The sequence below is a fragment of the Anabrus simplex genome, chromosome 1 (assembly GCF_040414725.1).
Source record: "Anabrus simplex isolate iqAnaSimp1 chromosome 1, ASM4041472v1, whole genome shotgun sequence".
Lineage (NCBI taxonomy): Eukaryota > Metazoa > Arthropoda > Insecta > Orthoptera > Tettigoniidae > Anabrus > Anabrus simplex.
In genome coordinates this window covers 859,485,022-859,557,110 of record NC_090265.1, presented here as the reverse complement: position 1 = coordinate 859,557,110, position 72,089 = coordinate 859,485,022, and positions in this window count along the sequence as shown.

Sequence of the window (72,089 nt, the reverse complement as noted above, 5' to 3'; positions counted from 1 at the left end):
TTTTGGAAACTGAAGACGTATCCGGGGACATAAATGTTGAATGTTATTGAGTTGAAGGAGACAGCTAAAATTTTATGAGGCTTTCGGTACCTCTAATTTAATTAGAGTTGTTATATGGTTGTAGTTTGTACGGAACTGTCGTAGTTTTACTTGTGTGTCTGTACCGCACTTGTAAAGAAATCTGGAAATGTTCATACTTTCTGTTCTGAATGTACTATGTATCTATAAAGGTGTTGGTTGGTCGAGATTGTAAAGGCTTGTTCGGTTCACCAGAAGGACGTGGGTTCGTTTCCCTATTAGGAAGTCGAACAAAATTAAGAAACGAGATTTCCACTTCCGGAGGTGAATATGGTCCTGAGGTTCACTAAGCCTACATAAAAAATGAGTAACGGATTAATTCTGGGGGCAAAGGCGGCCGGGCGTAGAGCTAACCACTCTACCACATTAAGTGCCGAGGTTACGGATTTGCTATTATTATTATTATTATTATTATTATTATTATTATTATTATTATTATTATTATTATTATTATTATTATTATTATTATTAAGACATACATTGAAATTAGGAAATATCCCGGTGGCAATGTCACTAATAGTAATGTGATAATAAAGAAAATTTAAAATATAATTACATTACAACAACAACAACAACAACAAGAGTACAACAAGCAATTCCATGCAAAGAAAATATCACAAGAAATATTACTACCGGTACTTTAACATTCTAAATGCAGCATCATGATATACAAATTCACACACAACTTAAGATTTCCAGTGGTTAACACTACGGCTTTTTTTTTTTTTTTTTTTTTTTTTTTTGTTATGATTGTCTTAAGGTGGGAAACCGTGTGGTTGAGCTTACTACTAGCTTAACATTACAACACTGTCATATACAAATTCATACGTAGGCCTCTACCTTACCTATTCCAAAATGTTACACTATGACTTACAACAACAACAACAATAGCTGTCTGTGGAAGCCTTTACCTTCCACCTCTACAAGGAGCTTCATGGCCTGTACGGAAATGACTTTCGCTTTATGTATATATAATAAAAGAAGAGTTTTTTTTTCCTGTAGCCCACATTGCTCATAATTTAAAAAGAATGGTAGTTCTGTATCGGTCATGTCCACAGTAACAAGAAAATGCACTTTTTACTTTTCCGTCATGTCTGTCTGTCTATCTGTATGTATGTACACAAATCACAAGAAAATGGCTCAAGAGAATTTAATGAATAGGCCTATCATTTAAAGTCTGGGAATAAGGCACTGAAATCTAGGCTAAGTGCGGTTAGGGTCGCGCAGCTGTGAGCTTGCATCCGGGAGATAGTGGGTTCGAACCCCACTGTAGGCAGCCCTGAAGGTGGTTTTCCGTAGTTTCCCATTTTTACACCAGGCAAATGTTGGGGCTGTACCTTAATTAAGGCCACGGCCGCTTCCTTCCCATTCCTAAGCTTTTCTCATCCCATCGTCGCCATAAGACCTATCTGTGTCGGTGCGGTGTAAAGCAACTTGGAAAAAAAAAAAAAATTAATTCACGCTGAGTGAAATGGTAGCTTAGGGAAGGCCTAACATTTAATTCTCAGATATCCGTGTTATTAGTTGTTCTATCGATAAATGACTATGATGATACAGTAGAATCATCCATACCAGCGTCGAGCATTGTTAACATGTAAATAATGTCCAATCATGATACCTGGCGATGTTTTTCTCATGATTGTCTTAAGGTGTAAACCGCGTGGTCATCGGTCCATACCGACAAGGAAAATTGTGAAGATGGTTTAAAATATCGTACAGGAACGATAGATTGAAAAATAAGACACGAGAGAGTCATGAAAGAAGGACTCCCTTTACGTTAGATGCCCTTTTATCACAGAGTCGGAAGAAAACTAAATGTGAATGCCTACAGTATAGAAAACTCATAAAACTGATCAAAAATAACATTACAATGACCATTTTGTGATGTGATTTGTCTCTTCTGCTGCCACTCATCTCCGAGAGATGGGATTACTGCCGCGCCCCGAATTAAACAGTCTGCCTGAATATTGGCGGAGAGTAGGCTAGCTGTGGAGTTATAACTTAGCACATGCTATATGATTGTCGTATCAACGATGGGTACTACAGCTAGTAGCCTAGTTTATGTTATAATGTGTTGTAGGACGCGAATTGACTACAGTAAGAAAATGTGATTTGCCTACATGGAGGGTGATTCCGTGGTGAATATACAACTTTCAGGGAAGCTGGAGAAGGGTACACATCACTTTGAGATAGGAAACCCCGGCCTGGAAACGTCTTAACCTAGAAAGTTGCCAATATGATGTAGAGGAAGGGGGATAATGAATTGGACCCACAATGAGTGATGTCCATAAAAAGACCGGTTGAGTTAAGCCCATAGTGAGCTCGGAGTGAGGGTCGAACTGCCCCTATGGAACGGCCACCAGTAGTCCCAACTTTTGGAAATCAGTTAAAACATACAGTAAAGATAAGTTTTGGAAATAAGTTAAAATAAGTTTTAAATGCGGCAATGAAATGGCGTATGGCTTTTAGTGCCGGAAGATCCCAGGACCACCGAGATCGATAGCTGCAGTCGCTTAAGTGCGGCCAGTATCCAGTAATCGGGAGATCGTGGGTTCGAGCCCCACTGTCAGCAGCCCTAAAGATGGTTTTCCGTTGTTTCCCATTTTCACACCAGGCAAATGCCGGAGCTGTACCTTAATTAACGCCACGGCCGCTTCCTTCCACTTCCTAGGCCCTTGCTATCCCATCGTCGCCATAAGACGTATCTGTGTCGGCGCGACGTAAAACAAATAGCAAAAAAAAAAAAATCCCAGGACGGGTTCGGCTGGCCAGGTGTAGGTCTTTTGATTTGACTCCCGTAGGCGACCTACGCGTCGTGATGAGGATGAAATGATGATGAAGACAACACATACACCCAGCCATGGTGCCGGGGAAATTAACCAATGATGGTTAAAATTCCCGACCCTGCCGGGAATCGAACCCGGGACCCCTGTGACCAAAGGCCAGCACCATTTAACCATGGAGCCGGACTTAAATGCGGTGTAGAGTCCGTGCTCATAACTAGGTTAGGTTAGGTCAGGTTGGGTTAGGTTAGGTGATTAAATAACGATTTAAGCATAAATGAAATTTCTTTAACCTTATTTCATGTTTGTTAAACATACGTTTTAATTAAGACGTTATTATGGTAATCATTCTTGAAAGATGTTCACTATTCGATCTGGATACGCCTTCGATGTTTATTTGGCATATTCGTAAAGAAGGTCCTAGTATCTTTGCAGGTTGGTCCTGAGAAGGACCATTTGCAGAAGTTCTCTCTGAGTCCATTTGGCCAGGAGATCAACGTCTGTTGATAGTTTGGCCGCCAATGTGTTGTTGCTCGCTTAGCACCACCCGGGGAACACGTGCAGGGCAATGTGGAGGTAAACCCTGCGGACGTGAGTGGGGCTTCGGGGACTCTCCAGCGTGTGATTGTGGTGCTTTAGTCCAGACCATGCATCATATAATGGACGAATGCCCTCTGCTGGAGACCGGAAAGACTTCACTGATGTCTCAGAATCCCTAGTGCAGTGGATAAACAATTTAGATATCCATGTGTAATTGTTCCCTACTTACCATGTATTCTTTGCAGGTTTTTCTTTTGTATAATATTGTATATACTTGTCCATTCTGTAAATTCCATACGCTTAATAATAATAATAATAATAATAATAATAATAATAATAATGGTAATCATTAATTGGGGATGTAATCATTTCAATAACTGTTATTGATATTAAAATATAATTTTGCTACTTATTAATTAAAGAAGAACATTAACCCCACTGAAAAGGCGCGCAACTAGACCTCGACCCTTCGAGGATCGACGGCAACCCGCAGGGAATGTTTTGACCGTGGCCGCTACTCGAACGTCCGTAGAGGAAGAGCTCAGCAAATAAAAGTGAGGTGATGGAGAGGAGCAGTTGTTGACTTAGAAGAATGGACACCAAAGTTGTGCAAGAAATGGCCTCACTATGAGTGCTGTAGGCTAAACAAGACTAGGAACAGAAGAAGAACAATAATGTTAGAGTCGGGGCTTCATTGCTGACAAATATCGTCGCTGGATGCTCACCAATTTCTAGTCAACGCATGTCGGATTTTGTAAATAAGTCGCATCCTTGATACCGACCTTGCTGTCTAGAGTTAGTGAGCTTTCCTCTTTTTGGAGGTCCAGGATTCGATTCTCGGCCTGCTCACGGATTTTTCCCTTGAGCTGAGAACCCATTCACCCTATATGAGAACAATTGACCGGACGAGTTGACCTTTCGGCTAGGGGCGTTCTGCTGTGAACTTGCATCCGGGAGATAGTGGGTTCGAGCCCCACTCTCGGCAGCCATGAGTGTGGTTTTCCGTGATTTCCCACTTTCACATCAGGCAAATGCTAGGACTCTACCTTAATTAAGGCCAGGCCGCTTCCTTCCCACTCTTAGGCCTTTCTTATCCCATCGTCGCTGCAAGACCTATCTGTGTCGGTGCAACGTAAAGCAAATTATAAAAATAAAAAATAAAATAAAAAAAATACTGAGATGCTATCTGACGGTGAGGATAGCTGCCCCAGTTCAGAACGCCAAGAACAAAATTGGTGAGAGGATAAGTCGCACTGTCCAACGTCGCGTAATCTCCAGGCCTTCGAGCGGAGCAGCGGTCGCTTGGTAGGCCAAGGCCCATCAGATCTGTAGCGCCATGAAATTCGTTTGGTTTGTTGTCACATCCTTATGGTATAGATGTATGCAGATCTTTGATATCCCGTGGCTAGACATGCCTTTAAAATATGTCATACACGAGCTCCTTTATTAAGCAATTTTGTATACAAGTTAGTCATATTCAGGGTTGGGAAGTAATTAAGTAAAAGTAAACCAATTACTTGTAACGATTACATTCTTCGTAATTTTTACTTGTAATCGTTGCTTTTAACCTGTAGTTTACTTCTTGAATTAAAATTATAATCGTTACCTTCTTGTAATTAATATACATCGCACAGAATCAGAAATATTAAAAAATAAATTATGGTGGAGACAAAGTTTACATTTCTACCACAGCAGAGCCAGTAGCTTCAACAGTTCGATGTTTTTCATATTAAACACAGCCTTCAAGTGCCCCTGTAGGACGTCTTTTATAGTAAGTGCAAAGATGTACTCCCTCGCCGTTAAGACGTCGAGAATTAGAGATGCGAATTTTAAGAACAAGCGTCAAAGGACTCAAGCTTTAGTCTTCGAGGAGTTTCCCGGTTCCTGTATTACAGGCAGCACCCGTCGAATTGACAGGATAGCCTCCAAGGACAACCGAAAGGGCTTTATAATAGATCGGACGATCAAATTCGAGATATCCGAAACACAACCCAATGCGGTACACAAGGAAAAGAAAACAACATAGGAACCAACCATCTCATTCAATCAACAAGAATACCAGCTGGATGCTATCGAAGCCAAAGAATTAATGGTTGGCGCTAGAGGAACCATTCCTCTCTGTTTCGTCCTGTTCTGCAAATTTTTTAACCTCAATTAGGTAGCAATAAACCGGGCGAGTTGGCCGTGCGCGTAGAGGCGCGCGGCTGTGAGCTTGCATCCGGGAGATAGTAGGTTCGAATCCCACTATCGGCAGTCCTGAAAATGGTTTTCCGTGGTTTCCCATTTTCACACCAGGCAAATGCTGGGGCTGTACCTTAATTAAGGCCACGGCCGCTTCCTTCCAACTCCTAGGCCTTTCCCATCCCATCGTCGCCATAAGACCTATCTGTGTCGGTGCGACGTAAAGCCCCTAGCAAAAAAAAAAAAAAAAAGGTAGCAATAAACGAAATTGCAGTGACTGTCTAGATATATTCCATCTCCCAAACTTTTTAACGCAACAGCATACAGCAGCTTATGTCAAATGTACTAACCATTACTTTTAATATTCATCTTGTCTTTCTGAATACTACCAGGTGAGCTGGCAGTGCGGTTAGAGTCGCGCATGCATCCGGGAGACAGTGGGTTCGAATCCCACTGCCGGCAGCCCTGAAGATGGTTTTCCGTGATTTCCCATTTTCATACCAGGCAAATGCTGGGGCTGTACCTTAATTAAGGCCACGGCCGCTTCCTTCCCACTCCTAGCCCTTATTTATCCCGTCTTCACCATAAGACCTGTGTCACCGCGACCTAAAGCAAATAGCAAATAATAATAATAATAATAATAATAATAATAATAATAATAATAATAATAATAATAATAATAATAATACTTTGACCTCAGGGGAAATCTCCAGTTGGGGAAAGTTGAACTAAATAAATAAATATTTACAAAGTAAATTAAAAATCACTTGAACCGCTAGTCTCACCTAGAGATGATACCCACTTACCGCCTCTATGCTAAAAAACAAAACCCACACAAAATGAAGTAATTAATATATTCTTTTTCATTGCAAGGTTTTGTATTGTTCCGGCCCTAAGCGAAAAAACAGTGATTTCCTTAAGAATAATATTCCGTAAAGTAATTGTAATTTTAATGATTACTTGATGAGAAAGTAATTTGTAATCATAATTAAGTAAAATATTATTCGAGTCACTGTAGTTTAGTTTTTTCTTGCACTCTTCCCACACCTGGTCGTATTTCATACAACGGACTCAATAATTTGGAACCTTGTACTATTTAAGGGTGGTTTTTACACGTTGCGTCAGATGGAAGCTGAATAGCACTCCTGGAGAGGGGCTATGTAGTGTTGGTTGACTCCATGCGACTTCCATCAGCACTCATGGATCCCGCAGCTTTCTCCACAACGAGCCTACAACAGCAGAAGAGCGGTCAGAATGGCTGTGTTGTCCCGGGTCATAAAAGCAAACAGTATACTGGTAATGTACAGTTAAATACAGTTGTTGGTAGTCCTACAAGCTGACAATTATATATGGCGGTCATAAAGAAAGGGACCTAACGACTGTAAAGGCTGTTAGAGGCCACCAAAACAATACCTGTAGCTATTGCCGTCCTGAAGCATTCAATTGGGCAGGCAGGGAAGAGAAATCGCCCTCGCCATAGGACGTCTCGCCCAGAACAATAGCCAAGAAAGACGCTCTACGAACCAGAGGAGAAAGCAAGACCCAACAATATGAGTTTACAATCGCCGGAACCAAATGTCAATGTTGTAACTCTTTCACTTCCTCGCTCAACACAAAACAAAATCTTCTATTGTTCTTTAGACACACTGACATGTCGCCTTTTTCCCCCTAAAAATTTCGACACGGTTTTAATTCATGTACACAGCAGAGAGCCGTAGATTAGTGGACAGACCGCCGCCCTGCCCATACAAAGACTGGCTTCCTTTTTCTGCCTGGGCCCAGCAAAGCGGTCATTCCGTTAAGACATTATCAGACCGAAACATATCTTCAATTTTCTGACTCCCGATAACAATTAAAAATCAGGCCTCAAATATAACTATAGTTCCTACCAAATTATTATGCAGTATTTGCCACTACTGTGTTGTAGTGGTTAGTGTGATTAGCTGCCACCCCGCCTCCACCCCCGGGAAACCCGGGCTCGATTCCCGGCTCTGCCAAGAAATTTGAAATGTGGTACGAGGTCTGGAACGGGTTCCATTCAGCCTCGGGAGACCACCTGAGTAGAGGGGGTTCCATTCCCTCCTTAGCCCTCCTCAGCCATCCTCGAAGTAGTTTTCTGTGGTTTCACGCTTCTTCTTATTCTCCACGCAAATGCCGGGATGGTACCTAACTTAAGGCCATGGCCACTTCCGTCCCCCTTCCTTTCTTATCATTTCCCACCTTCCCATCCCCCACATTCAGCATAGCAGGTGAGGCAGCCTGGGCAGGTACTGTTCCTTCACCCCAGTTGTATCCCCGACCAGATGTCTCAAGCTCTAGGAGACTGCACTTGAAGTGGTAGAGGTGGGATCCCTCACTTAGTCAGGGAAAAACGAACCCTGGACTGCAAACGGATTAATACTAATACTAATAATAATAATAATAATAATAATAATAATAATAATAATAATAATAATAATAATAATAATGAATTGTACTTGAGTTCGGTGCAGTAAATGTACTCTTGTCTCAAGCGGAGAGATGGTTTGGGAATGAAAATTTCATATTTTGTACTACTATACACAGTTTCCTAAGGTAACATCTATTACTGTACCTGTATATCTTCCCTTGAATTCAAAGTATTCAAATTTTAGATCGATTATCAAATTCATCGGATCCCAATCAAATCAAGAATTCATAGAAAGCTTCAACGAATGTGGGAAGGATTCCTAACGACCAATAGGTAGTTTGATTAGAAAATACAATGAACATGAAGGAACACATGCAAGTATGAATGTGTACGAAACTTCATATGGCTGTCAACAAAAATCAAGGTTGTTATTTCTGCAACAGTTAACCAATGAGAGGGACCAGAACTTGTTGATAGATAAATTTGTATTTCAATTTCATAAAGGTAAAGGTAAAACGATTACAAAAACAGAAAGTAAGCCATTCTGAGTAGCTGAGACGATAGAGCGCAGGCCTTCTGAGCTCAAGTTGTTGGGTTCGATCGCAGGTCAGTCCAGTGGTACTGAATGTGTTCAAATACGGTACGTCAATCTCGTATCAGTAGATATACTGGCACGTAAAGGAACTCTAGCGGGACAAAATTCCGGCATTTGGCGTATTCGTAAACCGTAAAAGAAGTCAGTGGGACATAAAACTAATAACATTATTATTATTAGTATTATTATTATTATTATTAAAATAGTAAATATAATATTTTAAGCATGCATATACGTGTACAAAATTTAGGCAGCGTATGGCTATAATATTTATAGCATTTATTGATTTTTGATATAGAAATGTACTTTCCTTTTAGACTGGTTAAAAAGAATAATTGAAGACTGGACATCAATAACGGGCTAAGTGCCAAAACAATTTAAAAATGTTTAGACCCAAAAATGTGATCTCTGTGCCATTGCCAACAACCTATAAAGCGGGCTAACAGCCATGACCATGATTGTAGTGCATACAAGGCCCGAGATATGGCATGAGAGGTATGTGCCGGGCCGCTGGTGAAGCTATTACGGGCTATGTGCCACCGAGCTTTTACTGTTGATTCTGAGCGTCATGACATCAACATCGCTGTGAATTTTAACCTAATTCTTTTGAGAAAAGCCTGTTGAGAGTTTTAATTTGTGATAGTACATTTTAAGAACGATGGAATTAAACAGTGACACAAGCAAAATAGAAAGAAGGGAGAATCAATGTTTTATTCCCGTCAGCTTTCATGCTACAATCTGTCTCCATGTTGGTGACAACAAGGGGCTCGTCGTACTTGTGGCACGAGGGTATGAGTGGTCGAGGCGGTAATGAAATTGCTTCATGTCTGTTTAAAGCACTCGGTAGTCCTGAATTTATGACGAAACGAAAACTTAATGTCTAGTCTGATAACAGCATTGGCCAGAACAAGAACAAAATGATGATGTTTCTTTGGATTTACGTGACGATTACTGGCAAGTATGATGAGATAAACCATACATTTTTAGTCTCTGGCCAAACATTTTTATCTTGTGACAGACATTTTGCACAGATCGAGAAACGTAAAAGGGTTGAAAATTATCAAGTTCCTGACCTGGTCAAACTTATGGTGAATGCAACACCGAACAATCCATTTACGGTTACTATGCTTCAACCTGATGACTTCTTTGATTTTAAAAAAAGCAGCTAATTCATACATCAATACGACAAAACTAAATATTTCCAAATGCAGCTGGATTAGAGTTCAAAAAGCCGCACCCGGATTCGTCAAGAAGAGAACAATATTTAATGAATTTGAAGCATGGAGCACTTGCAAGGTTCTCAAGAAAAGGGTTACTACTAATACAATCAGGAACTTGGTTTTACCATCACAACCGTCTCAAAACAACTTGTCAGCTGAGAAGAAGAGATTTGAAGGAAGAGAATCGAGTATTCTTTTAAGAATTAATCAATTAAAATTGTTTTGTATTCTTAGAAAAACTATACTAGGACTTTCTAACTAGAAGTAAAAAAAGGTAAACTGTAATTAAATGCATGAAAATGTACTAGGACACTTTTTATTATTGTATAATTCCTGAAATAAACCGTTAAAATTAATAAAAGGTCGAGATTTTTCATTGGCACTTACCCCGTTTTTGCTGACAAAAAAATGTGGCACTTAACACGTTCTACATTTTGCTGAATAAAATTTTATGTTTATTCATACGAGAAAGGAAATTAAGAAAAAATGCAATAGGAATATGAATCTTACCCCAGATATTAAAAAAAAAATATGGTTAAGGTTCTTTATCAAAAGATTTTTGACAAAAACAAAAAAAATTGAATAACTCAAAATCAACTTTTTGGCACTTAGCCCATTATTGATGTCCAGATTTCAATTATCTCCAGTACTTCAAAGGATCAGTCAGTCATCATCGATCTTTATTTAGGGCTGTCGCCCAGGTTGCATATTCCCTGCCAATTGTTTACCTAAGTCTTTTCTTAGACAATGTCAAAGAACTTGGAAATTTATCTTACATTTAAATTATTTTAATTCCTCTTTCTATAAATGAATAGGTTCTTCTTATTCCTTTTCTTTCACCGCTTTTCCCACAGTTGTGGGATCGCGAATGAGAACCGGGTTGCACATGTGGATTTGGCCTTGTTTTACGATCGGTTGCCCTTCCTGACGCCACGTTTATGTGGAGGGATGTAATTACTATTGCGTGTTTGTGTGGTGGTTGGTAGTGTGCTGTGGTGTCTGAAGAGGAGAGTGTTGGGACAAACACAAACAACCAGTCCCCGGACCAGAAGAATTAATCAGACACAATTAAAATCCTCGAGGAATCGGACCCGGGAGCCCCTGAACCAACGGCCTCAACGCTGACCATTCAAGCAAGGAGTCAGACTCTATCTATACATGAATATTTGGCCCAATTTGTCCTCTTGAATTCCAATGTGACCGAGCTCGATAGCTGCAGTCGCTTAAGTGCGGCCAGTATCCAGTAATCGGGAGATAGTGGGTTCGAGCCCCACTGTCGTCAGCCCTGAAAATGGTTTTCCGTGATTTCCCATTTTTACACCAGGCAAATGCCGGGGCTGTACCTTAATTAAGACCACGGCCACTTCCTTCCAATTCCTAGGCCTTTCCTCTCCCATCGTCGCCGTAAGACATATCTGTGTCGGTGCGACGTAAAGCAAAAAAAAAAAAAATGTTCCAATGTTAACTTAATTTTATGAAGCTCCACTTAGGCCTGTTCGCCTACTAATGACATTCCACGCCATCTCTCCACTAATAGCTCGGAACATACCACTTAGTTGAGCAGCTCGTCTCCTTACTCCCAAGTCTTCCCAGTTCAATGCTTGCAACATTTTTGCAACACAACTCCTTTGTTAGAATTCACCCAGAACAAATCGTGCTGCTTTCCTTTGGATCTTTTTCAGTTCATGTATTATGTAATTCTGGTTTGGGTCCCATGCATTAAAACCATACTCTAGTTGGGGTCTTACCAGAGACGTATACGCCCTCTCCTTTACATCCTTACTACAACCCCTAAATACTCTCGTAACTATATGAAGAGATGGTTTTCGGAAAGGAAGGTCACGTGCAGATGGTTACTTTTCTCAAAATTTTAAAAGAGAAGCATTGGGAATTTAACATATCCACACACTTAGCATTCGGAACTATAAAAAGGCCTTCGATAGAGTAAACAGAGCCTAATTAATAAGTACCGTATCCTACATAACGATCAAGTAACACAACAGTTGATCGGAGCAGTATCAAAATTATATGAAAAGAACTTGATTGCAGTCAGGGTTAATGGTACAATTGAACCACAGAAACCAATCAACAGAGGAGTACGCCAAGGTTGCGTCCTCTCCCCACTGCTTTTTATCACACACATTGATGTCCTTATAATAGACTGGAGACGTCTCCCTCACGGTAGTATTACAATCAACAGACACCTGAAATTAGAGACGTTTCTATAAGCTGACGGCCAAGTACTATTTGCCAGGACAGATGATGACTTACAACGCTCCATACATCATCTCAGTAGAACAGCCACTGAATATGGCATGGAAATATCTACAGAAAAAACAAAAAAATACTCGCTTTCAAGGGCAAGGAACTAATTCCGAGTAAGATTTGTCTCAACAAGAAGCTGTTAGGAAGAGTTAATACCTTCGGCTACTGCTTGTCATTCGACAATGATGTAGATATTTCTAATAAGATAGTGAAGTTCAACAAATCCATAGGCACAGTGAATTCAATAATGAGAGTACAGAGAGACACAAGACTCTGAGTCTACAAATCTCTGGCTAGACCAATTCTCACATGTGGAAGCGAGGCATGGACAATCAGGAGACAAGATGAAACCAGGATCACAGCTGCTGAGATAAAATTTATGAGACGCACAGCAGGATACACACGATGGGATCATAAAATGAACGAAGATGTGATGAAAGAACATTACAGCCTGTATCAGATTACACAGGAACCTACAGGAAAAACTGGCAAGACCACATCAAGAGAATGCCTAGGGGATGAGTTCCAAAACAGACAGTAGAGTATCAACCTAGGGGGACACGATCTATTGGACGTCCAGCTAAAAGATGGATTTAGATCGTAACAGGCCACCTGGCCTAATACTTGATTGGCAGATGATGATATGAAGAGATCTGCAACCTTTATTTACGACCTCATTAATGTTATTACCCCAATGAAGATCTTTTCTTATAATTAAACCTAAGTACTTACAGTGATCCCCATAAAATGAAATGTCGTATGGCTTTTAGTGCCGGGATATCCCAGCACGGATTCGGCTCGCCAGGTGCAGGTCTTTCTATTTGACACCTGTAGGCGACCTGCGCGTCGTGATGAGGATGAAATGATGATGAAGACAACACATACACCCAGCCCCTGGGCCATTGGAATTAACCAATTAAGGTTAAAATCCCCGACCCGGCCGGGAATCGAACCCGGGACCCTCTGAACAGAAGGCCAGTACGCTGACCGTTCAGCCAACGAGTCGGACAGTGATCCCCATGATTTACTGTCACACTATCAAGACAGTAATTAAAAATGAGATGACTTCTCCTTACAACCTGACTTTACAACATAGTCTACCATTGTCTGCTGCCCATTTCACAACGTTGTCGAGGTCATTTTGTAATAGCTCACAATCCTGTAACTCATTTACTACGCTATACAGTATAACATCTTCCGCAATGAGCTTTATCTGTGATTCTAGTTCTTTACTCGTATCATTAATATATCGTCGCTGGAAAGGTAAAAGGTTGTATTCCACAAAGCTCTTCCTATCGATTATTCTCCTTAAGACTGGTCACGCCTCCCAGCCACGTATGGATATGCAGTCCATCAGAACAAATTTTGTTGTGTTCATTTTCCTATGCCCATGTGTAAAGGAAAATGAACCTTACAGTACCGTACTGTAGGAATGTACGTTTGCATTACGTATTTACGCACTCCTAGTGTACAATGCATGTAAGGTTCATTTTCGTTCAATCGTCGACATAGGAAAACGAACACAACGGACATTGTTCTGATGGACCGCATATCCATATGTGGCTGGGAGGCGTGACCAGTCTTAAGGAGAATAATTGATAGGAAGAGCTTTGTGGAATACAACCTTTTACCTTTCCAGCGACGATATTATGTAAGAAAATAGTTTAGTCCTTACATTAATTTAAATTAACAAAGTATATTTTAGGTTACATTGAAATATAAAGTTGAAACACACACTTATGCTGTCCATAGTTCATAAGTATAAGCAGCTACACTTTAACGATTTTCAATACTTATTTAGAACACTGATAAACCCGAAAATGTCTTCTTGGAAACAAAACAATTTGCATATCCATAACACCAAAACTCTTCGCGCTATAGCCGTAAATGCGAAACCATGTATGGGTCTATACCACGTATAGAGGTCGGCGCTGAGGGGTTAAGCTGGTTTATATTATGTAATTAATAAAACTATTGTATAGAAATTGATAAGTATTGTAAGGTGGGAACCTACTTATAACTTAACCTTAGTAATAGAAGAAAGTCCTCATCAAGTAAGCCATTGCCTTTATTTTTATAATGCGACCATTTATGATTACATGAGAGAGTATGATATATAGTTCAATGTGTTACTCAATGTTTACTACTGTTTACAGACCAATCGCGTGACACCAGAGCCACTCGGCCAAGCCAGTCCGGAACGAATGCACACGCCAACTCTCAGAAGGTTTTACAACTTCATGGAGGATTTGTTACGCTCTTATATCCTTGACAGTATCACCTCCAGGAAACTTTATCAAACTAGCGTGAACACAGCCGACGTGTAGTTTAAACTGTTGACTCATTGACAGACGGTTTATCACGTCTTTGGTCGTTTATCCAGCTAACAATGAAGAACTGGGGCCAATATTGATTAAGTTCTCCATCATACATCACATTCCTAGCATATCCACATTCAACTCGATTGAATATAATATATTACAATTTTATTTGTAATGGATCACTGAAACTCATTATTTAATAATAATAATATAATTTCGTACGATTATTGCTAGCCTGATGGAGCTTTTGTGAGGCAGACCCAGGACGAATGTGGGGGTGATGTTTGCCGTGTATGGAGAACAAATAGGCTATATGTTAGTGAGGTGGAGGATAATGTTGTGTAAGGTGTGTGAGTTGCAGGAATACTAGGGGCAGCTCAAATACCCATTCCACGAGCTAAGGGGATGAACTGTGTTATTTTTACTTTACGTCCCACTAACTACTTTTAAGATTTTCGGACACGCCGAAGTGCCGGAATTTTGTCCTGCAGGAGATCTTCCAAGTCCCAGTAAATCTACCGACACGAGGCTGACGTATTTGAACACCTTCAAAAACCACCGGGCTAAGCTAGGATCGAACCTGAAAAGTTGGGGTCAGCGCTTCAACCGTCTGTGTCACTCAGGCCGGCAATGAACTGTTTAAAATCCCTCCACCCGGCCGGGAAACGAACCCCGAAGTCCAAAGGCCAAGACACTCACCACTCAGTGATACACACGAGCCTCATATATTAATTATTGCTGAGGATAATTTACTTCATTTCAGTTACGATGAGCCTGTCCCTTTTCGAAATCGGCAAAGCATATTGTTAATCCTTGAAGATTCCAAACAATATCTAGTTGGTACGGTTAAGGCGCTGCCATTCTGACCCCAACCTGGTAGGTTCGATCCTGGCTCAATCCGGTGGTATTTGTAGGTGCTCATATACGTCAGCTTAGTGTCGGAAGATTTACCGGTACGTAAAAGAACTCCTGAGGGACTAAATTCCGGCACATCGGCGTCTCCGAAAACCGTAAATAAGTAGTTAGTGGAACGTAAAGCAAAAACTATTAGGATTTTAGATACCTAAGTAGGAACAAAGCACCTGGAATTGATGACACCCACAGAATTACTGACTGCCTGTCACGCTCCATGGCTGAATGGTTAGCGTGCTGGCCTTTGGTCACAGGTGTACTGGGTTCGATTGCCGGCAGGGTCTGGAATTTTAACCATAATTGGTTAATTTCGCTGGCACGAGGGCTGGGAGTACGTAGTCTCTTCATCATCATTCCATCCTCATCATGCCTACGGGCATCAATTCAAAAGACATTTTCCTGGCAAGCCGAACTCGCCTTTGGACATTCCTGGCATTAAAAGCCTTACGCCATTTTACTTTTACTGACTGCCTTATAAGAAACCAGAATGGCGAGGTTATTCCATTTAGTGCCGTCCGATTTTAGACAGAATGTTGTTCTACCCATTTCCAAGAAAAACAGATGCTGACACGTCTGAAAACTACCACACCATTAGTTTAGTATCTCATGCTTGCAAAGTTATTACACGTATTAGTTACAGAAGAATCGAAAGACAAGCTGAAGATGAGTTGGGAGCAGACAGTTTGGCTTCAGAATAAGTGTAGGAACACAGGAAGCAATCCTGTCTGATCTTAGAGGATCGAATTAAGAAGAACAAGCCGAAGTACACTACATTTGTAGATCTAGAAAAGGCATTCCATACTGTTTATTGGACCAAGCTATTTTAGAATCTGATGGTGTTCGGGATCATATACCGAGAGAGAAGAATTATCTGCAGTATGTACCAAAATCAGACTACAGTGATAAGAATCGAAGCCTATGAAAAGGAAGCAGAAATCCAATAAGGAGTGAAGCAAGGCTGCAGTTTGTCCCCTCTCCTTTAAATGCTTAAATTGAACAGGCGGTAAAGGAAATCAAAGAGGAATTTGGAAATGGAAAGGAGAAGAAATCCAAACTCTAAGTTTTGCCGATGATATTGTTATTTTATCTGAACCTGCAGAAGATCTGAAAAATGAAATGGCGTATGGCTTTCTTTAATGCCGGGAGTGTCCGAGGACATTTTCTGCAAGGCAGGTGCAGGTCTTTCGATTTGACTCCCGAAGGCGACTTGCGCGTCGTGATGAGGATGAAACGATGATGAAAAACGACACATACACCCCGCCCTTCTGCCAGCGAAATTAACCAATGAGGGTTAAAATTCCTGACCCTGCCGGGAATTGAACCCGGGACCCCTGTGACTAAAGGCCAGCACGCTAACTATTTAGCCATGGAGAAGAAGATCTGGATAATTTGCAGAACAGTATGGACACAGTCTTTGAGAAGGAGTACAAGCTGAAAATAAATAAATCAAAATGATAAGTAATGGAGTGCAGTCGAACGAATTCAGATGATGCAGGAAATATTATATTAGGAAATGCAGACTTAAAAGGAAGTTGATGAATATTGCTACTTGGGTAGTATGATGGCAGAAATGAGGAGGCCATAAAATGCCGACTAGCACAAGAAAGGTGGGCCTTTCCTAAGAAAATAAATTTGCTCACTTCGAACATTGATATAATTTTTTTGAAGACTTTCATGAGTAGCGTGGCATTGTATGAAAGTGATACTTGGACAATAACTAACACAGGGAGAAAAAGAACGGAAGCTTTAGAAATGTGGTGTTACAGAAGAATGCTGAAGGTGAGATGGGTAGATCGAATCAGATTAGAGTAGATGTAGGATGTAGTAGTACTTTGAAATGGAAAGGTTGGCACAGGATAGGGTGGTATGGAGCGCTGCATCAACCAATCTCTGGACTTCTGTTTTGGATCTACATTAATATTTTTGTTTACTTCGAATTAATATAAACGTTATTGCCTTAATTTTTCGCTACTTATTCTTAGAATAATACAAAACCTTATTTTTCTAACAGCTAAGAAACATACATTTAATACCTGTTTTTCTCATCCCCTTCCCGTGTGACAGTTTGTTTCTCCAGATGTCGCAACTTACTAACGGTATGTTTGCGTCCTCTTCTTGTAAACCATAAGAATGTATCTAAAGAGGAGCTGCTTGTCAGACATCTACTAACAAACGAAAAACGAAAATATTTCCAATATTTCCAATAAAAATTTGAATAAATACAGCGCTGTAATAGATATTGAAACGTTGAGAGGAGAATATATTTTGTTAAATCATGTTCTTCTTCGGGAAATATTCATGCAATAATATGTATTTCTGAAGGTTAAAAATATGAATTAGTGAGATCTCTCTATAACAAACTCTTATTAAGTTATGCAGTAAACATATCAAAAATTAATTTTCAAAGTTTTGATTATACAAATTGTGACCACGGGGTTTGTAAACTATCGAGTTATTACAACATGTGCTCGTACTATCAAGTCAAAATAGTTTCTTTCATGCGGTACCTGCTATTTTGTTTATAATTAAGCTGTTGGCGAGCTGATGCTGTTACACATTAGTTAAATCAGCCTCGCACTCTTTGTATTTGTGGAGAAATGTTAATTTATATACGTTCCTTGTAAAACTGTGCTGAACATTGCGAAACATACATGCAGTTTGTGAATGTTCCTAGAGCTCAAATGTAGCCATTGAATAAGTAAAGCATGAAGTTCCCTGGCCCAAGTGTGAAGTTTCCTATATACTGTATGTATCACTCGTATTATTTCTTAGGGACTACTCCGTAACCTTTTTTAAAAGTTTTTATACACATACATTCATACAAATAGACGTCATCCCGCTATAACACATCTAAAATGAAATTTAAAAAACAGGCTCTGTAAAGCTTTAACATATGTTAATGGTTCCATTTTACTTTTCATTAATGCCTATGAAATAAAATTTACATGCTTATGGAAGTACCCGAAATGTCGCAAGAGAAAGAGAACGCTTTTAAAATTACCATTTTCAAAAAATCAACAGCATGAATCTAAATTAAGTGAATACAAAATTTATATAGATGTAAAGTCTTACTCAGTCGAAATATTCTCTCGTTTAGTTATTAAATCTACTTACCGCTTACACAAGTTTGGGGGACGATACGAGAAAATATACTAATGTGTATATCCGTACGTCTGAATAACAGCACAACGGAAGGCCGCATGCCGGTACAACACAAAAAACCTGCAATGGTAATTTTTAAAGAACGAGGGTTGATGTTTTTGTGCTTTTGAGCATTGAATTTCGCTAGAAACGAATCGTTCTAACTTTCAATTAGGACGATGATTCTTTAGACTGAGGAAAGATCGCAAGTGTTGAAGCGAGCATTAATACTTCACACTTAGCTTTCAAGGGTTTACTGCGCTTTCAATGTACTTTTGAAGCACACAAAGGCTTCAGCAGTCAGCCATCAATGTGACCTTACACAACACACAAGAAGGAGTTTATTATATTCGTTTTCTCTTTGGATTTCTCTTCTCTTTGGAACCACTTTACGTTGAAAGAATAAACCAGGCTAACTTTTGAATCGAATCTTCTAATTAGCGACTTTCTGTTTTTTTATTTCATTTTAGATGTGTTATTTGTAAAGAGTCAAAAGTATATAATGAATGCACCTTTTCTTTTTCGTTGACCAGTAAGATGCATTGACGTGGAACGCTAAAGAAAGGATGGAGAGAGGTGATGCAATGCTGTAATGTGGGGAGAACTCTGTCCTACAAAAGTCTGGGTTACACGACAACGTTCCTCGCGTACGGTAAACTCCCAGTTAGTTTGGGCTAATGGAGGAGAGATTATGTACGAAGAATCGAATAATCTAACTCAGGGCTACTAAGCCGTTTCAACACTGAGATCTTCTTCATTAGTTGAGTTAACCCTTAAATGCACTGCATTGCATATGGGCAAAATGAAATGTACTCGCTTTTTATATCTGACTGACGAGTCTACAAGTTTGAATTTACTTCTGAAGTGTTGCAACACCTACGGTAATCATACACTTTTGCATATGCCGGTACGTAAAACATTCAAAACTCTTAACATTTTTACTGATCCAAATAAATTTAAAAAAATAATTTTGACATAAATATTTAAAAAAATACTTTTCTTATAATAATTTATTACTTTCGGAATGAAAAACCATACTTGAAAGAAATAATAAATCTCACACTTACGGGTTAAAAGATCGTCTGATATCTATAGCTAACCTAATGAACCCATCTGTCACATATACCTACAACTACAAAAAACTCTGACCAGGCGAATTGGCCGTGCGGTTAGGAGCGCGCAGCTGTGAGCTCGCGTTCGGGAGATAGTGGGTTCGAATCCCACTGTCGGCAGCCCTGAAGATCGTTTTCCGTGGTTCCCCATTTTTCACACCAGGCAAATGCTGGGGCTGTACCTTAATCAAGGCCACAGCCGCTTCCTTCCCATTCCTAGGCCTTTCCTATCCCATCGTCGCCATAAGACCTATCTGTGTCGTTGCGACATAAAGCAACATAACAACAAAAACAGCTAAAAACTCTGTCACACACTAATAATAGAAATACAATTTACATAGTATAAATCTTTCCTTTAGTCCCATTTTGTGATAAGGGGTCAAAGATGAGGTGGTATGGAAGTATATGGCATGTTTTACGGACAGATGCCCTTCTTGACACCAACCTCAGCTGAGGAGTTAATGGAGACGAAATGAATGATGATGAATGATGGGTAAGGAGATGGAAGAAATGGGCTGTAACCAATGAATGGGATCAGTCCCGATACTTTCCTTGAAGAGAAAATGGGAAACCACAGAGAAACATTCTGAGGATAGCCGGCTGGGCGGTTCGAACCCACTCATCTCCCGAAAGCAGAACTTGGCTTGAAAGCCGTAGCGCTTTACCACACACGGCTATTCTACTCGGTAATATTACAAATACAATGGTAATGTTAAAATATCACGTGCTCTTTTTCACATAACAATATAATGTAGCTACATTACACAATTTTTGAAATGAAATGAAAATAATTTAGTGAGATAGTTGGCTTCACGTAACTTATTACTGGCAAGTTTATTATAATCTGGTGAATAATTTGTTAGGGCCAACCTAATGCAGTCTGAAAGATGAGAATCATATAGTTTGTTTCTACACTTAGATTTTGAATTTCACTATGTTTCGATTCGCACAGAAAGGTTGATCCGATAAATGACTGTTGAACAGCGAGGATAATATCGCTTCTACATGTAACTTGCTTTGCAAACTAAGTAAACCTAAACACGGCGAAAACTGACAAAAATTTTTTTGCTAGTTGCTTTACGTCGCACCGACACAGATATTTCTTATGGCGACGATGGGATAGGAAAGGGCTGGAGTGGGAAGGAAGAGGCCGTGGCCTTAATTAAGGTACAGCCCCAGCATTTGCCTGGTGTGAAAATGGGAAACCACGGTAAACCATCTTCAGGGCTGCCGATAGTGGGGTTCGAACTGACAAAAAAAACGAGGTTTAAATTTCCCAGATCGACTCTTGACAACAACAGTACATGTTTTTATGATACCACCTTATTCCCATCCTATTATATATAGAACACTAAAAAGAGATGGCACGATTTATGCATTCACTTCCAGAAAAAGTACTTTCAAATTTCAAGTGTAAAATATTATTTTTTTTTTTTGCTAGGGGCTTTACGTCGCACAGACACAGATAGGACTTATGGCGACGATGGGATAGGAAAGGCCTAGGAGTTGGAAGGAAGCGGCCGTGGCCTTAATTAAGGTACAGCCCCAGCATTTGCCTGGTGTGAAAATGGGAAACCACGGAAAACCATCTTCAGGGCTGCCGATAGTGGGATTCGAACCTACTATCTCCCGGATGCAAGCTCACAGCCGCGCGCCTCTACGAGCACGGCCAACTCGCCCGGTACATATTATTTTTTAATGTAGTTTTCTCTAAAGGTGCATTTTCTCAAAATGATACACATGATTTATAGATGTATACACTGACTGACCAAAAGTCACGGGAAGGGGTGTCCTATTAGAAAATGTGCAATGTATGGCCCCTGAGCGTTGCGGCTAGCTGCGGCGTATACAGCAGTCTGTCACAGACACTACTGTCTTGAAGATGGCAACACGTCGCGAGTTAACCGACTTTGAACGTGAGATGATAATCGCGCACGGCGCATGGGTTATAGATTTGTGGAGATTACACGTGAATTCGGGTTTCCGCGGTCAACAGTGTCGAGGGCGGATCTTCAATATCACAGAGAGAATGTTATCACACGCGTAAACCGCCGCACGGGAAGACCACAGCTGTTTAACAAACGTACATCACATCTCCTTCGCAGAACCACACTGAGCGCTCGACGGACTACTGTGAGTCAGATCACCACCTAGTTAGTCATGAACCAATTTCTACCAGCACGGTAAGGAGGCGACAGCACCAGCCGAAGATCAACTCGTGTCCCTTAGCTGACACCTCGACACAGAGCTCAATGTCGTGCATGGCCCTCGAATATCGGCAATGAACTGGCAGACAGTAGCGGCGTGTGGTATGGTCCGATGAATTCCAGTTCGATTTGTATCGAGCTGATGGGCTCGTGAGAGGGTGGCGTATGCCCCATGAAGCGATAGATCCTGCATGTCAACAAGGGTATCCAGGTGGAAGGTGGCCCAGTTCTGGTCTGGGCGGCGTTCTCGTGGTCGCAATTAGGCCCCGTTGTCCCGTTGCAGGGAGCGCTGATAGGTACACGTTATGTGGAAATTCTTTCAGATCATCTGCATCCCTTTCTGGTCTTAGAGTACCCTGATGGAGACGCCATGTTTCAACAGGACAATGCGCCCTGTCCCAGCTCTGCGGTGGCACGCAGGTGGTTGGAGAAGCACTTCAGTGAAGTTACAACCATGAATTGGCCCTCCAGATCCCCAGATCTTAATCCAATCAAGCATCTATGGGATGATGTCAATGCTGGTGTACGCTCAATGAACACCGCACCAACTACAGAAGACCAATTGTGGGTAGCAGGGCAAATGCGTAGGTCCAGACCCCTCTAAAACGATTCCAACACCTTGTAGAGTCGATGCCTTGCCGTATTGCTGCCGTTTAGATGGCGTTATTAACATAACATCCAGTCTTTCCATGACTTTTGGCCACTCAGTGAATCTTTCATCTGTTATATAACTACTATCGCTCTTGATACCACAGCACATCTTACTTCAAGTGGTTCAACGGTTTCTGAGGAAAGTGTAGGCTACCTTTAGAGAACAATGCATTAGAAAATAACACTTTACACATGAAATTTAACAATACTTTTTCTTCTGGAAATGAATGCATAAATCATGCCATATTTTTTGTTCTGGATTAAAGAACTATAATGCATATATAAAATTTGAGTGTTCTGTGTATAGTAGGATGGGAATAAGGTGCCATCACAAAAACATGAATTGTTGTACTTCTATTCCAAAATTGCCATGTGTCCTTGATGCTGAGGCGATCAATTGATCAGCGAAAGCGAGGTTAAGGATGGTCAAGAAATTCGAAAACTAAAGGTCGACTTGTGAAGTTACGACAATCGACGAGCCGACAGCGATCGATGGGTTTAAACACCGCTGATCTAACGTATTGAAAAATGTATTGGCAAACAAAATAGAGTATGTTAACACTTAAACAGGAAAGAGTCAGTTTTGAAAAATACTACTCCTAAAACCGTCAAAAGTACTTAGTGGGACGTAAAAACAACAACATTATTGAAAAAATACTACAATGTTTGTTTGTTTGTTTGTTTGTTTGTTTGTTTGACCTTCTCACAATACTACGCATTTTTGTAGCTACGTGCCAGCCCCGTGGTAGCCCCTTTTGGTACTTCCAGGAAAGGGGTAGTGACTCAGACGACCTGGGATCTCGCAGTTGGCTTGTGGGGTGGGGCCGGCCTTTCCCTGTATTGTTCTCTACGGCCGGCTTAGCTGCGTGTTTCTTGGAGATTCAACGAGAATGTTCTGCATCTAGCCACCTCGCGAAAATTCTGGCTCAAATCACCCGAGCTATAAAAAGGGAGGCTAGCCGCGGACAGTCAGTCACGGTGTAGGGCTCCGTGGTGGAGCCAGTGTTGGTGTTGGACTCGGAGTCAATGTTGGGCTCCTTGGTGGAGTCAATGTGAGACTCAGTGAGTTGGGTTCGGTGGCTGGGCTGAGGGCGACAGAGGTGTTGCCTGTCACTAGTGTCCCACCGAGATCTGAATGAGGAGCTTCTTGTTGTGGTGTCGGAGAATCCAGTGAATAGGTGGGCTGGAGACGACGGAACGGAAGATGTGTACTACCTGAGAGTAGTGTGTGCTTGTGTATTTCTGTGGACTGAGGATCGCCATGAGTCAGCGAGGAAACCCGCTATCGTGAGTGCGAGGGTAAGTGGACCTGTGCTAGTGTTCGCTGTTGTGAGTATCGTCCTGCTGTTGAATCCTGTTGAGCTGTTTAGTTGTTCACTGCATGTGACTGTGTGAATTACTGGACTGTCTGTGGAGTAGAACCAACGAACAGTCATCGTGTGTCGAGTGACCCGTAGCCCTGTGTTCAGATCCAGCGGTCTACACACAACTGCTACATGAAGTGCCTGGACTTGGGGAAGTGAAATTAAGGATTAACGGTTCGCAGTTATAGCAACAGGCTGGACCACCTGCCGTCCCAGAAGAAAGAGAGACTTGTAAACAGACAGTAATGAGTATGTGTGGCGATTCACGATTAATTATAATTTTGTGTGTGTGTGTGTGTGTGTGTGTGTGTGCATTTATTAGGTCATCCTGAAAGAGTAATGAAATGAAATGGCGTATGGCTTTTAGTGCCGGGAGTGTCCGAGGACATGTTCGGCTCGCCAGGTGCAGGTCTTTTGATTTGACACCCGTAGGCGACCTGCGCGTCGTGATGAGAATGAAATGATGATGAAGACGACACATACACCCAGCCCCAGTGCCAGTGAATTTAACCAAGACTTTATCATACCGACTGACTCTTGTTAGAGCCCTGTTTGTTTAGCACTACTTGGTTGGAATGCAAACTTATTTAAGCGAGTATTAAGCATCTTGTAGCCCTGACAACGGTTCTGCAGTGACATTTGTGTATACTCCAGGGGCTCTGAACTTGGAAGAGTGAGTTGGCGACCATGGGGCCCTTAGCTGAATCCTGGAATTGTTTCCATTTAATTGCGCCAAGCTCCTCACTTTGTCCTATCGGACCTCCCCATGTCATCTCTTGTTCCTTTCCGACCCTGACGGTATTATGTAGAGCACTCAAGACCTACGGTGTTTTTCATTTTCATGCCCTTCGCGGCCCGTGTATTTCTTTGGCGGATACCTTAATTTTTCGAAGTGTCGGAACCCTTCTATTTCTTCTCTCGGATTAGTGTTGTATAGACGATGTTTGCCCAGTTCCTCTCAAAGCAATTATCACTACCACTACCACCACCGAGATTTGCGTAAATCTTAGGGATACGATAGATTAGAACCTATGACATTTATGCAGATTTTTACAGCTGGCTGGAAACCACGCGCTACTTACCAATTATACGTGCATCTATTAGTGCATAAAAATATCAGTTCTACAGGCAATTAGAAACCGAAAACCAAAAATTAACTCAATTTTCACAGAGACGCTAGACGGATAACATTTTCTTTGTCACGCAGCATAAGGTTTATTTCTGTTATAAAAGCTCAACTTGCAGAAGCCTAGTTCAAAAGCAGAAACAAAATAATGTACACTACAGTAACTTTGTTCTTTCTCTCTCTCTTTCTTTATTTATTTCTTTCTTTCTTTCTTTCTTAATCCGTTTATCCTCCAGGGTTGGTTTTTCCCTCGGACTCAGTGAGGGATCCCACCTCTACCGCCTCGATGGCAGTGTGAGACTTTTGGTCGGGGATACAACTGGAGAGGAGGAACAGTACCTCGCCCAGGCGGCGTCACCTGCTATGCTGAACAGTGGCCTTCTGGTGGGGTGGGAGATGGTCGGAAGGGCCAGACAAGGAAGAGAGAAGGAAGCGCATGTGGCCTTAAGTTAGGTAACATCCCGGCATTTACCTGGAGGAGAAGTGGGAAACCACTGAAAACCACTTCGAGGATGGCTAAGATGGGGATCGAACTCCCCCCTCTACTCAGTTGACCTACCGATGCTGAGTGGATCCCGTCCCAGTTCTCGTGGCAGTGTATCTACACCATCATCGAGCTCAGCCGAGTGTTGTATTGCTTTTAATTACTTGTATTAGGTTATAATAATAATAATAATAATAATAATAATAATAATAATAATAATAATAATAATAATAATAATAATAATGGCTTTTCATCCCACTAAATACATTTGAGGCTTTATAAGCCGCCGAGGTGCCGGAATTTAGTCCCGCATGAGTTCTTTTTACGTGCCAGTAAACCTATCGTCACGAGGCTGACGTATTTGAGCACCTTTAAATACCACCAACCTGGCAAGTTGGAGTCAGAAAGCCAGTGCCTCAACCATCTGAGCTACTCGGCCCGACTTAGACCTGTCCATGTCGGAAAACGTGTAGAAGAGTGTGGGCTGACAATTCAGTATACTGGAAGTTGGTGTTTTTCTGGACGGTAGGTATGGGTAATTAATCTGAATGTAGCTGAAGATGTTGAAGATCTACCGCGTAGACTACGTTACGACCGTACCTGGAACAAATTAAAGCTGCCTATTTTGATGACATCTTCAGAAATACATGTTGGTTCAACTGATCATAGAAGGCAAGATAGAAGGGAAAAGAGGATGTTGTGCGTGGGTGGGGGAGAAAAGTATCACGGGTGTGAACCTCCGACAGTAGTTCAATATCCACGATATGAAAGGTGAAAACTAGGAATAATTACTCCATAGTGGTCGCCATCCTTGTGTGAAAAGAATATTGAAGAAGAAGAAGAAGAAGAATAAAAAATAATATAGTATACACACTTAACATGATCAGTATAAAAATAATATTATTTTATTTATTATTTACTCGTGTCAGAAGCATACTTAATCATACAGTTAAAATAAAGTGATAATTAGACTATTTACATAACTTACAAAAAATGGACAAACAAAGGAAAATTGACCAAATTTACTATGCATCTAGATGGTGTTTTTCCAAAACTGAGCCACACCTATGGCATTGCCATCAGCAAGCATTAAATCTTACTCTGAACATTAAAATGGGCAGAGAGGACATTTATACATGTGGATTACTGTTTGTTCTTCACCGCAGTCGCACTTGCTATCCTCTGATGTGAAGCCCCATAACTTAAGTGAGGACTTAGCCCTGCCGACACCAGTTCTTAATCGGTTAAGGGACCTCCAAACACTCCAGTCTTCATTGTAACCAGCCGGAAGATGTTCAGGCGGCTCCATCCATTCTTGCTGCTTAGATTTCCACAAGGAAAGTCTTGCCTTATCTGGTGGTCCTTTCGAAATGATAACACTGCCATTGACGGAGTGAGCAAGTCAAACATATCAGTCTACGTTTATTATTATTATTATTATTATTATTATTATTATTATTATTATTATTATTATTATTGTTGTTGTTGTTGTTGTTGTTGTTGTTGTTGTTGTTGTTGTTGTTGTTGATGTTGATGTTGTTGTTGGCGGTGGTGGTGGTAGTGGTGAAAGCGGTGATGGCCTTTTCAACGGATAAAACAACGATATCACCATTCCTTCTCAGTAACAAATAATACAAAACGAGAAAAGCTGAAGACTGTCCTAGGTCTAGGAAATGAAAAAGTCGAAATGGAAGTATGATAAGAGGAAACTAACACATCCGGGCTGAGTGGCTCAGACAGTTGAAGCGCTGGCCTTCTGACCCCAACTTGGCAGGTTCGATCCTGGCTCAGTCCGGTGGTATTTGAAGGTGCTCAAATACGTCAGCCTCGTATCGGTAGATTTACTGGCACGTAAGAGAACTCCCGTGGGACTGAAATGCGGCACCTCGGCGTCTCCAAAAACCGTAATAAAAGTGGAACGTAAAGCAAATAACATTATTATTATTATAAACTTATACAGGTAATTAAAAGCAATGCAACACTCGACTGAGCTCGAAGATTACTACACGTTTCTCTAGTTGTAGACTCGTCTGGATATATTATTGTCTCACTAACTTGATTTTCAGTCGAGTTATGCCTGTTGCTCACGGTAAAATTTTCTGTCAAATTTATTGTACAATAATTTAATTTTATAAAATTTATGTTGCTCACGGTCAAATTCAGGTTTTATAAAACATTTGATAAAACTTTTCGTAAAATAGGACATGTTCTATTTTGTAAAATTAATTTGACGAAACGAACCAATCAGCGAAGCTGACATCACGATGATGTTGGCGCTACGCCGTGAGAAGATTGTGAAGCTCGATTGTAAACAAACACTTCCTTCTAAAGTGGCAGGATCCGGGTGGACTAAGGAAGCTGTTAGTGTTTTACTGACAAATACCAGAAATTTTCTTGTTTGTACGAAATTAAAACACCACTTGACCACAACAGAAATGCAAGAAGAGAGGCAGAAAACACAATCGCCGAATCCCTATATGAATGCTGGTCTTCTAACCTCAACTAATTTTCGACCAAGGACAGCAATCCTCTACCTTCTTCTCTTCTTTTGATCCAATCCCGAGTCCAGCATTTCCTGGCATTTCTTTTCTTCCTTTTTTACCACTGTACAACATATAAGTGCAGCTAAAGCAGCAAGTTTTGCTTTGTTTGTTGGAACCATACTCTCAAACATACTGTAAGTTGAACAGCTGATTCTTGGTTTAAAAGTTTATCGATAGATGGCAGCACATACAAATCTTAGTTCGGAAGTGAGTTCATAGATGGCCATCCTGATGCTTCGACGGATTTTTAAAAATAATTTTACCGTGAGCAACACAACTTGTTTTTACCAAAATTTTATAAAATTAATTGTACAACAGATTTTACGAAACATTTTACCGTGAGCAATAGGCATTATAATAAACGCCGTGTTGGACAGAAGTCACTAACCTTGTTGAAGTACGACCTGATGGTGTAACCCCGGTTTCAGTGAATCTGGAGAGAAAGAGATCCCCGTATAAATGACAACAAAAGAGCTTGGCTTCTTTTCTATGCCACATGCCACTAGCAGCTCCACTACCACTTTAGATGAAAACAGAAACTTTGAAGACTTTGTACACTTTAACATTACCCCTTCCAACTTCTCTGCATTCGTTGGGCTTTTTAGCTTTTTATTATTAAAAGGAGAGGAAACACAGCGTCGAAAAGAGGAGTTGAAGAAAAGTAAGTGAGAAAAAAGGAAGGAGTGGGGCGAAAGGAATCTGTGACGACGAGCACCAATCCTAACAAACAGCTACTGGATGGACTATTTTTCTTCTAACTTCCCCCTACTCCCCAAAGCCCGGTTCATTCTCTATTATCCTTCTTTTTAAACACATTTCCAACATTAATTAATTACACCACCACTTTTTTAAACTTATTTTTCTTCAGGTTCAAAAACATTCTTTTCATCTCAAATTCAGCAGTCAAAGAAGAAACCAACCCCTTCACCTCGTACGGGGTTGCCACCTTCCCCGAATGCCAATTACAGAACAGACAAACCCTTTTAACTCGCTCGCGCCTTACACTTTGTATAGGAGTTATTATAAAGGACGTAATTTTTCAAATTGCAACGCAGGCGAACAGCATAGCACACGTGCAAAGATGAAAGCGGTAGGTCAGGTCCTGTTTATTTGTTAATAGCCTACGACCCTAATTGCGGCGTAAGTTTAACCATAAAGGTAATTACTGCAATCCTCGTTAGAGGACTTTCAAAGGTTCATGTGGGGTGTTTCCATTTGAATCTCCATAATTGAGAGCTAATAGAAATATTTTAAAAACATCGTCCAGTGTAGATGTCTGTAAATTATTCGGCCTAAAGATGAGAGTGAAACAAAATTCTTGAAATTTGCTTCGCCAGCAATAATGTAAGTACACCGACGACGTATAAGCCGCGAGTATAGAAAATATGCAAAGCAAGGCCCGCCTTTAAGCTGGTAGGTTAATTTTTAGCCTTTGCGATGCAGAGTACAAAGGTAAATGGAAGTGAAAGCACAGAGACATGAAAATTTGTATTCTTTCCAATTGAGATTTAATCTAAGATTTTCAGATGTAGGCCTACATACAATTATATACTGAATTATCTTCACAACAGGATACCTTGAATAGCTTTGGGTTATTAAGTCCATCCATCTTTTAACTACGGTAGCTCCATGTAGCCCCATATTCAAGAAGTTACCAGTCGGGCTGAGTGGCTCGGACCCCAACTTGGCAGTTTCGATCTTGGCACGGTCCAGTGGTATTTGAAGGTGCTCAAATACGTCAGCCTCGTTTCGGTAGATTTACTGGCACGTGAAAGTACTCCTGCGGGACAAACTCCCGCCACCTCAGCGTCTCCGAAAACCGTCAAAAACAGTTCTTCTTCTTCTTCCTCCGCTTTTCCCACATCTGTGGGGTTGCGGGTGCAAACTGTGTCACACATGTGGATTTGGCCACGTTTTAAGGCCGGATGCCCTTCCTGACGCCAACCCTATATGTAATTACTATCGCGTGTTTCTGGGGTGGTTGGTAGTGTAGTGTGTTGTCAGAATATGAAGAGGAGAGTGTAGGGACAGACATTAACACCCAGTCCTCGGGTCAGAAGAATTAATCAGAGGTGATTAAAATCCCCGACTCGACCGGGAATCGAACCCGGGACCCTCTGAACCGAAGGTCTCAACGTGGACCATGTAACATAAACGACAGTAGGCAAGAGGGCCTGACGAAAAGTTAACTCGCCTCTTTACGATGATTCACCAATAGCGCTAAGAACCACGCTATTGAACTTCCAACAAAAACTGACAGTAGGCAAGGGGACGTGCCAAAAATAAAACTCTCCATGAGAAACAATATGCAGTCTTCACAAGGTTCTCGAATAGCCTAGCGTTTATAACCATGCTACTATTAAGCTTAAAATAAAAATTCCTCATTTTCATATAAAAAGTAAATAGGCCTAATGCCTTTATCTTGTGCTTAGATATTTTCCGGTAACATCTCATATGAAAACTGTTAAGCCGTCTTTTCTCTTCAGTCCCTATCATCCATGATTCGGTATTGTGTGCTTTTGTGGTGGTTGGTAGGGTTGTGTATTTTATGGGGATGTAGATGATGAGTACGAGTACCGAGCTCGATAGCTGCAGTCGCTTAAGTGCGGCCAGTATCCAGTAATCGGGAGATAGTGGGTTCAAGCCCCACTGTCGGCAGCTCTGAAAATGGTTTTCCGTGGTTTCCCATTTTCACACCAGGCAAATACCGGGGCTGTACCTTAATTAAGGCCACGGCCGCTTCCTTCCAATTCCTAGGCCTTTCCTATCCCATCGTCGCCGTAAGACATATCTGTGTCGGTGCGACGTAAAGCAAATAGCAAAAAAAAAAAAAAACCGAGTACGAGCACAACTACCCAGTCTCCGAGGTAGAGAAATTTACCATGACCGTTTAGGGAATCGGCATGATCAATATTTTGGTCCTAAATGTGTGGAAATTAGTATTAATAAAACAAAAGTCATGATGTTCATTAGGAACCCACGTCCATTGCACGAGATGATCAATGGTGAACCTGTAAAACAAGTAGCATAATTCAATTACATTGGCCAGATCATAACAGAAAAACTTCAGCCTTTACAGATAAACATTCTCTTCTATGTCAGAAAATAATATCCCTCATCTTACGTAAAAGAATAATGAAATCTTACGTTTAGTCTGTCGCGCTGTATTGTGCTGAGACCTGGACGCTAACCAAGACTGATATTAAGAGGCTAGAAGCCTTTGAGATGTGGTTTTGGCGTCGGCTGCAATGGATAAGTTGGGTGGAGAAGAAGACCAACATTGAAGTATTGAACATTGTCCAAGAAAAGAGACAGCTGTTGAGTCAGAATAGGAAGAGACAGCTTTCTTGGATGGGAAACAGGCTTCGACATAGGAATGTTTTTGGAAGGTAAAATACCAGGAAAACGCCCTCGTGAAAGACAAAGAAAGACATTCATGATGACATTCCTAATCAACTCAGGATGCAGGAGCTATCCAGACGAAAAACGTACTGCACAGGATCGACCCAGTTGGAGAAAACTCGTGGAAGGGGCAAATCAGACATTAGACTTAATTAACTTACTCTAAGAAGAAAGGTATCTACCTAACTGTAATTGCTATTCAGAAACCCTATTTCCCAGAAAGAGATTAATCTCATTTGGTTCAACCATACTATACTCACAATCTACTTCCTTTGTGGTTTTGACGATCGCTGCTCAAGGTAAATGAAGTAATACATGTCTGAACCCGGTGGAACTACGTTTTATACTCAAGAAACCTTTATCCTATTAGACATATACAAGTTCATTTGTCTCCCTGATGCTTTACATCTCATAAAATGCCAAGAGTACGAGGTCAACTTTTAGCACTTCAACTTCTATGACTGTTTATGACTACCGTGGCTTTTAAATGGAGGAGAACGACCATTAACACCAACCCGCTAATATTGTTATCAATGTCAGCGAACTGAGTAGCATACATTTCTATGTACCGTGTCATTAAACCTGAAGAAGATAAAGATAACAAAGACACCAGCTATAATGGAATAGTTTTACAACACTGTAAAGAAAATAAGAAACGAAAATATTCTGTAACGTCGCTAAATTATATGCTTAGAGCCTGAGGCAATGCAGCTCTTGGCGACCAAGATATAGAGAAGGGCCCCTGTAATCGGGGTGATAGACAGATGGTCGTTAAACTCTGGATTGGAAACAGATATTTTCTTATGAACAAAACGCCTTCCTTCATGTTTATTAAGCTACATATCAGCCTTGCTAAGCGTGGACACACACAGACATAAATTACTAACTGTGGAAGTGTCAGAGTTTTCTGGAAATGAATTTGTTTTGTGCTAAGACAGATGGCAGGATCATCTGATCATAATGGAGCTTACAGAACAGCTTTAAAGCTAGATTTCTGTACGCAACACTTGAAATTTGTGCGAATTTGGCTTGTCATGGGGTACCTCTATTATGTCCAGATAAACGAACAGTGCTCCCTGATCACATTCATCCGACTTCTAAAAGATGGCTTTCATTCTTAATTAGTTTACATTCCAGGGTTGGTTTTTCCCTCGAACTCAGAGAGAGATCCAACCTCTACCGCCTCAAGGGCAGTGTCCTGGAGCGTGAGACTTTGGGTCGGAGATACATCTGGGAAGGAGGACCAGTACCTCGCCCAGGTGGCCTTACCTGCTATGCTGAACGGGGGCCATGTGGGAAGATTGGAAGGGATAGACAAGGACGAGGGAAAGAAGCGGCCGTGGCCTTAAGTTAGGTACCATCCCGGCATTTGCCTGGAGGAGAAGTGGAAAACCACTTCGAGGATGGTTGAGGTGGAAATCGAACCCCGTCTATTCAGTTGACCTTCTGAGGCTGAGTGGACCCGTTCCAGCCCTCGTACCACTTTTCAAATTTCGTGGCAGAGCTGAGAATCGAACCCAGATCTCCCTGGGGGGCAGCTAATCACTATAACCACTACACTACAGAGGCGGACCTTCCAAAAGATGCCAACAAAAACTACTGAAACGTGTGGCACCGACCGGAAAAAATCACGTCAAGTAACTCAAGAGTGTTTCATTATAACGTTCGAATGGCAGTGCAGAGTATAGAACACACTTTTTTTTTTTACACAATTTTTATAGTATTTCTTGTGCAAATGCTCTTTTCTCCGCAGTTGAAATGACTACTTTCTAGAGGAACAGTGTAAAAAAGAAATAATTTAAAGTGTAATTTTCAAAGGACTAAAGGACATGTGACAAGTGATCTTTACACTGTAACAAGATACTGAGTGATGGTTGCATTTTTCTTTTTGCAAGTTGCTTTACGTCGCACCGACACAGATAGGTCTTATGACGACGATGGGACAGTAAAGGGCTAGTAGTGGTCAGGAAGCGATCGTGGCCTTAATTAAGGTACAGCCCCAGCATTTGTCTGGTGCGAAAATGGGAAACCACGGAAAACCATCTTCAGGGCTGCCTACAGTGGGATTCGAAACCACTGTGTCCCGAATACTGGATACTGGCCGCACTTAAGCTACTGCAGCTATCGAGCTCGGTAGTGATGGTTGCGGTTTTGCATGTTGTGTTTCTTTTGTTTCTTTTTACCTTGTAATTGTGAGGAATAAAATAAATAAGTTTTTTAAAAGTTACCCGGATGGTAGAGTCCTGATTTTCGAACTAACTCAGTCCGATGCCATTTGAGGTGGCAATTTCTTCTTTTACGTACAGATTTTAGTGCCGGGAGCTGCCTTTTTCCGATGTACCCCATGGGATTGAGCTACATGTACCGCTGTGTGAAGATGTCATCTGTGGGTGTAGGTGTAAATTATACGGGCTAGGAATTACGGTTTGGCACTATGTCCATGTCTCGACACACTGTGCCGGTGCACAGTTATGTTCCCTTGTTCTGGAACACCGAGTGTCAGTTGTTTCGAAACATTCTCAAGCGAGACCTAGACAGAGATTCGCTGTCCCATCAAAAGCGACACTATGCCCTTCGCCTACTAGCTGACTGTGTCACCATGTACTGGAGTGTTCTTTGTTCTGTCAGATCCTCTGTTCTGAGAGTCCCATTGCACCGGGGACTAGCCGTCGGTACATGCGGACCACTTAATGTGTTCTGTTTCGTTTTCGACTGCTCTGTAAGAGTGTTTTCATTGAAGCCTAGTAATATTCTGTATACCGTAAAAAAAACGGTAAACTTTGCAGAATGTCACACCGGACTTCTGTTTGTGACATTTGTTAACACATCTACTGACGGAGGAATTGCGACAGGTGTATTTCAGAATGAATGAAAACATTCTTATTCTAAAAGCAACAGGTAAACATGATTTTTTGGGTACATATTTCAGAGTTCGGATTGATTGTTCACGTGCCGCGAAGCTTTACCCTGGCCCTAATTGCTCATAACACAGGCCTATACATTTTAACTGGTGAAAATATCCCTGGAATAGTTACTGTTAAACACCTGTACGGGCGCTGTAACCGTGGTATGTGTATTTCGTATTGACTCTCTCTCTTAATCTGTTTACCCTCCAGGGTCGGTTTTTCCCTCGGACTCAGTGAGGGACCCCAACCTCTACCGTCTCAAGGGCAGTGTCCTGGAGCTTCAGGCTCTGGGTCGGGGGATACAACTGGGGAGGATGATCAATACCACGCCAGGTGGCCTCACCTGCTATGCTGAACAGGGGCCTCGCGGGGGGATGGGTAGATTGGAAGGGGTAGACAAGGAAGAGGAAAGGAGGCGGCCGTACCTGGAGGAGAAGTAGGAAACCACGAAAAACCACTTCGAGGATGGTTGACCGGGAATTCGAACAGTGTTGATGGTGATTTCATTTTTACAACTTTTTTTTTAGCTATTGGCTTTACGTCGCACCGACACAGATATGTCTTATGGCGACGATGGGACAGGAAAGAGCTAGGACTGGGTAGGAAGCGGCCGTGGCCTTAATTAAGGTACAGCCTCAGCATTTGCCTGGTGTTAAAACCATCTTCAGGGCTGCCGAGAGTGGGGTTCGAACCCACTATCTCCCGAATACTGGATACTGGCCGCACTTAAGAGACTGCAGCTATCGAGCTCGGTTTTTACAATTCTTTACGTCGCACCGACTCAGATAGGTCTTATGACGACGATGGGATGGGAGAGGGGTAGGAGTGGAAAGGAAGCGGCCGTGGCCTTAATTAAGGTACAGCCCCAACATTTGGCCAACGGCCGTAGCCGTGCTGAACCACCGGATCCCATGAGATCTCCGAAGTTAAGCAACATTGGGCGTGGTCAAGATTTGAATGGGTTACCACGCTCTGTTGGTGAGGGGTAAGGGAATGGAGGAGCGGAAAGGAACTGGCCACCCTACCGACGTAAACTCCGGCTCAGGCACACCTCTGCGTAGGTTCGAACCTGCCTTCGGGCAGAATAGCCCCCCCCCCCCACCCAGCATTTGCCTGGTGTGAAAATGGGAACCACGGGAAACTATCTTCAGGGCTGCTGACAGTGGGGTTCGAACCCTCTATCTCCCGGTTGCAAGATCACAACTGCACGCCCCTAACCGCACTGCCAACTCGCTTGGTGATTATTGTTTTAAGAGGAAGTACAACTGGCCAATCATCCTTTCGAAACACTACTCAGAGTAAAACTGGAAGAGGTCCGACACTTTGAAAAATGAAGGTATCGGTAAAAGGGAAGAGTCTAGAAGGGTGTGAAAATGAAGGACTCCCTAGGCCTTGCGAATGTAATACCGCCAGGTCCGGAAGTTAATTAAGAGTTGATAGGTAAGATGAAGCGGAGGCGGGACAGGTTTTTCTCCGGGTACTCCGGTTTTCCCTGTCATCTTTCATTCCAGCAACACTCTCCATTCTCATTTCATAGCATCTATCAGTCATTAATAAATCACTTTGGGAGTGGCGATCCCATCGTACTAACAGCCTATATCTGCTTCATTCATTACATCCCTGACCCGGTCAATGACTGGAAAACAGGTTGTAGGTTTTCATTTTTCATTTTCAGGTAAGATGAACGTGATGAGCCTGACACAAGTAAGTGGAAACACTGCTGGATTGAGCTAGGGGTTCCGATGCTACCAACCTACGCTCCCTAGCTAAGCGCCCCTGACGATTCTGAGTTAGTTCCTTCTTATGACAGGGTTTACCGTGAATGTATTTTACCGTCTCACCCACGGGGGAAAGATGGTATTTGAAGGTGCTGAAATATGACAGCTTCGTATCGTAGGATTTATGGGTAGAAAAAGAACTGCTGGACAACATTTCGATACATCGGCGTCCCCGAAGACTGTAAAGGTAGTCAGTGGGCCATAAAACTAATTATTATTATTATTATTATTATTATTATTATTATTATTATTATTATTATTATTATTATTATTATTATTATTATTATTATTATTCCTTTCCTCCTGGCTTTTGCCCAGATTTTGATAATAGACTAATAATTTTATTTGCTTTACGTCCCACTAACTATGTTTGCGGTTTTCGGAGACGCCGAGGTGCCGGAATTTAGTCCCGCAGGAGTCCTTTTACGTGTCAGTAAATCTACCGACACGAAGCTGACAGATTTCAGCACCTTGAAATACCACCGGACTGAGTCAGGATTGAACCTGCAAAGTTGGTGACAGAAGGCCAGCTCCTAAACCGCTGAGCCACTCAGCCTGGTCCCAGATTTTGAGGTCGGCTCTTTGTATGGATTCAGCCCAGTTTTACTGCCGGATGCCTTTCCTGGCGTCAATCCTATGTGTAGGAATGTACAAATCCACTATTGCATGTTTCTGTGGTGGTTTGTAGTGTAATGTGTTATATGTAAATGAAGAAGAGTATTAGGCTGAACACAAACACCCAGTTGAAGGATTTAATATCCGCAATTAAAATATCAGACCTGGTTGGAAATCGAACGTAAGTCCGTTCTGAATTACGCTAACCACTCAGCCAAGCAGCCGGATACTATTGTTATTAGTTTTACGTCTTACTAACTACTTTTACAGTTTCCGGAGATACCGAGGTACCGGAATTTCGCCCCTTGAATTTACTTTACGTGCTGGTAAATCTGTCGAGAGAAGGATGGAATATTTGACTACCTTGAAATACCACAGAAAGCCAGTGCTACACCGTCTGAGTAATGTTTTGATTCATCTTCTTCTTTCTTCTTTGTCGTTTAGGCCTACTGAGGACCACGGGGCTCGTATCTACTCTTGGGTAAAGTTGTTGCTTTCTTCTTCTTCCAATACTCCTTCATTTGCTGACTATGAGCCAGCTTTCTCTCCTCGGTCCACTTAGTTCCTGTAGTCTTCTTACTTGTAAGGGACGTTGGGAAAACTCCGTGTCGGATGGCTTGACGGAACAGTAGTCGGTCATGAGTTTGTCCCGGTGGGATATCTAGTTGTTCCATATCTGACTTAACTGACGTGATCCATTTGTTCTTAGAAGCCTTGCCTCTTCCTGTTACTGTGAATATCCTGTTGGTGAGTCTTTCGAAATCCAGACGGGCCAAGTGTCCATAAAAGGTCAGGCGCCTTTTCCTTATAGACGTGACGATGTCCTCCTGGTGTTCATACAGTTCATCATTATGGCGGATTCTGTAAGTGCCTCCTTCCTCTCTGATTGGTCCTAATATCCTCCTCAGGATCTTCCTCTTTTAACTCCAGCTTTCTGAGTGGGCCCTTCCTAGCCATTACAAGGCACTCAGAAGCATACAGAACATATGGTTTGACTACCGAGTTGTAGTGTCTGAGCTTGAGGTTCTTGGAGAGGCACTTAGATGAATAGATACTACGACAAGAGTGATAAGCCCTTTCAAACTTAGTACATCTGGCATCTATGGCTGGGTTCTCGCTCTGATTCGCAGAGATCCATTCTCCCAAGTACTTAACCGCAGGTACTTTTCGTATGGTAGCGTCTGTGAGAGGAATTGTAGAAGGGGCCTCCTTGATATTGGTCATAAATTCAGTCTTCTGGATGCTGATTTTCAGACCAGTCTTAACCGCTACACAATAAAGACTCTGTAAGTTGTAGGTAGCCTCCTCTATATTGTTTGCCAGTAGAATGAGGTCATCGGCAAAGGCTAGGCACGGGACAATGAGGTTGTCTCTCTTGTACCCAAGCTTCAGTCCAGCTCCCGGTGGTAGCATAGTTCTCCATTCTCTAATGATCTTTTCCAGGACACAGTTGAAGAGAATGCAGGAGAGACCATCACCCTGTCTAACTCCTGTTCTGATTGGAAAGCTTTCAGATAGTTCACCTCTGAACCTGATCTTGGACGTCGTGTTCCTCAGAGTGGCTTGAATCAATCGTAGGGTCTTCCCATCCAGATCAAGTTCCCATAGTATGGAGAAAAGGGTGTCTCTGTCCACAGAGTCATAAGCTTTCTGAAAATCTACTAGGACCACCACCCAGGGATGTCCACCTCGGCTTTTGTAATTGAGAACTGTCTTAAGATTGTGTATCTGTTCTGGACAAGATCTAGTCTTACGGAAACCAGCTTGGTATTCACCTAACTGTGAGTCTAGCTGTGTAGTGACTCTATTAAGCAGGGCTACAGAGAGGATCTTGTAGGTAATTTGTAACAAGGAAATACCTCTATAATTGTTGAGATCTGTCTTACTTCCCTTCTTGTGGAGGGGGTGAATCACGGCAGACGTCCATCCTTCGGGTAGGGACTCTGTTGTCCATATGTCCTTTATGATTTGATGGATGCTCTGCAAAGACTGGTCATCTGCATGTTTCCACATCTCGGCAACTATGCCATCTTCACCTGAAGCCTTGTTGTTCTTGAGACCAGCGATGATGTCCTTTATTTCTTCTCTCGTAGGTGGTTGAGAATCAGGGTTCCTGTGTGAAGGCTCATGGAAAATAAGCTTTTCTTTAGGTTCCTCGGCGTTTAGTAGCTTCTGGAAATAATCTGCAAGAGTTTTGGTGCAGTCTTTATTGTTCAGTTGAAGTTTTCCATCTGGCCCGTGGAGGATGAGGGTAGGAGCTCTGTACTGGGTCGTTTGCTTCTTAAGTCCTTTGTACAGGTCTCTTGAGTTGTTTCTCTGAAAATTATTTTCAGCCTCTTGCATTAGGCTCCTGAGGTAATTTCTCTTGGCACTGCGGATGGTGTTAGCTGTAGCTTTTCTTTGCATGAGGAAGGCTTCATAATTGGCTTCAATTTTATGTTGGTTCCACCTAGTCCAGGCTTTACGCCTTTCTTCTATAACCTCATCACACTTTGAACTCCACCTTGGGTGTTTGCCTTTGGTTGATGAGGCAGGGATAGTTTCTTGAGCGGCATCCAGCAAGGCCTTTTGTAAGGCAGGCCATCCTTCTTTCTCTGTATTCTTCCTGAGGGTATCCTGAAAATCACAATCCTCATCGTGCAGTCGCAGAGTGTTGAACCTGGGTATCTTACGACTACTTTGGAGAGTTGGTGTTTTTCTAAAGGGTTGCATATTAATCTTAACAAGTGAAAGGTAGTGATCAGAATCTATGTTGGCTCCTCGTAATACCTTGACGTTCTGTATGTCCGTATGATGTTGCCGTGCTATAGCAACATGGTCTAACTGGAATTCACCAAGTATAGGATTTGGACTCCTCCAGGTTTTGGCCTTTCTAGGTAGACGTTTGAAGGCTGTTGATTTCAGGACTAAGTTGTACTTGTCACAGAGTTCAATGAGACGTTCTCCATTTCTGTTTGTTCTCTTATGGGCTGGATAATGGCCTACTATCTTCCGGTACTTCCACTCCTTACCGACTTGTGCATTAAAGTCTCCCATGAGTATGATGGAATGGTGGGAAGGGATCATATGTAGAGTTTCTTCTAAGGTGGCCCAGCATTGTTCTACATTTTCCAGGTTTGAACGGTTTGTGTCATTCGTGGGTGAGTGGAAATTTACGATTGTGTATGCTCTATTACGAGACCTGAAGGATAACGCGGAGGTCCTTCCGTTAGGTGAAGTGAAATCTAAAATATGGTCAACCATCTTGTGGTGTACCGCAAACCCAGTACCAAATTGTGGAAGTGTCTTGATAACTCTTTCACCAGGTTTCCCCTTGTAGATTCTGTACACTCCGGACTCTATTGTATCCTCGTCGGTAAACCGAGTCTCTTGTAGCGCTGCTATCATAACCTTGTACTTTTCCAGCACGTCAAGCGTTTGTTTGAGCTTACCTACCTTCAGTAGGGAATTAATATTTATTGTAGCAAAGTACTCGATGTGTTTCTTTGGTTGTCGTTTAGCAGAATTAGATAGAAGTGGGAAGCATGAAGGTGCAGGTTCCCCAGAATCCGATGACCTGCTTGCCCCAGACTGTGTGGGGGTGGATTGTTTACTACCTGGGGTACATTTCTGAATATTCTTTGTCTCCATGTTTCGAGTATTACGAGAGTCGTAATGGTGGTTACCTAAAAGGTAACGGGTTTTTAACTATCAAGGTTGTAAGCCTTGAAGCCACCAGCACTGATCGGCTCACCGACCCAGTTTCCCGCTGGGATTGGTTACCCAACCTTCCACTGGGTTGCTCGGTTTAACAGGGACACCTCTTGTAGGTTACATGCTGGAGTTGGAGTGAAAGAGGCTAAGTTGGGTTCTCTTGCTGAACCCAATATGTTATAGTTGCAGATGACAAGCAACGACGCGTTTCACTCCCATTTGCCCAGAGCCATGTGATGACAAAAGCCACATGGACTCCTCCCAGGTTAATTCCTGGGACCATTTTGATTATTATTATTATTATTATTATTATTATTATTATTATTATTATTATTATTATTATCTGCCTCTGTGGTGTAGTGGTCAGCGTGGTTAGCTGCCACCTCCAGAGGCCCGGGTTTGATTCCCGGCTCTGCCATGAAATTTCAAAAATGGTGCGAGAGCTGGAACGGAGTCCACTCAGTCTCGGGGGGTCAAATAAGTAGATGTGCGTTCAATTCCTACCTCAGCCATCCTGGAAGTGGTTTTCCGTGGCTTCCCACTTCTTCTCCATGTGAATGGCGGGATTGTACCTAACTTAAGACTACGGCCGCTTCATTCCCTCTTCCTTGCCTGTCCTTTCCAATCTTCCCATCCCTCCACAAGGCCCCGGTTCAGCATAGCAGGTGAAGCTGCATGGGCGAGGTACTGGTCCTCCTTCCCAGTTGTATCCCCACGCTCCAAGACACTGCCCTTGAGGCGGTAGAGGTGGGAGCCCTCGCTGAGTCCGAGGGAAAACTGACCCTGGAGGGTAAACAGATAAAGAAATTATTATTATTATTATTATTATTATTATTATTATTATTATTATTATTTATGCTTGTATCCTTCTTTTGTAAGTTGCTTTATGTCGTACCGACACAGATAGGTCTTATGGCGACGATGGGACAGGAAAGGGTTAGGAATGGGAAGGGAGCGGCCGTTGGCTTAATTAAGATACAGCCCCCAGCATTTGCCTGGTGTGAAAATAAGGAACCACGGAAAACCATCTTCAGTGGTGCCGACGGTAGGGTTCGAACCCACTAGCTCTCGAATACTGGATACTGGCCGCACTTAAGCGAGTGCAGTTATCGAGCTCGGTTACTTTTATTCTAATCACATGTTATTTTCTAAGATCATTCTGTGATGAAACACCGTCGTACAAAAAAAAGTGGAACGTATCTTCTCTTAAACAAAATCATTTTACAAAGAGTTCTCATCCCTAGATTCCGAGGTGCCATAGCAAGGGGCCCATGAATTAGCCGGTAGCGGGTGGAATGCGGAGTGGCCTTGAGGTGTTGGCTGGTAATCAGACAACAGTCCGTGTCAGACATCATTATAAGCTGTCGCTCAGCACATAATGGTAGGCCTTACTCATTTTCATGGTAGATAAAGCCACGATGAACATCCATCTCGACTGTGTTCCTTTAGAACTTTAAACAGAACTGTAACAATTAGTCTCGGCTATTGAACTACACAGTTATTATATTGAGGTCGTTACAAAGGGATCCATGGCCTGGAAATCCTGTGATGGTGAAAAATATTGTTGTCAAAGGAATGCTACTACTGATTTGGACTGCTGAAATTCTCAAATGAATCCTATAGAAACAATTTTGAAATGAATGGCGTGGTATTTCTCCCTTGGAAATATTCAGAATACAAAAATGGAGAAAATTGGCCCTTCTGTCGTAAGAGTTAAACGTGAAGTATCCGATGTAAATGCCTTTGCTGGTGGGACCTAGTTTTTACAGTGCACTATGTCTTCTGGTATAGGCTAGAGCAATTTTGTTACTTTCATAGATCTGTCTCTGTCTTATCCTTGGCTTTGACAATATGAAAGTGACTGCGGTATGAGTGATGCTAGTAATGCCAATCCTTATGCAGCCAGTCCCTGCTACGAATGGTGTGAAAATGTTGCTCATAGGGTCGGTTGGTGTATGCATTTCAGTGGGCTTGGCAGACTGATATGTAATAGCAACTCTGGCTCGGTGAGGAAAGCAACGGGAACCTACCTCACTCCTCATTTCCCTAGTACGCCTCTTCAGTGATGCCTAGGCCATCTATGACAGCTGATGGCAGAGCTGTTGAGGATCCCACCAGCGGAATCGCTGACGGACTGAACATACATACATCCGATGTAAGAGACAGCCAGTGCAGTGGCCAAAAAAAAAAAGTATATTTATTAACTGAGAAGTCAAAAGTTGAGTATATCGTCGCTGCACCGGCAAAAGCATGTATCCCACAATGTCCTTTGCATTCATTATTCTCCTTAACACTGGTCACGCCTCCCAGTCAATATGGATATGCAGTCCATCAGAACAATTGTTGTTGTTTCATTTTCGTATGCCAATGTGTAAAGGAAAATTAACTTTCCTCTACCGCACTGTAGGAATGTACGTTTGCATGACGTATTTGTGCATTCCTAGTGTATTTTGTTTACCCTACAACATAGCAAAACGAACTCAACTGAAAATGCTGGGAGGCGTGATCAGTCTTAAGGAGAATAACAGATAGGAAGAGCGTTGTGGAATACGGGGTTTTGCCGGGGCAGCGATGATATAATAATTTTTGTTGCTCTTTACACCGAGCGAGTTGGCCGTGCAGTTCAGGTCGCGCTGCTGTGCGCTTGCATTCGGAAGATAGTGGTTTGAATCCCATCATCGGTAGCCCTGGTTTCCCATTTTCTTACCAGGAAAATGCTGGCACTGTACCATAATTAAGGCCACGGTCGCTACCGTCCTTATCCTAGCCGTTTGCCATCCCTCCGTCACCAAAAAGCTTCGATGTGTTAGTGCGAAAAGAAAGAAAGAAAAAAAAGGAAAACAAGAGAACAGCCCGTAAGAAAGCTTTATAATAAATGTATTTGTTTAACGTCACTTCAATTGTATTCGATTTTGAGAGCAAAATTAGTGGATTTTTCTCTTGCAGAAGTAGCCTACTTTGACGTGCTAGAACCCAATGATACATAATTTTTGTATTTGAACACCTTTAAATTCCTCCTGTAGGTGGGTCTAGTAGAATACATCCACAGTATCCCCTGCCTGTCGTAAGAGGTGATTAAAAGGAGAACCCAGGGATTCTCAGCTTGACAGCGTGGGTAGTGTGCACGGATACCCTAGCTGAGTCTGGCACGTATTCCACATATTTGTGGTGAACTCCTCAAAGTTCATCTTTCATAAATGTGACCTCCCTTGGTCAACTCTTGTTTCCTTCTGATCCCGAAGGTATTGGGTTTGTGAAGCCTTCCGAGTCTTGCATTTTCACGCCTTTCGTGGCCCTTCTCTATTTTGCCGATGCCTTATTTCTTCGAAGTGTCAGAGCTCTCCCCTTTCCTTTTCTAATAACCTACATCAACCTACTTCGGAACAAAATGATGAAGACTGCACCATTTCGGTTATCGGCGAGAAAAACTTTAACTTTTTACCAAAATGTATTTATTTATACTCTAGGTCTGTTAGTTTAAATCAATGTTTAATTTTCAAAAGCCTGCAACCTTGATCCGAACGCATTCAAATCTCTGTTCCTAATATCTCCTGGTACTTTTGCTGGTGAAACCTAGTGTTTATAGTGCGCTATGTCTTCTGGTATGGGCTAGATCAAGTTTGTTACACAAGAACCTCGTTTATCCGGCTCTCATTAATCCGGATCTTCGGTTTATCCGGATCGAAAATAATAAAAAAAAATATTTTTACTTGTACGCTACAGTATTTCCTTTACGGGGTCGACTCTTCTTGAATGTCTTTTCCGCCAAGGATAATTAAGAACATGAATCGGACATTTTTATTGCTTTGCTCATATTTTCCTCAGTTTAGTGGTATGTCATATTTGGTTATATTTTCAGCATTTGCTTAATGTAGAAGCGTCGTTCTAAAGAAGGTACACGTTAACTGCGTCGATTTTTAAACACAGGATTTCAAAATATTGTAGTAGATGTATTTTTTTTTTCGAAAAACATAGGTAGCAGGTTTAGAAGACATGATTCAAACATAGAGATGCTGTACGACAGATACGAAAAAGCATGCTAATTGTTGGTTCCTTTTTAGGAAAATAAAGAGAGAACTGCGCCTCCTGGTTATGACTCTGAATGTATACAGTTTTAATTTACCTACTGCAGCTCTGTCAGTCTGCATGATTAAATTCGTGTGCTGTATTATCGTTTGTCACTTTTTGACACATTTAATGTTAGTAATACTCTAATACTTGCTACCTATTCCTAAAATATTTGTCATATTTTAGATCATATTTGCTTGCATATTTTGTACTTCTACAGGTTATAAACTTCCGAACCCTAATAATTACCGTATACCTTTAATATGTATAATGACTAGAGCCCGGAAGTTAGGCAAAATGCCTTTTTTTATCTGACTGGTTATATTGAAGAATCAGATAGAGATAAGAGATAAACACGTTTTTGTGCATTTAAAAAGTGTAGACAAAATTTTTGTTTTGCCTTTTTTTGCCTATTTTGGCTTCCGTTGCCTATTTTAAGATTTAAAGCCTTTTCTTTTTGCTTTTTTTATCGTTATGCAATTTTTTCTGCGATTTACACCTTTTAAAAAGCACATAATGAATTTCCGTACATCGAAAACAAAAAAGGTTGCACAAATTGAATTACATATTGCTGTCACAAATATCTATTTAGAATATTGTTCCCTGTAAATCGTTTATTTGTTTTCAGGCATTCGAAAGTTTATTTTCTCAACCCATTCATTTAACATCTGTAAATAGCAGAACCTTCATTAGTGAAAGGAATGCACAAGCATAATGAATACCAGGAAAGAGAGAGGATGAGGGAAGTACGTCTCTTCTCCTTCCTCACACCGCTTTTGCTGTGACAATGCGTAATTACCTGGTATTCCCGATTTCGAAATGATAAGATAATGGAGAGGAAGGGAGGAAATCACTACTGTCTAACCGGTCAAACATACTAGAAGCTGTTAGTCTACTGTTGAACTTGTTAAAGGCAACTCGGGTGTTCGCGCTGACTTATTTATCATGCCGAAATTTTGATCGTTGCGTGGTAAATTACATGGCTATATTCGCGAATTTGGTTCGGATACACTTTCTACTGATGGAGCTATACTCTTTTGTAAAATCTGTGAAAAAATCTATTAATCACACAAAAAAGTACTTTATGACTCAACATTTCACAACAACGAAACATAAGTCTAAGTTAAATATTGTTGGCCCTAAGATCAATTTAATATCTACAGCAGTTACAACATTCAGCAGGCAATCTCAGTTTTCCCTGGATCTATGTAAAGCTTTCTTGGACTCCGGTATTCCGTTCTGGAAACTGAAAAATCAATCCCTCAGGACGTTTCTGCAGAAGTACACTAAAGAAGAAGTTCCGTCAGAATCCACATTAAGAAAAACGTATTTGAATATCTCCTTTGAAGAGACCCTGCAGAGAATTCGAAGCAGAGTTGCAGAAAAGAAGATCTGGATCTCCATTCATGAAACTACGGATGCAATGGGACGTTACATGGCCAACTTCATCATTGGAACTATGGAAGCAAAGCAAACTGACCTATCATCAGTATTTCTTTTGACGACAGAAGAGATGGAGAGAGCAAATGGTTCCACAGTGGCACAGTTGTTCACAAATTCATTAATGTTACTCTGGCCGGATGGAATACGGCATGATGATGTCCTACTTTTTGTCATAGATGCGGCACCTTACATGAAAAAAGCAGCTACAACCTTGAAAGTTCTCTTTCCTAAAATGCTCCACCTCACGGTTACGTGCCAGATGCGACCGTGCCGGATGCGACCCGGCCATTATCGTGCCAATAGCGACCGAGCGGAAAAGCTTCGTGCCGCATGCGACCCATCAATCACTTACAATTGATCTGCATTAAGGGCTGTCACCAAGTGGCAGATTGCTTATAAGTAGCTAACTTAGTCTTTTCTAAAATAAAGGTCTGACACCGTTGTTAGCAGGTTCGAGTGCCGTCGGTCGAAAGAAAAATATAATAATGTTGCTGGCTTCACGTCCTAGTAACTACTTTTATGGTTTAAGGAGACGCCGAGGTGCCGGAATTTAGTCCCGCAGGTCTTATTTTACGTGCCAGTAAATCCACCGACACAAAGCTGACGTATTTGAGCACTTTCAAATACCACCGAACTGAGCCAGGATCGAACCTGCCAAGTTGGAGTCGGAAGCCGTCTCAGCCACTTAGCCTGGATGAAAAAAAAATCACCATCAGAATGTTGGTCGGCAGGGTAGGAAAGTTGGTGGTAGACAGTTTCTAATCACTAGATTGCATGCCAAAAGCCGAGATTCAAATCCAAACCTTTTCGCAATGTTCAAATGGAGTGAGGGGATACGATGCTGTTGATGGTGATTCGGCCGTCGGATGGCGACGTAAAGCATTGAGCAGACCCCTTGGCATTATTCAAGAGGAGTAGGCTACGTGCCGAAACCGGGTTTCATCTCTCCCTACTTCATTATCATAATCCCACATCCAGACGCGCAGGCCGCCCAAGGGTGTCAGGTTGAAATACCTGCACCAGGCAAACCGAACACGTCCTCGGACACTCCTGGTACTAATAGGATACGATAAGTTAATAGGCCTAAGTCGTAAATAATTTCAGAGAATTAGGATCTTTTTTATTGCTAGTGGCATTACGTCGCACCGACACAGACAGGTCTTAAGGCGACGATGGGATAGGAAAATGGCTAGGAATGGGAAGGAGGCGGCCCTGGTCTTAATTTAAGTACAGCCCCAGCATTTGCCTGGTGTGAAAATGGGAAACCATGGAAAGCCATCTTCAGGGCTGCCGACAGTGGGATTCGAACCCACTATCTCCCGGATGCAAGCTCAGGGCCGCGCGCCTCTAACCGCATGGCCAACTCGCCCGGTGGGAAAAGACGTAAACGAATCACCATGTTTCGTGTTGTAAAACGAGTTTCCCCCAGAAGTGTTATGTAAAGTAGGGGCAGTAGCTGCTTATAGGACTTATTGAAATGGCATTGCACTTCGTTTAGCTTACCTTATCTTGGGTGATGACACAACTTATCAAATGACAATTTGTTTGTCAACGCCGGTCGCATCCGGCACGGTTACAGATTATGCGGTCGCTAGTGGCACGGGTCCATGCGGCACGGTCGCATCTGGCACGCCACCCACCTCACATGTCTAGTCCTTGGACTGCACAGAATTGCTGAAGAGATAAGAAGTTTGTATCCTCACATGTATAAGTTAGTTTCGAATACCAAGAAAATCTTCCTAAAACCACCCTCCCGAATCCGGGTTTTCAAGGACGAGGCACCAGAGCTCTCTTTACCTCCACAGCCAGTTCTCAGCAGACGGTGAACCTGGATCTCAGCAGTCATATATTACAGCAACAATTTGGACAAGATACGTGAGGTACTTCATGCAGTATCAGTAGACGAAGTTGCTTCAGTTCGCGAGATAAAAACGTTGTTGGACCATGAAGAGCTCAGCAATGATCTGGCATTTATAACAGCACATTATAGTGTGATACCTGAATCAGTCTTGAAGTTGGAGAAAAGAGATGATTCGCTGGTATCATCTATGGCGATCTTCGAAGATGCAGTAAATCAACTGCTGCAAGCACCAGGAGAAAAAGGAAGCAGTGTTAATGAAAAGTGTAAACGTGTTCTGAGCGGTAATGTGGACATTGAAAAAATGAAGAACAATCGTGATGTTCTGAAAGGTGAAAAATGTTGTAACTGGCATGTGTCCTTCCGAATAGCTTGTTTCAAATTTGTGCCAATCACTTCAATGGAAGTAGAACGTTCCTTTTCCATGATGAAAAACATTCTTTCTGACAAGCGTCTGTCTATGACAGTTGATAATTTGAAAAAGCACCTTGTTGTTGCTTGTAAGCAAGGAAAGTAAATGTAAGTACGCTAATTATGTGATAAATTGTTAATAAAGAAATGAATGGGTATTTAAAATACATATTTTCATTAATAATGAGTGAGATTCCTCTTTGCTTTCACTCCTAATAAATGCCTATTTTAATTACAGTACTGCCTATTTTCAGTATTTCAAGTGCATTTTTGCCTGCCTAACCAAAAATAAATGCCTAACTTCCGGGCTCTAATAATGATTCCTCTTTGTTTTGTTTTGATTTTATTTTACAATTAGCCATACATCGCACCGGCACAGATAGGTTTTATGGCGACGATGGGATAGAAAAGGACTAGGAGTGGGAAGGAAGCGGCCGTGGCCTTAAGTAACGTACAGTCCCAGCATTTTCCTGGTGTGAAAATGGGAAACCACGGAAAACCATATTCAGGGCTACCGACAGTGGGGTTCGAACATACTATCTCCCGGATGCAAGCTCACGACTGCGCGCCCCTAACCGCATGGCCAACTCTCCGGTTCTTTGTTTTATGATCCATTCTCCTTTATGTTCAGAAGGCAGATGATGGAACTTTCTGACATCCAATACGACACTGTATTGAAAAACAAGTTCAATGAAGTTGATATCCTTTGTTATTCTTATTTGTCAAACCTGTACTCTGAAATCCGGCAATTCGCAGCGATAAAATTAGCCATGTTTGGATCTACCTACCAATATGAAGAGTTATTTTCACTTATGAAATTAAACAAAGCCGATCATTGACTGCACAACATTTGTCCTCCATCCTGAAAGTGGCACCATGACAAAATCAACTGGCTGACACTGAAACTGGTTTCTGAATAAATATGTCAAATCTCAAGTAAACAATAACGTGTTTACTTTGTCCTCCGAACAATTCCTATTTATATAAAATATGTAGTTTGTTGTCCGACTCACTGGCTGAATGGTCAGCATTGAGGCCTTCGGTTCAAAGGGTCCCGGGTTCGATTCCCGGCCGGGTCTGGGATTTTAATCGCGTGTGATTAATTCTCCTGGCTCGGGGACTGGGTGTTTGTGTTCGTCCCAACACTTTCATCTTCATAGCCAGACAACGCACTACACTACCAATTACCACAGAAACACGCAATAGTAATTACTTCCCTCCATGTAGGGTTGGCTTCAGGAAGGGCATCCGGCCGTAAAACAGGGCCAAATCCACATGTTCTATACAGATCGCACTTGCGACCCCACATATGTGGGAAAATTTGTTACAGGTATAGGCCTCCAGTGAAACTGTAATAATGTGTTGTTATGTTAATAATATTTATGAAATGTTTTATTCCATATTGTGGAAAATCTATTTTTGTCCAGATAATATATTATATACCCAATATTAACGTCCTGTAAAATAAATAGGCAAACCCCTGATATTTACTCTTCTCATTTTGCTGTGTGGCCCTTGGTGCTAAATTTCTTTCTTTCTTCTTTTCTTAATCCTTTTACCCTCCAGGGTTGGTTTGCGTGGAATCGCATCTATACCGTCTTGAGGGCAGTGTCCTGGAGCATTAGATTTTGGGTCGGGGTATAAAACTTGGGGAAGAGGCCCAGTACCTCACCCAGGTAGCCTCACCTGCTATGCTGAACAGGGCCCTTGTGGGGGAATGGGAAGATCGGAGGGGATAGACAAGGAAGAGGGAAGGAAGCGGCCATGGCCTTAAGTTAGGTACCATCCCGGCATTTGCCTGGAGGAGAAGCGAGAAACCACGGACATCCACTTCGAGGATGGCTGAGATGGGAATCGAACCCCCGCCCCTCTACTCATTTGACCTCCCGAGTCTGAGTGGACCAGTTTAACTCGTACCAGTTTTAAAATTTCGTGATAGAGCCTGGAATCAAACCCGGGCCTCCGGGGATGACAGGTAATCACACTGACTACTACTGGAGTAAATTTATCAGTCGACATTGTCCCTATACACGTGAGTTTTACAGACATAACTTAAGTGATGATAGTAATGTCATTCCATATGCAGCCAGTCCCTGTTGTGAATGGTGTGAAAATACCACTCACGGGGTCGGCTAATGCGTGCTTTTCAGTGGGCTTGTCAGAGTGGTACGTAACAGAAAATTCTGGCTGGGTTGAGAAACCAATTGGAAACCATCTCCCTCCTCGCTGCCCTTGTGCCCCTGTTCATTGACGCTTAGGCCATTTACTACAGCTGTTGGTGGAGCTGTTGAGGATCCAACCAGCTTTCAGGCTGCAATATCGCCTTGTAGGCGGAAAGTGAACAGAGTAGGTTTCATTCAATCATTATGTTGCTTGCAGTAGAATTTGTCAGGGATTTTTTTGAACTCGCTTTACGTCGCACCGACAAAGGTATTATGGCGACGATGAGATAGCAAAGGCCTAGGAGTGGGAAGGAAGCGTCCGTGGCCTTAATTAAGGTACAGCCCAGCATTTGCCTGGTGTGAAAATGGAAAACCACGGAAAACCATCTTCAGTGTTGCTGACTGTAGTGTTCGAACCCACAATCTCCCGGATGCAAGCTCACACCTGCGCACCTCTATCTGCATGCCCAACTCAAAGAAAATAAAACCATAATGATACGTATCTACACTTACTCAGAAATGTCACTATACGGTATGGCAAATTCGTTTAAGTGCGGCCAGTATCCAGTATTTGGGAGATAGTAGGTTCGAACCCCACTGTTGGCAGCCCTGAAAATGGTTTTCACACCAGGCAAATGCTGGGGCTATACCTTAATTAAGGCCACGGCCGCTTCCTACCCACTCTTAGCCCTTTCCTGTCCCATCGTCGCCATAAGACCTATCTGTGTCGATGCGACGTAAAGCAACTAGCAAAAAAAGAAAAAAAGAAAAAAAGAAAAAGCAAACTCGTTAATTTCAAAGTATCCTGCATTGAAAAGGATCCATAAATTAACCACGTTTTAAGCTTACATCTGAATATACTGAATGGCAGTTCTCTTAGATCAGATGGCATTTTATTAAACATTTTTAACTAAACAATAAAATGGTCTGAGCCTGTCTTTTGTAGCCTATAACGGAAGTACATTGACTTGATTAATTCACCTAGTATTAGGCTTACATTTTGTGAACATCATTTCTGAGTTTGATTTTTATCGGCTTCTCCATATGCCTTAAGAAAGGTATTATAAATACATGTGCCCTAAACAGTCATGGCAGACAGTTTAAAAAATATGCCGAATGGGCAGTCATTAAGGATTTTATTACCACACATAATGATTTTCTCTGAAAAAGTGAAACTATAGAAATCCAGCAAGACATGTTATTCTACTACGTTCCTGCATTCTGTGACATAATCCGAAGAGCACAAATATCTCCAGTCCAACAAGACCTTTCTAGGAATTGCTCCTTAGGAAATACCGGGCGAGTTGACCGTGCTGTTAGGGGCACGCAGCTGTGAGCTTGCATCCGAGAGATAGTGGGTTCGAACCTCACTGTCGGCAGCCCTGAAGCTGGTTTTCCGTGGTTTCCCAATTTCACACAAGGAAAATGCTGGACTGTACCTTAATTAAGGCCAAGGCCGCTTCCTTCCCAGTCCTAGCCCTTTTCTATCCCATCGTCGCCATAAGAACTATCTGTGTCGGTGCGACGTAAAGTAAAATAGCAACAACAACAACACTTCTTAGGAATGTCAGGTTTCGGCTTTCTGATCATTGAGTAAACAGCTGCTAGAAACATTGCTAAATGACTAGGATTCTGGGAACAATAGAAATTGGGCAAGTACTTCAGCATGTGACTTCCGACAAAAGAGTAGTGTTACGAAAATATTCCAAACTTTGTACTGGGAAGACTGGGAATAAGCAGACGAGATGCTCGACTAGAACCCGTATTCACCACCGTCAGTTGCTCTTGCTATTATTGTAGATTTCCAAACTCGGATAATGTCATTATCTCGCATAACGCTCACTTCTGTATTCACCACACAATTTATTACCTCGGTTTACCAAAACTACGTTTTCGTTTCAATCTGAATTTGAACCTTAAATTTTTCATACTGACGCCCTGAAAACAAATGACTACGTGCTGCCGCCACTATCGAGATGTAAACAAGTTTTGATTTCATTCGGGGGTTTGCAAATAAGTTCTCATAAAAATTTATGTCCGCTTTGGAACAGAAACGAAGAAAGAAGCCTATGACTTTCCAAGAGTATGAATATTGTTAATGAATTTCGTGGCAGAAAGCGTTAACGTCATAGAGAATTGTGTATTTCACTCAAAAAATAAGGCAATATTCCTCAATGTGTCATTAAAAAGTCATCCAGTCGTGTACCGTACAAGATATAATTAGGCCTTCCTATGCTTTGGGAATTACAGGTTATGTTCCATTTTGGATAACATTTGACACTGTTGAAGCTTCAGATAATCTAAAACGTGTTTCAAAATCTGTGGCATCGTAGTCTTCAAAGTATGTATCGCGTTATTTTTTAACCACCTAGGACGGTTTTTTGCATAATCTTGGTCATATTCCTCGTCGCAGTGATTTTCTCTTTCAGTTAAATATTCTAGCTGTCTACCAGCTGCCATCTTAATTTGTTGTTTTACCGGCCAACCTTTCCCCAGTAAAATTTTAAACCGAGATAATACCCGTTATCCGAGATAATGTTGTTGCTGAATACAAATGTAACTATTATTTCGGTTTTCTTAGCTTTAAACCGAGATAGAAACTTTTACTCGCGTTGGTGAATAGTAGTAGTTCTGAGCTGTCAGTGGAGAGATGATGTGGAATGACATTAGTAGACGAATAAGCTTGAGTGGAGCTTTTTAAAAGTAGGAAAAATCCTAATATGAAGATAAAGTTGGAATTCAAGAAGACAGATTGTGGAAAATATTATTTTATAAGACGAGGGATTAGGGACTGGAATAATTTATCACGGGAAAGGTTCGATACATTTACAACTTTGCTGAAATCATTTTTTAAAATTATTTTACGCACACATTGGAGCACTTCAATCAATCCATACACATTTAAGACTTAAGAGTATTAGCTATAAATTTGGCTTATGTTTCTTCTTCTGCTCCCAGAACTCCTTCATTCTTTCCGACCTGGCTGCCCTTTCTTCGTCAGTTATGGTGTACTGTTTGCGTGTAAAAGTTTGTAGTTTAAGTCTCAAGTCTTTGTTTCTCAGGATCATCTTCTCTTCTCGGTCTTCAAATTGCTGCAGTGTCAAGCCTAACTCATCTAAATCATCCTGGACTTCTTTAAACCAATTATTCTTGGTTTTACTTTTACAAAAGTAGCTGAAAAGATGTTTCAGTACCCTGGTTTCTGGTAGTCTTGATATGTAGCAGAAAAATTCAGCTCCCCTTTTCCGCATTGTGTCTATTATTGACTCAGTTTCCTGGTATATAATCCATTATGTCCATCTACTTGATGGCTTTTGTTTATGATTGTTCTAAGAATTCTTCTTTCTGTCTTCTGGAAACATTTAAGACAAGACTACGTAAACAATTAATAAATAATGTTATTGGCTTTACGCCTCACTAACTACTTTTACGGTTTTCTGAGACGCCGAAGTGCCGGAATTTAGACCCGCAGGAGTACCTTTGCGTGTCAGTAAATCTACCGACATGAGGCTGACGTATTGGAGCACCTTCAAATACCACCGGACTGAGCCAGGATCGTACCTGCCAAGTTAGGGTCAGAAGGCCAGACCGTCTGACAAGGTAAAAATTGATAGGGTATCTGGCACCTGGGTGATAGCCCTAAGTGCAGATCAGTGATGACTGATTGTTGTTGAATTATTGATTGAAAACAAAATCCTTGATCAGAGGATTTTCACAAGATTCCCAAGAGTGTCTCGGCTGAGTTCGGTGGCATTTGTGGATATTTAATGTGACAAGTCCAAGTGTTGGTTTCGAGCACGTTGTAGAACTCCTGTGTACGTTGGGTATTCAGACCGAAGGCTGGTTTGATCTTCAACAGCTCCACCAGCAGCTGTCAGAGATGGGCTAGGTATCACTGAACAGGCATACAAAGTAAACGAGGAGTGAGGTAGTTTCCCGCTGCTTTCCTCACCGAGCCAGAAATTGCTATTACATATCTGTCTGTCAACCCCACTGAAATTCCCCCACCAACCGACCGTATGTGTGTCATTTTCACACTAATTATAACAGAAACTGACTGCATAAGGAATGGCTAGGTAGCGTCAAAGCCAAGTATGAGACTAAGACAGATCAATGAAAATAACAAATTTGATGTAACTCACAGCAGAAGACAAAATTCACTGTAAACACTAGGTCCCGCCAGCAATGGCATGCAGAACTCCTATGGGACAAAATATCAACACCCTGATGCCTCTCTCGTGAGGGTGGGGGCGGCAGAATAACATCCACGTTAACCCTTGCCTGTCGTAAGAGGCGACTAAAAGGGGTCTCATTTTCACGTACTTCGTGGCCCTTGTCTTTCTTTCGCAGATACCTTCATCTTTCGAAGTGTCGGATCCCTTCCAATTTCTCTCTCCGATTAGTGTTATGTAGAGGATAGTTGCATAGCTGTAATTTCTCTTAAAACAATAATCACCACCACCAACCTCATGCCTCTTAAAATCTATGTCATTTGAAGGTACATTAAACAGATATAATTTCATGATGTAATCTTTCATGACACGCACCAGACAGAGTAATGTTAGAACGTTTCTCTATTTCAGTCACAAGAAAAAAGGCCTGATAAACAGTTTGGCTTGCAACAGGCTGCAGCTCGGCCCAGGTATCATTTCTTGAAAAATCCACAGAGAATGCTAGGACCTCTACATATGTAAGCAGTGCCAATGTAATTCATGGTTTGGAAATCACGCATTCAAAAAGCTACCATCCCAGCACGACCTAGAGGTTGAAATAGAAACCATAGATAACCCTTTGAAGAGTAGCCGATGGTAGAATCGAAATCCACTAGTACATAGAGTCTCTGAGTACTTGTACACTGGACAGCGCTTCAACACTTTATAGGATAAAAATATTTTAAACATTCTTGAACATAGTTTTTTTTTTGTTTACTGCTATATTGCTACCAAAGAAGCAAGTGACGGTACGGTTTGATTCATTTAGCTGTTAATTTTCATTCGGGAGATAGCGGGTTCGAACTCCTCTGTCGGCAGCCCTGAAGATGTTTTTCCGTAGTTTCCCATTTTCACACCAGGCAAATGCTGAGTAAGTATGTCTCTATTTCCACTCCCTTCCTTTCCTATCACTTTTCTCGAGGTTGACATCTGAGGGCTGCGACTTAAGGCTTTCAAAGAGGAGAGTTGGTTCGATGATGTGACCTCTTTTCTTATTTTCGATCCTTCTGTGGCTTCCGTTGTTCGCCGGCCACAAACTTCTTCAAATACCTAGAAACCATGGTCTTTCATTTAACGTGCAGATGTTCAAAGTTCACCACGAGGACAAGATCCCGGAACATGCGCAAAAGTTTCAATCTTCTTGGGGCAGCGCCTATAAAGGGAATCGTTCTGAGATCTTCCTGGCAGCGATCTAACTGCTGAAATATTTGCTGTCATCTTAATTGCCTTACGCCATTCACTACATGGCAAACCTTGATGGTCTCTAATCCAGGAGATGGCAGGAGTATATTCGTTGTATAAAAATACACCTTTTCTTCCTTTCTGCTGAAAGTTGCACCACTCATTAAATGACTTAGTACTCTTTTCACTCTCTGGCGTCAGTTATTTCTAAGCTAGAGTGTTGCAAATTGTCAGATGGAGGGACATTAAGTGATTGTAGTGGGAGAGTTATTTCTTCTTTCAGATTCCTTGTAACATTGATACTGCTACAAAAAATATTTATTTATTTATTTATTTATTTATTTATTTATTTATTTATTTATTTATTTATTTATTTATTAACGTCTTTCTATACGTGGCAGGGCTCATGCTATGAAGCCTGCTATTATGCCAAACCATATAATTATGCACCTGCATGAACATAATATAAAACCAAACCAAACGAAACCAAACCAAACCCCTTGAATGGCCTTGGTCTACCAAGCGACCGCTGCTCAGCCCGATGGTCTGCAGATTACGAGGTGTCGTGTGGTCAGCACGACGAATCCTCTCGGCCGTTATTCTTGGCTTTCGAGACCGGGGCCACTACCTCACCGTCAGATAACTCCTCAATTCTAATCACGTAGGCTGAGTGGACCTCGAACCAGCCCTCAGATCCAGGTAAAAATCCCTGACCTGGCCGGGAATCGAACCCGGAGCTTCCGGGTAAGAAGCTGTCGCTCTACCCCTACACCACGGGGCTGGCATAAACATAATATACTGAACATTATAACTACTTAAAATTAAAAATAAGTTTATTATAATTTAAAGATAACGTGAAATGTAATTTAACTGAAATTTAAAGCATCATAAAAATAATTTTAACATTTTAAAATGAATTTATAGTGTTTACTATTACTAAAACTATATCTCGAAAAATACAAACTATAATTTTTCTAACCTTACATTTACACTTTATTTATTTAACTTAATAACCTAACATTTAAGGGTGCTTCTAAGATTAAATTAATCTGAATGTATGTAAAATTTCCAGCACATTCTTCTGAAGAGCTTTAGGTTGCTTCTGGCTCTAATTATACCCGGGAGAGAATTCCAGGAACGTATGGTTCCCGGTACAAATGACTTGTTATACACTGACTGACAGAGCAAATGCAACACCAAGAAGGAGTGGTCAGAACTTTATGCCAATTGCAGGGTAGACTGACGTCACTGAGGTATGCTCATGATGTGAAATGCGCCGCTGTGCTGCGCACGTAGCGAACGATAAATGGGACACGGCGTTGGCGAATGGCCCACTTCGTACCGTGATTTCTCAGCCGACAGTCATTGTAGAACGTGTTGTCGTGTGCCACAGGACACGTGTATAGCTAAGAACGCCAGGCCGCCGTCAACGGAGGCATTTCCAGCAGACAGACGACTTTACGAGGGGTATGGTGATCGGGCTGAGAAGGGCAGGTTGGTCGCTTCGTCAAATCGCAGCCGATACCCATAGGGATGTGTCCACGGTGCAGCGCCTGTGGCGAAGATGGTTGGCGCAGGGACATGTGGCACGTGCGAGGGGTCCAGGCGCAGCCCGAGTGACGTAAGCACGCGAGGATCGGCGCATCCGCCGCCAAGCGGTGGCAGCCCCGCACGCCACGTCAACCGCCATTCTTCAGCATGTGCAAGACACCCTGGCTGTTCCAATATCGACCAGAACAATTTCCCGTCGATTGGTTGAAGGAGGCCTGCACTCCCGGCGTCCGCTCAGAAGACTACCATTGACTCCACAGCATAGACGTGCACGCCTGGCATGGTGCCGGGCTAGAGCGACTTGGATGAGGGAATGGCGGAACGACGTGTTCTCCGATGAGTCACGCTTCTGTTCTGTCAGTGATAGTCACCGCAGACGAGTGTGGCGTCGGCGTGGAGAAAGGTCAAATCCGGCAGTAACTGTGGAGCGCCCTACCGCTAGACAACGCGGCATCATGGTTTGGGGCGCTATTGCGTATGATTCCACGTCATCTCTAATGCGTATTCAAGGCACGTTAAATGCCCACCGCTACGTGCAGCATGTGCTGCGGCCGGTGGCACTCCCGTACCTTCAGGGGCTGCCCAATGCTCTGTTTCAGCAGGATAATGCCCGCCCACACACTGCTCGTCTCTCCCAACAGGCTCTACGAGGTGTACAGATGCTTCCGTGGCCAGCGTACTCTCCGGATCTCTCACCAATCGAACACGTGTGGGATCTCATTGGACGCCGTTTGCAAACTCTGCCCCAGCCTCGTACGGACGACCAACTGTGGCAAATGGTTCACAGAGAATGGAGAACCATCCCTCAGGACACCATCCGCACTCTTATTGACTCTGTACCTCGACGTGTTTCTGCGTGCATCGCCGCTCGCGGTGGTCCTACATCCTACTGAGTCGATGCCGCGCGCATTGTGTAACCTGCATATCGGTTTGAAATAAACATAAATTATTCTTCCGTGCCGACTCTGTTTTTTCCCCAACTTTCATCCCTTTCGAACCACTCCTCCTTGGTGTTGCATTTGCTCTGTCAGTCAGTGTACGTACTACACATTCGCATTTTCTCTTTTAAAATAGCAGAGTTATAAAGAGATAGACTATGATTTTAGTTAACAAGAGTCCTCCTTAATTAGCCACACCGAGCTCGATAGCTGCAGTCGCTTAAGTGTGGTCAGTATCTAGTATTCGGGAGATAGTGGGTTCGAACCCCACTGTCGGCAGCCCTGAAGGTGAGTTTTCCGTGGTTTCCCCATTTTCACACCAGGCAAATGCTCGGCATGTACCTTAATTAAGGCCACGGCCGCTTTCTTCAACTTCTAGGCCTTTCCTGCCCCATGGTCGCCATAAGACCTATCTATGTCGGTGCGACGGAAAGCAACTTGTAAAAAAAATATAAAAATTAGCCACGAGTAAGATACTTCATTGACTAGCTAAAGTATAAGTAGGCCTACCTAAATTATTATTAAATACAGACACGATGGATATATGGAATATGATAATGGTTTAAATTGATGTTTTCTTAACTTTCCCAAAATTCGATCACAAAAGATCAAACAAATCATCCAAGGAGACGGTGCACCTGCATGGAATTTATTCCGTTGTATCATACCAAGCATCTTGTTACTCTTTTAAAAAAATCAGTCATTGAATCCTACGGAATCATTACATTTAACTTTAACTTTATTGATTACATTCATTTTACGGATAGGATAAAAGACAAATACTTCAAAATAATAATAATAATAATAATAATAATAATAATAATAATAATAATAATAATAATAATAATAATAATAATAATAATAATAATAATAAACTGTAGTCCAAGGATGTAAATTATTCTACCATTAACCTATAGTACATGCGTACAGAACTTTTGTTGTGCAACGATTATCGTCCGTTAGCAGGCGGTCGGTGTTTCGTACATTAAATTAAGAAGTAAAGTCGATCAGCTACTGTGGAAGTGGTTGAATAAGGTAAGGACAAGAGACAATGAACAGGCACATTCCAGGACAGAAATGTTTAATAGAATTCAAAGAGTCGGGAATGTGTAAGATTGATTGAAAAGATACTATGTGTATTGAAAGAGAAATGAAGGGCCCGTAGAAAGATATGATTGTATCACATACAAGAATGGGCAGAAAGATATCCATTGCCATTATAGACTGGAACAATCAGCTGTTGTCCACAAGAGATCAGACAAACATTCTACAGTAGGAAGGAATTCCTTGAATCGAGTAATGAAAAAAGTAATTTACCTCACTATACACCTACACTGTGGGTCGCGGTGGTAGGATACATCCACGTTATCCATCGTCTATCGTAAAAGGCAACTAAAAAGAGTATCTCCCAAGGATTCGTAAGATAGGAGTATGCACTGGTGACCATCTGTGGACTTGTCCCAGGCATCTTTCCGATCCGATCTCCCTTGGTCAACCCTTGTTCTCTTTTGCCCCTGTGATATTACGTTTGCGAGGACTAGGGAATAATTCATTTTCACGCCCTTCTTGGCCCTTCTCCTTTTGCTGATACTTTCATTTTTGAGGTGTCGGACCGCCTCCTTTTGTGGCTGCTCAGTCGTACCTCCTCTTCACACAACTGATTTATTTATTTATTTATTTATTTATTTATTTATTTATTTATTTATTTATTTATTTATTTATTTATTTACTACAGAGCAAGTTGGCCGAGCGGTTAGGGGCGCGCAGCTGTGAGCTTGCATTCGGGAGATAGTCAGTTCGAACCTCACTGTCGGCAGCTTTGAAGATGGTTTTCCGTAGTTACCCATTTTCATACCAGGCAAATACTGGGGTTGTACCTTAATTATGCCCATCGTCACCATAAGACCTATCCGTGTCGGTGCGACGTAAATCAAATTGTAAAAGAAATTATTTATTGTTCTTCAGACGATTAGGCTATAAACCTAATGATGGTAAACATATATATATCTACTGTTACATTAAATGAAAACAAATATCAACTCAAAATTATATTAACTCCTGTGAAAGTTCTCGTAAAATAAACCTTCTCCGTGTACTTAGACATGTAGATGTATAAATTAATGGTTATGAAAACCTATGATGGAGAGTATGGATCACGATATAATGCAAACTTACGGGCATCTGGAAGTGATACCTGCATGTTGTAAGGCCTACTTCGTAGACTCATACTTAAAAATATATATATCTGTTCTAAAGCTACCAAATTTTACTCACACCTTAACATAAACCAGCGAAATTTTAACTAGCCCAATCTTAAGGATATATCTTCCTTAATACACCAATATCTTTAGATCTGTACCTGTATGAAGCACAATAAATAAATAAATAAATAAATAAATAAATAAATAAATAAATAAATAAATAAATAAATAAATAAATAAATAAATACATAAAATAAAATAAATAAATACGTACGTACGTACATATATACATAGTATACTGATCATGTCTCTGACCCCTAGTGAATTAATAGATACTGTTCCATGAAGTATATTCTGATTGTATAATATGTCCTTTTTCTTGTGAGTTCTCAACATGGAGACATTTCGATTAACATTTGCTTCCAGTTCACCGCTAGCGGTAGGCGTAACCAAAGTCTCCTGAAGTGAGGCAGGCGGCGGGTAATTAAAGCAACAATACTCATCACTCTCTAAAGAAATAAATAATGTTGCTTCTTCTTGAGAAATGCAGACGAGAGCCCTCTCTTTCTTGTCTCCCTAACGTGTTGTTCCTTTCACTCACCATGAATACAACAACAAGAGTCGAACAACGGAACGCTGCCTGTCATTGTGTGTCTCATGCGAGAAGATTAACGACCTGTTCTTCCCGAGGCAACGCTAACCCTTCACGCTTCACCAGCGAGACTGCTTCGAGATCTTTTCAATATCACGACATACCTGAACATCTACACACCGCACAGCATTATGAGGAACAGAGTTCATTCCATACAACTGGAATTATGGTTATTCATAGATTTTTAGCTAAATAGGACCCATTAGTAACGGATCTCTATGGTATAGAATAGGATCATTCAGGTTTGTGCTACAGGAGACAAGATTGATGACTGGGAGGGATGGAATATTTTTAATTCAAAATCATTAAAAATGCCAAACGATCATTTTATGAGCTCCAATCACTTAATGTGAGAATTTTGTCCTCATGAGGTAGCGATGTTAGGTATCATCCAGTTCAACAACAGAGAGAGAGAGAGACCTCTAAAAATCATGCTTAGGAAAGCTACGATTAGGAGGTGTTATTTTTATGTAAAGCTTTTAAAGAACCTTGCTTCCAAAAGACGCGAGAGGTATTGGATTCTTTTGAGAATTTTTAAATAAATTCCTTACGAGCTGTTTTAGTAAAAGTTCGAAGTATAAATGTTGTACTGAGATGCTGCAAAATGACATACTTTTAGACTATCGAAATCGAATCCAAAAATAAAATTTAAGTAGTAAAATTATTTTAAAAGTACTAAAGGTTAAATTATATCATCTCCTATGAGGAGCAAAATCTTTTCAATACCGATGATGACGTATTATAGTCCGTGTTAAACTGCGGCCGACATCTATGAAGGATATTCCAAAACTTCAATATGAACTATCATAATTATCATCAACGAGAACAACAACGGCAGTCATTACTTCTAGTCAATCAATATCTACATATAGAAAAAGATAAGAGTTTTGTCTGTACATTGCTCATAATTATTATTATTATTATTATTTATTTTTTGCTAGTTGCTTTACGTCGCACCGACACAGATAGGTCTTATGGCGACGATGGGATAGGAAAGGCCTAGGAGTTGGAAGGAAGCGACCGTGGCCTTAATTAAGGCACATCCCCAGCATTTGCCTGGTGTGAAAATGGGAAACCGCGGAAAATCATCTTCAGGGCTGCCTACAGGGGGGCTCGAGCCCACGATCTCCCGGATGCAAGCTCACAGCCGCGCGCCTCTATGCGCACGGCCATATCGCCCGGTAGCTCAGAATTAAAAAGTAATGGCATTTCTGTATCGGTCGTGACCACAGTAACAAAGAAATGCAAAATTCAGAAACACAAGTGTGAGTACAAAACCATAGGTTTTTCCTTTGGCGAACTGCTCCGTTAGCACCCACTGTAGATCAGTGGTAGAGTATCGGCCTCCGGATTCCAATATCGTGGATTCAAACACGGTAGAGGTAGTCTGATTTTTGAAGGGCGGAAGAAATTCATTTAGACACTCCATGTCGTAGGATTTCGGCATGTGTAAGATTTCTGTTGGCACATTTGGTGTTTATCCCACAAAATCAATTAAAACTCAGCCATAGATCACCCAACATATATCTGGTTTACTCATCCATCTAGTAGAGTAGAACAGAACGTTGAAATTTACACGCAGGCAGCCGAAATGTCGTATCAGCCAACTTTGGACCACGTCATTTCAACTGGCTTCTTCTGACTTTGATGTCCGTCCAGTATTTCCGCGTGCGTTCTCGGTGTCGTTCTTCCCTCTCCTGCGTACATGCCTTTCCTGTTTTTAATTTTGGCTTGTCTGGAAACACTGGAACGCTTCAAGTTCTTTCTTCAGTGCGACACGCTCCTGGATGTCATTATGTGTGATTCCGACTTCTTCACCTCAATGAACCTAGTCCCTTTGGTTTTCTTCTGATGTGATGTGGTTGGTCAGTCTAGTTGGTTGCATCGTTTCACAAGCCCGTAAAAGATCATTCTTCTTTTCCGGATGGTATCGGCAACACCGGCCTGCGAAAAAAATTCTCTCCGGCGAAAGATTGAAGGGGTGATTTACCCTAATTTAGATGTGCTGATTTCAAGATCATTCTTCTTTTCCGGATGGTATCGGTAACACCGGCCTGCGAAAAAAAATTCTCTCCGGCGAAAGATTGAAGGGGTGATTTACCCTAATTTAGATGTGCTGATTTCAAGATCATTCTTCTTTTCCGGATGGTATCGGTAACACCGGCCTGCGAAAAAAAATTCTCTCCGGCGAAAGATTGAAGGGGTGATTTACCCTAATTTAGATGTGCTGATTTCAAATATGTAAACCGTTTTTGCCTATCACGTACAGTTTTTTTTTTCTATTTGAAATTCTAATTTGGCATGTTGTTGTAATTTCGATAGAAAACACCATAATAGAGAATATACGTAATTTTAATGGGACATGATCAAATTGCAACGAATATACAAAAAAGTAACATGTTCACTGCTAGAATGTATGAATCTCACTACAAGAACACTATTGTTTGCTGCACTTTGATGTGAATGAACGTTGTGTTGATTTACGTTTGTAGTGTAATCTCGCACTAGATACCAACAGTAATCTGACATCATGGAGACGTCCCATCGCCCCTAATACCTTCGTTCCATTTCTTTTAGATCCTGATGGAACCACCCGCCATGTTCCTCGCTGAATGCTCCTAAATTTGGAGGAAAATAATCCAGATGACTGTGCAGGAATTATAATTTTAAGCTCATGCGGCAACCCAATTTCTGGAAGTTGTACAGCGTGGTTTCCACAATCCGTTAGTAGTTGACATCTTTAACATTACCCAGGAATTTGCTACAAACATCCTTGAATGATTACCATGCCTGAAGTTGTGTTTCGTTCGTCATCGTACTGAATGTCGGATCCTTCGTAAGCTTCCGAATTTGGGGGTCGTCAAAAACACCTTCCTTAATTTTGGTATCCAACAGTCCTGGGACTTTCTGACAGAGGTACCGAAAGTAGGGACTGACACTATCCAAACACTTCACGTACTGCTTCATAATTCCCAAGTTAACATGTAAAGAGGGCAATGGAACACTTTGAGGATCAATTAATGGACGATTTACAATGTTTCTTTCTCCAGACACGAACTGTTTCCTCTTGGGCCACTCAGACACTAACCAGTGACGATCCCTGTCCCGAGAGTCCCACTCACACAGAAAATACGGGAACTTTGTATATCCTCCTTCCTGTCCTAATATGATACCGCACACTTTTAAAATCACAGTACAGTAACCATCTGTGTTTATTGTAGTTCAGTTTCTGCAACACCATAGATAAATTGTGATAGTTTTCACGAAGGGATGTTGAATGGACAACTGGCACTGAAGCAAGTTTATTTCCATTGTACAGAAAAATACCTTTGAGACTCCTTTTACTGTTATCAATAAATATACGCCAGTCCTTTGCTTGGTAAATAGTTCCAAGATGACGAATCAAGCAAGGGATATCACAGCAAAACACAAGTTCGTCTTCGTGAACAAAAAACTGCCAGAATTCTTCCTCCCGATTTCTGTAACAATATGAATTTGTCGGAAGTAAAAAAATCTCTTTTAATCTTGATCCTAAAAGTTCACTCTTTTCTTTAGTGAGGCCTACGTCACACACCAAATCATTTAAGTCACACTGATTATGAAGACGTGGAGTTTTCTCAACGTCCGGTACAAAGGTATCAACATCATCATCCTCCGCATTTGTAGATGACGAAGACACACTCTCTGGTAACTGTACTGGTGATTTTGGGACAGGAATATCGGGTCCATGTGGTACGGGGGTTGTGGCAGATGGAAGGCAGGGACACATAATGTGCTTTTTGTTTTTCGTATTGAACCCGGACACTTTACATACAAAAAAATAACATTCTTCAAAGTGATTTCTTTGTTCCCGCCAAGCCATTGGGATTCCGAATGGCATTGAAGGCAATAACCCATTATATCATTGCCGCAAGTTTCCTACACACGTTTTACACACAATATAGGGTGTGAAATTCTTGTCCTGATCACCTATCTTCATGTTAAAATATGCCAAGTACAGGCTTTTTATAAATGGCGTAATATTTCGCTTCTGGCCTTTAACTGTATGCTAGTCACATATATAACAGAAGAGTTGGGATTGTCCACACATTTTCGCCTCCGAACATCACTGCCACTTGCCATATTAACACAAACCAACTCAGTTATTCATTCAATCGACTTCAAGTGCACGTTGTCACTTGTGACACACGTTCTGAGATTCTCCTCTCAGACTACGGAGAAACGCGATCTTGGCGTTTTGATATTGATATTGCACATGTGCGAACTGCAACTGTTCTAATTGTTCCTCCGGTGTTCCTGTACGATTACCTACTCCCCTCCAAAACAGAGCACATACAATATTTTCTCTCAGACATGTCCACACCTGCATTCCATATAACCAATCCAAACCTCATTCACAACAACGAAGCTCCATCAGCAAAAACATGAGACGGACTTGTGACAAATCTGTAAGTGATACGAAACAACTGGTATTATTGTTTACATATGTATGGTAGGTATTCATCCCGAAGGCTGGTTTGATCCTCTGCAGCTCCGCCAACGCCGTCATAAATAGCCTAGGCGTCACTGCCTTTTGATAACTATGTTTACAAATATAATCGATAAACTGCTGACGAAAACATGTCACAATTTATTTTCTGAAATAATTCCTCTTATACAGAGGCTGTCTTGCATCACGTGTACTTTTACATTCATTTTTAAGAAAGAAATAGATACACTAAATGTAACGAATATCGCATACAATTACGTTTGGCGGAAAATCTTCGTTGGCCGGGGTAATTTTCTCTTACATGGGTGTATAGTTCGTCGTTATGCCGTCTTCTGTACTCTCCATTGACTTTGACGGGACCTAAAATCTTTCTAAAAATTCTTCCTTTCTTTGGCCTCTAATTTCTCGATCAGGCACATTTTTTTGTTCATTGCAAGACATTCTGAAGCGTATACGGCATCTGCACGGATAACACGGCAGTGATTTTCAGATTATTATTATTATTATTATTATCTCCATTTAATCCCAGGTAACGCTGTTCAGTTTATTTCTTAGTAAACTTTATCAATTAAGTTAACATTTACATTTCTCAAGTGTATCTATTTCTTTCTTAAAAATGAATGTAAAAGTACACGTGATGCAAGACAGCCTCTGTATAAGAGGAATTATTTCATAAAATAAATATTGTGGCATGTTTTCGTCAGCAGTTTATCGATTATATTTGTAAACATAGTTATCAAAACGCAGAATGTATTTTCAGACCGATTATAATCCTCTCTCGCAAAGTGGACACCCCTGAGAGAGTATAAGGAATTGGTCACAAGGGGCCGTACTCTCAAGGAAGGGGAGACCTGAAAGGAACTGCAACGGTTGGAATGGCAAGTTGTTTGCAAAAAGGAATGAATGGCAAACCCTTCAACAGAGGTGCAAAAAACTTTAAACATCCGTGAAAATATTACAAAGAAACTTCACTGACCGGTGTCTGCCACTGAAGGGTCACAAGAATAGTCCAGTCGACTGTGAACTGATTGAGTTTTAACAATGTTTTCACATACAGCAAATGGTCTGCAAAATTAAAAAAGGGGTTTACTCGTAATTTGAAACAGAATACTGCAGCGTTTCTGGAGCAATATGTGTGTGAGCAGTAGAGTTCACTGAATAGAATTAGAGCAGGTGGGATGTGTTCTCACACGAGTTGGAAGAGCAAAACCTTCAAGGAAACTGTAAGATAATATTGCAATATTTCTGATACACTGAGTACAGCACTACATTTTGAAGAAGCTCATAACTGGCTGTTCCCAGGACATTAGATTTAGGGGCTGAGCAGCAGCATTATAATCAGTCAGATTCGGAAGATTGCCAATCGATTGGGGTAAATACGTTTCTAAAAATATCTTTAGAAATATTTTAATATAACTGCGGAAATGTTCCATTCATACGAGTTTTGATATGTTCATTTCCGCAAGTGTGTTATATAATAACGTTTTATTTTACGAATGTAAGTTTTATACAGAGCAGAATGAGAGTCTTCGTATTTTAATTATGCACGTCATCATTTTTATCGGCTTTACGTCACAGTTAGGTCTTGTGGCGACGATGGAATTAGGAAAGGGCAAGTGGGAAGCCATGGCTTTAATTAAGCATTTGCCTGGTGTAAAAATGGGACGTCATCTTTTGACTCCATTTCAAAGAGCAATTGTTCTATTTCAAGATCATTGCTCGGAGGTATTAATGTGAGCAACCGTATATCATGTATTAATATCAATGTTAACACCAATAATAATAATTTGTAAATTATTATAAAAATGCCATGTAATAGTACAATTAAAAAAATTGTTATACAAATGTTTTACTGTACGGTATATGCAAATATGGGAAATAATATTCCTCGCTCATTGCAGCAAACACATTTTTAGTGGTAGTTTTTTTAAATTTTACTTGTTTACAATTTGTTTTACGTCGCACCGACACAGATAGGTCTTATGGCGACGATGGGATAGGAAAGTGATAGGAGTGGAAAAGAAGCAACCGTGGCCTTAATTAAGGTACAGCCCCAGCATTTGCCTGGTGTGAAAATGGGAAACCACGGGAAACCATCTTCAGGGCTGCCGACAGTGGGGTTCGAACCTACTATCTCCCGAATACTGGATACTGGCCGTACTTAAGCGACTGCAGCTATCGAGCTCGGTACGTCAATTCCTGGAGGCAAAGGTGCCCACTCTACGAAGTCCCGAGGTTACGGACTTCACTGCCTATATAAAGATGTCTTGACTTTAAATGACCGGGCGAGTTGGCCGTGCGGTTAGGGGTGCGCGGCTGTGAGCGTGCATCCGGGAGATAGTGGGTTCGAACCTCACTGTCGGCAGCCCTGAGATGGTTTTCTGTGGTATCCCATTTTCACACCAGGTGAACGTTGGGGCTGTACCTTAATGAAGGTCTCGGCCGCTTCCTTCCCACTCCTAGGCCTTTCCTATCCCATCGTCGCCATAAGACTTATCTGTGTCGGTGCGACTAAAGCAAATAGTAAAATACTTTTAAATGATTTTCTTGTTCTCAGACATTAATGAAGAAAAATATAAAATTAATATAATTTTACTTTTGATGTACAGTTCTTGTTTTGGGGTGTGTTTTGCAATATTTAAACCGAATTTGTAAATAATATAAAAGCTCCAATACAGGGGCACCGACTTCGGGTAATTATTGGTGGCGGTGGTGGGGGGGTGCATGATTAACATGAACAAGGGTGTATGGAATGATGAACAACTATTAATGCTAACATTCATATATATTAACAACATTCACAATCAAACAGTAACACAGAACACTAATAGAACTTGTTTCTCAAGTATATTTTCTGACTTAATCTTATGAACAAAGTTTTCAATAATATTCACAAGTAAACAAAAATATAGAACTTGATTAATAAATACATATTCTGATGGAATATCTTATGTATGGAGTTACCAAAAATAACCACAAGTAAACAGGAAAGGTGCTTCACAAATATGTGTTCTGAATAAAATCCTATTACTGTGCATTGTTCATTTCATAAGAAATGTGAAAAGTTCTACCACCAGAGGTACCGCCTGAACAGTGTCCAATACGAAATATAGTTATCTGAAGAAATGTCCACTTTCTAATCTCATTTCTTGATATTAAATCATCAGCCACCTTCTCCAGATCTAACGCATTACCAGCCTCCTTGTGTATATGCCGAACTCCACGTTTCGACATCTAGGAGGAGAATTTTTTGGGTGGGAGGAAAAAGGACACTCTGCCCCCTTAAGATCGTCGAGGGGGGGGGAGAAAACACCTTACCCCCCCCCCCATTCCCCAAAGTCGGTGCCACTGCTCTAATGTTTGTAGAGACATATATTTTTAAACAGACAGCCGTCGGTTTTCTCATGATGAAACAGGTTTAATTTATCAATTCTCCTTCTTATAGCGGTTTAAAGTTACATTAACACTAAGCCTATTGGTCTTAGGCAATTCTGGGATGGTAGAATCACCTTGTTGAAATCATTAAACGTGATGCGATAGCAGCGAAATTCCAGCGTGACGGTGATGTGAGGGATGACCGTTCGACCACCACACCACCATCGCATTCCTTTGGGTAGGTGACGTCTTAATGACTGTGCAATCCAACAGAAGCTGAGCTTTTGTGTCAGTCGTGCACAAAGCACGCTCCAAATCGAACACTTCATTCTGGTCGAGTCATGTTGGTATTATTGAGTCTTCCTCTTCAATCTGCACTACCAGATGGTGCTTTTCTTTAAATGGTTGTTATTGTCCGCTCGTCCTTAATAGCTTCTGTGTTTCCTTTCAGGCTCTCCCTTCTCGTCCTCCTTCTCTACCCTGTATAGCGTAGCCTCTTTTCAAACAAGAGGAGATGAAATCATCAAAAAATCAGGGGCCAATTAATTATCTTAAATTCAGACCTTGAAGCACAAAGAGAGCTTTAATCATTATAATTTTGAGTAACTCCCCGAAACAGTATTATATCTTCTTTTAGGAAGCCAAACAATATTAACGCTCAGGACGTCTAGTTTAACAGTTTTTTTTATATCTCGTGTGTGTAAAATGTGTACGGCTGTAGAATCTGTACTGATATATTTCCATAAAATAAAACAAAACGGGTGAAACAATTCTGTTATCTTGACAGTATGATAACAGAGGATAATAGATGCTTCCTGGAAGTAAAGAGAAGAATAGCATTGGCAAAACAGGCATTTATGACTAACAAAAACATTTTAATCAGCACACACATGAATATAGATGTCAGAAAATCCTCTGCAAAATCATTTGTATGGAGTACACTTCAGTATGAAAGTGAGAGTTGGACTCTGGGTAAATTAGAAAGGAATCGACTTGAAGCTGCTGAAACGTGCATATGGCGGAAAATGACCAGAACGAGCTGGACGGAAATAAAAACCAGCCTGGAAGTCTTAAGGGAAGTTAAAGAAGAGAGAAGATTCTTAAAGGAAATAAAAAACAGAAAATGAAAATTTATTGGACATCTCACCAGTCACAACACTTTCATCACTAGCATTCAAGAAGGGAAAGTGCTGGAAAGGAAAGAAGACGAAGACCTAGGATGAAGTCTTTACACGACATCAAGAAGAGGTTAGGTTGTGACAATTACATGGAGCTGAAACGAACAGCCAATGAAAGAAGAGAGTGGTAGCATCGACAAGGCATTAGCCTTTAGAAGATTGATTGATTGATTGATTGATTGATTGATTGATTGATTGGTTGATTGATTGATTGATTGATTGATTGATTGATTGATTGATTGATTGATTGATTGATTGATTGATTGATTGATTGATTGATTGATTGATTGATTGAAAATAAAATTTAAGTTTTGTCTTTACTTACTTGCCTTTTGTCGACTTTACTAAAAGTAGGCCTATAATTTTGAGCATTTGAAAATTACTGTATTGGTACTACGTTCTGAACATTTTGTTTAATTAGAATATAATAGAATAGAATACTCCCATCCCCTAGTTCCAGATCACCTGAAGCTAGAGAGAGAACACTCTTTTATTGCAATTCATTAAAATGTAATACATGCTTTACATTTTCCTCTTATAATTATTTGACTATTACTACACTAGGCTAAATACAATGTATTTTGTACTAGACGTTAACAATGCTGTATTGTCTAGGATAACATGACTGTATCTTCCCTTTCGTTAGCTTTATAATGCTTACTTTTATGTCACAAGACTTTCCGGGGTATCCTACCATAAACAACATGCCTTACTTAACGGCTGAATTATGAACAGAAGATAATGACCCGACAATACAACAATTTATATATTACTACATTTGATATTATATCGATGGCTTACTTCTAAAACCTCGTATCTCCCAATGCTGTTCATATCCATTATTTTCCTTAAGTCTGGTCACATCTCCCGGCCACATATGTATGCAGCCCATTAGCACAATTTTCGTTGTGTTCATTTTCCTGTGCTAATGGATAAAGGAAAATAAATCTTAAATACATTATACACTGGAGTGCGTAAATTCGCCACACAAACAGCATCCCTACAAAAAGGTACGGTAAGGTCCATTTTCCTTTACACATGCACGGAGGAAAATTAACACAATGAAAATTATTCTGATGGACTGCATGTAAATATGTGACTGGGAGGCGTGACCAATCCTAAGGAATATAATGGGTAGGAAGAACATTGTGACATATGAGGTTTTAGAAGTAAGCCATCGATATTTAACCTACTTATCCATCTTATCCTTATCCTTCAATATTCTCTTTTGTACTTGTTTTGATTTCTTAACATTCCTCTTTCCACATACTTTTTAAAATAAAGTAAATGTTGCTTTTTTTCCCGGTGCAATCTTCTCTTTATTTATTATTTTAGCAATTGTGTAGAATTCTCTCTTTCTATTTTATATTCACTTCCCAGATACTTTACTCTTGCCTTACAAATTCTTAATAGATGCCCTTTTTCATTTTCTTTGTTTGACTAAAAGTCCTTTCTATGACATGTGAAGATATTAGAGACCACTAGTTCAATTTCTGTCTGTATGTTTGTGTGTACGAGTATCGCATGAAAACAGCAGGGTATAGGCTACTTTTATGAAAGTCTGCATAAGTTTTACAATTGTTAATAAATAATTGTTATTGGTTTTAAGTCCCACTAATTACTTTTACGGCTTTCCAGATCGTGAAATTGTCAGAATTACCCCCTTCCCCCTCCTAGAAAATCATTTACTTGCTAATAAATCTACGGACGTATTTGAACACCTTCAAATACCACCGTACTGAGCCAGGATCGCACCCGCCAACTTGAGCTCACCCTTGTAATGCTGAAAAGTGACCAGCTGGAAACCTTTTTCCTTTCGTTGTGTAAATTGCTCCAGTTATATTAAAAACTGTCAATAGTATAATTTGGTGACGTTATTTGGCATTCTGTCCCCAGGAATTTACAGTAGTTATGAGACATTTAAAACATTTCAGTGTTCCTATTCTAGCATATTGTGTCATATAAGGGGAAAACTTGCTCAATATTTGTTTTACGTCGCATCGACACAGACAGGTCTTATGGTGACGATGAGATAGGAAAGGCCCAGGAATGGGAAGGAAGCGG